The 72089-nt window shown below is 33.9% G+C and overlaps 4 protein-coding genes and 1 long non-coding RNA gene across 5 annotated transcripts; all 5 read right to left on the bottom strand.

Annotated features, from left to right (window-relative positions):
- Nucleotides 1-4843: 4843 nt before the first annotated feature.
- On the bottom strand, nt 4844-5296 carry LOC145016856 (uncharacterized). Its single transcript, XM_078975035.1, has 2 exons — nt 5260-5296; nt 4844-5169 (listed from the first exon to the last, which is right to left on the bottom strand). Exons 1-2 carry the CDS (start codon nt 5294-5296, stop codon nt 4844-4846), a joined length of 363 nt encoding a protein of 120 aa, XP_078831161.1.
- A 15551-nt stretch (nt 5297-20847) lies between these two features.
- Nucleotides 20848-25592, bottom strand: LOC145014049 (dynamin-related protein 5A-like). Its single transcript, XM_078972411.1, has 8 exons — nt 25169-25592; nt 24830-25021; nt 24520-24726; nt 23999-24427; nt 23679-23906; nt 23392-23587; nt 21637-22180; nt 20848-21126 (listed from the first exon to the last, which is right to left on the bottom strand). Exons 1-8 carry the CDS (start codon nt 25532-25534, stop codon nt 20940-20942), a joined length of 2349 nt encoding a protein of 782 aa, XP_078828537.1. The 5' UTR covers nt 25535-25592; the 3' UTR covers nt 20848-20939.
- A 436-nt stretch (nt 25593-26028) lies between these two features.
- On the bottom strand, nt 26029-29029 carry LOC145018647 (RNA-binding S4 domain-containing protein). The gene is made up of 9 exons (XM_078976520.1): nt 28762-29029; nt 28276-28376; nt 27961-28166; nt 27755-27860; nt 27179-27247; nt 26984-27048; nt 26805-26903; nt 26620-26719; nt 26029-26323 (listed from the first exon to the last, which is right to left on the bottom strand). Exons 1-9 carry the CDS (start codon nt 28895-28897, stop codon nt 26261-26263), a joined length of 945 nt encoding a protein of 314 aa, XP_078832646.1. The 5' UTR covers nt 28898-29029; the 3' UTR covers nt 26029-26260.
- Nucleotides 29030-31824: 2795 nt separating this feature from the next.
- On the bottom strand, nt 31825-32517 carry LOC145017734 (uncharacterized). Its single transcript, XR_013666639.1, has 2 exons — nt 32432-32517; nt 31825-32315 (listed from the first exon to the last, which is right to left on the bottom strand). It is a non-coding gene; the product is annotated as an uncharacterized LOC145017734 (long non-coding RNA).
- Nucleotides 32518-35552: 3035 nt separating this feature from the next.
- LOC145014558 (proton pump-interactor 1-like) lies at nt 35553-39328 on the bottom strand. Its single transcript, XM_078972948.1, has 7 exons — nt 39163-39328; nt 38094-38445; nt 37814-38008; nt 37540-37719; nt 37253-37447; nt 36534-37157; nt 35553-36162 (listed from the first exon to the last, which is right to left on the bottom strand). Exons 2-7 carry the CDS (start codon nt 38394-38396, stop codon nt 35842-35844), a joined length of 1818 nt encoding a protein of 605 aa, XP_078829074.1. The 5' UTR covers nt 38397-38445; nt 39163-39328; the 3' UTR covers nt 35553-35841.
- Nucleotides 39329-72089: the final 32761 nt, after the last annotated feature.

The raw sequence follows: 72089 nt of genomic DNA, 5'->3' as shown, positions 1-72089 counted from the left end.
GTGGTTAAATTTTTTTTGAAAAAAAAAAGCGAAAAAAATAATATAAAACCGTAGGTTTCATACGAAACCTACGGTGTACAAGTGTCAATGCACAGATTGTGCATTGTCGACTTGTGTACCTATGGTTTCGTATGAACCGTACGGAAATTTGTTTTTTTCGTTTTTTTTTAAATAGATTCAATGGGATCGGAATTATGTTAATTTCGTAGTCGTATAGTTTAATAATAAAAAAAATAAATAAAGGGTAAATTACATCATTCGTCCCTCGTGCTGGTGTCAAAAAGCACGTTTAATCCTTATTTTTAAAAATTAACTCGGACCTTCACTCATATATCTAAAACTTGCACGCTTCATCCCTCATTAGTTTGAATTTGCATGTTGTATCCTTTGGAAGACATAAAAAGACTATTTTGCCCTTACTATTTTAATTTTAATTAAATTATAATTAAATTATAATTAAATTTGTATTAAAATAAAAAGAAAATAAAATAAAATACCCCACCCCTTCCCTTTCCCTTTCCCCTTTTCCTTCTACATTCCCTTTAAATCACACTTCACTGACCACCACCACTCTTTTCACCTCCGAGGTTCCCACCATCACCGCTCTATTCACCTCCTACCACCACCGCTCTAAACGTCGTCGGAGAAGAAGATCGAGAACCCACATGTCCCAGAGAAGAAAAAAGATTCAAATCGGAACACCGAAACGCCACCAACACCTCATAGACTTCATCTTCCTCCGGCGAACATCACCTCACTGACCTCATCTTCCTCCGGTGTGCATCAAGAAACTCTTTTCTCTTCTCTGAAAGATCGACACCAACACATACACACAGACTCTCAATCTCTCTCAACTTCGCTGAACAACTCACATCGTCGTCACCTCCAAAACTCTCTCTGATCCACCATCCTATCTCCCAAAATCAAACCCCATAACTTAAAGCTACATACAAACCCCACCACCCCATCGGTGGGTTTGGGTGGTTGTAGAAGCCGTTGGAAACAAACTCCATCTCCGTCGGAAACAACCTCCTCTAACCTTTCCGGAGATAACATCTTCATCACCACCGACGTTATCATTTCTTGTCTTACCCCTTTTATTTATCCTTCTCTCTTTTGAACCAAATCTCCAAGGTCGTATCCTTAAGCTTTGTTATTCACAGTAACAATGATTGAAGCATTGTAAATTTCCAAACCACAAATCGAACTAAGAAGAGGAGAGATCGGAGAGACTGAGTTCCAAACCACAAATAGACCTAAGGGGATCGACACTAACTATTTGTCGCCTTCGTGGGGGTGATTGTCGCCATCGACGACTCTATTTCTGCCGCACCAGCATACACAAATTGAGCATCGATGTGGATGGTTTGTTCAAGGAGATTTAACCTGAAAACGGTTTCATTAGGGTTTAATCCAGGTGATGTCGCTGCAATTTAAGGTTTGCTTTGGGTTTATTCCATACAATTTAGGTTTGTTCCAGTGGAGCAATAGAAGTTGAGAGAAAGGAAGAGGTGTTGCGACGGTAGAAGCTCTGATATTAAGTCTAATTATTAAAAAAAATCTAAAAACTGATAAAGAAATAAAAAAATGAAAAAAGAAATTATTAAGGGTAAACTAATCATTTTATGTTAATAGGGACTAAGCATGCAAGAAAAAACAAACATAGGGACGGTCCGAGTTAATTTTTGAAAATAGGGACTTAACGTGCTTTTTGGCACTTGCACGAGGGATGAATGGTGTAATTTACCCAAAAAAAAAAACGAAACCGTAGGTTTTATGGAAACCTACGGTGTACAAGCATTTACTGCATATTTTGTGCAATAAACACTTGTACACCGTAGGTTTCCATAAAACCTACGGTTTCATAATTTTTTTATTTTTTTTAAATAACTAATAAACATTTGTATCCCCTTTTATGTATTTTATGATTTTTTGTTGGCAAAAAAATCATAGGTTTCCTAAAACCTGTGTTTATATATATATATATATATATATATATATATATATATATATATATATATATATATATATATATATATATATATATATATATATATATATATATATATATATATATATATATTCATTATTCTTCAAAAGAAAGTTATTTTTAAACGTATTTTTATGGATTGTATCCCCTTGTATGTATGTTATGATTCAATTTTTGCATGTTGTTTAAAATGATGTTATTTTCTATGTCTCAATTATAGCATACATTAGCAATGTACTATTGATTTGAAAATGTTTTTATTTTTATAATTTGTAGATACTTTGAAGTATACTGTATTGATAAAATAACATTGTGTTTTGCGACTTTCGGGTTTGTTATAAAATATATTACTGTCACACTATTTTGAAAGTACAATGCTAAATTTGGTATATTAGTAGTATAGAAAATACAAAAAAAAATGTAGTCAATTAATTTCCTTTGGTATTTCATACAAAGTAAATAGAATATATGAAATGATTAATTCTTATATTGTGTGCTTTCTCTAATTGTTTATTAGTTTTTTTAGTTTTATAAAACTTTATTTAACCTTAATGTTTATTTAATTTTGTAGCTTCCAAACAAATCAATGATGGGTCACTTATCTGTCAAAGCTTCATGCCATAAATTGCATGAAGTTTTGAGTTGATTGAACGGATCCGTGTGCGATTTGTTTTCAAAAACTAGCTTCGGTTACTTGTTGGACTTACCAGCTCAGCCCGGAGATGAACTTCTTATTCGTGAGCTGTTACTGCATATGTTGTGTCCTACTGCTGAAACGGACATCGCTAAACGCCTATATTTAAGGTTTTCTAGACGTACGTTATCATTTGGGTCGGAGGAGTTTTGTTTGGTGACCGGACTTTACATGGGTCGGTGTCCGAATTCAAGGATCGAATTTTCAACCATGCATAAACACGGATATGGTGAAAATACATTTGGGTCCAGAGTCTTCTTATATCGCACGGACACTTCTTTAGTTGTAGAAGATTTAGAGCTCCTTATCTTGAATCAACGGTTCAATGATATATCTGCTCAAGACTGTGTTCGTGCCATTTTGCTATATATCATCAATCAAGGTTTTTTGGAAAATGAGCTTAATGATAAAGTCACCAAGGAATATTTGTGGGTGGTAGAGAATCTAGATCAATGGAATAGGTATTTATCAATTTAATATTTATAATAAAATATTAATTTTTATACGTTTAACTAATACTTTTTTCTTATAATATAGGTTCTCGTGTGTGTGTGTGTGTGTGTGGGGGGGGGGGGGGGGGGGGGGTTATCTATGGAGTAAAAATACCCTAAATTGTCGGGTATGTTTAAGAAAAAAATATATTTAATAATCTATCGGTTATTATTATTTTTTTAAATTTTAGTTATTGCTAACTCTTATAAATTAACGTATATTTATTACAAGATATTGATATGGGAGATGTTTCTAGCAATATGGGGAAATAGTGCGATACGACGCAATTATTTATATCCACGTATATTGCGCCGGTTTCATATTAGGAGGTTAACTTGGGCGAAAGTCTGCGATCTTTTCGATGTTGATTAGGACAAGGCGCATCAACCGAAAAAAAAAGATGATGGCCTCAGATGCCGAGGCCTCTACTCCACATTATCTGTCATATATTACTAGTCTGAATTGTGAATCGTCTGAAGTTCTTTCTTATGTACGCTACAACTTTAGAAATTATGTAAGTAAATTTGTAAAAGCATAATTTAGTATCATAAAAAATTTCAAGTATTATTGATATATGAAAAAATTTATGTAGGGAGCATCTTCGTCAAAAACAAGCTGTGGAAATAGCCAATCTTCCAGGTCTACCGAGCAAATTCATACGATGGAAATTAACAAAAAGACCATGCGAGAAATAATGGCAAGACTTGAACCTTTGGAGGAAGAAATCCGAGGATTGAAAAATAAAGGTGGAACTCGAGACGGTGATGATTTGGAACAATTTTTTAATGATGCTTTTGAGGTATTTTTATCAATTTAAATATATATGATGTATTATTTACTTTTTTTAATGAAGCTTTTTATTAATTATTTTTTCTTTAAATGTAGGGGAATGAGGATGTGGTATATAGTCCACAAAAATCAAATCGAGTTAACGAGGATGATCATGTTGGTAATCCACCAGAGTATGATTCTAGAAAACAAATTGCGAAGGAGGTTATTTTATTTTATTTTTTTTGTATATTGAACTTTTTATTTTTTCAAAGTATATTAAAAAATGAATATATTTTTTGTAGAAGAAGAAGAAAAAGGGAGGTTGTTGCTAGCGACATTGTGGATGCGGAAAATCATATACCCAGGCCTGTTGTTAAAGAAGGTCGTCCGGTTAGGCAATTGAAACCTTCTCAATATCTTAGTTCTCCTTACGTTTCGGAAAGTATGGTAAAAATCATATTTACTATAATTTTATTACTATATGGATAGTTATTGACTACATATATAATGTAGGTTCAAAATGCCACCCGATATCGTACAGGTGGGGTAATACACAACGAACAACTGCCCCCCGTATTTGTCAGCAATCCCTCTGCAATTTTATTGGAGCTGTATGTGAATCTGGGTTGTAATGCTCCTGCTCTATACATGGGAAACAAACTAAATTCATCAGTCATTATGCCTTTTTGTGTCGATTTTTTCCTACCCCCAGATCCGCTGCCCGATTCCCTACCCGTACAATCATTCCTCATGTGTCCAAAATTATCGCATGTAGAACATTCTTGACGTATGGGAGGCTCACCTTGAGATGGAATACGGCCAATGTTTCTTGGCCTACCCGGCTGACATCTCTCCATTATGGGTGGCTTCATAATCATCAAATCATCGGGGATCTCTCACTCAAATGGACTTGGTAAGGGGTTCACAGACTCCTCGTAAATTTTCCTAAGTGTCTCTGTAAAGTAAGCTTTTAAAGCAAATTCTGAAAAATCTTCGTAACGGTTCATTGTAAGCACTTTTATGACATGGCCACAAGGTAAACCTTCTATTTTCCACCGCCTACATGTACAAGTTCTTTGTTGGAAATCAACAATGACACTTTTGTGAGTTGAGCTTTTCACTTCAACTCTACTATTTGAGATAGGGTACACCATCCAATTATTACAAGCATCCTTATTTTCTTGTATAATCGTTTCAGCCCATGGGGTGAGTGTCGTTTTTACTTCAGGTAAACAAAATAGACATATTTTAATAATATCATATGAGTAGTAAAATAACATTTCAAGTACTATTAGATATAAAACATAAGTACCTGCTACACTGCGTTTCTGAAAACTCCATTGTTGCATTGTTGCACGAAAATACTCAATCAACATCAATATTGGCATCTTTCTTCCAAAATTTTGACATTGCATTTATCGACTCCACACTATTTGATGTCAAAAGAAAATACTGATTCCCAGGAAAATGTGCCCTGGCCCATCGTTCTAGATTGATGTTTTGTAGGTATTCCCATACACGAACATTTACCTTTTTAATTTTTTTTCATCCCATTATCAAAAAAAATTTAATAGTATACGCTTTGCATGTCTCCCAAAATAATGCATGTATTGTATCGCTGCTTCCAAATTTTGCTGAAATGTTGAAATACAAATGGATACCACATATTCCATGATGGACGTGAGGAAATACATTTTCAATTGACGTCGCTATGGATGGAGCCCTATCATATATTAATGTAAGGTCTTCCACTTTGCCTATACATTCACGTAGTTTTCGAAGAAACCAGGACCATGTCCCCGTACATTCACTTTTGCATATGGCATAAGCAACAGGAAAAATCTAATTTTGACCGTCCATTGTCACTGCGAGCAACATCGTACCCTTGAATTCACCCTTTAGGTGACCACCATCAAATATTAGCATCGGCCTACAATATTTGATGAACGCTTGTACCTACAATTATTTTTTATTGCATTAACAAATACAAATTGAGAATCATATGTTATATTTGTTATAAAAAAAAGTATCACTGCTTACAGAGCAACCCAGCGTGATATACACAAACTCAAATCGATCATCAACGTCTGTTCTTATCTGAGTAACAGTTCCTGGATTATGCTTGACCAAGTTGTGCAGCTGGTAGTTTGGTGAATGAATCCTCTTTGGTACCTCTTAACATCAATAACGCATATTGTTTTGCCTGCCATGCCTGTTGGTATGAGATATTGATTGGAAATTTCGAATTTATGTCCCTTACAATTTCATTACCCCGATAAACTCTATTATAATCTCCATCCAATACTTCAGCAATAAAGTGGTCGAGTACCTTTTTCTTTGATTGTCGATGATTAGACTCAAAGTTTGTTGCACAACATGTGTGTTGTTCAACAACTTTTGTGACTTGGAAAGCAGTAGTAGATTTGATTCCCCTTGCCCTAACCATCCAAGAACAATTTTCTACCAAACAAACCACCTAGCTCGAACCTTTCTTTGCTCAATTTGGTAGTCTTATACTGCTTACCTTGCTCCATGCATTGTCTTCCAATTGCAAGCTTGAGCAACTCTTTGTCATTAAAAATGTCTAGAACCTTAATCTTTTCATTTATATCTAACCTCTGACATGGAATGTTCACATTATCATTTACAAGACACGAAGGCAATGGGGGCATACCATGAAACATGGTATCTGAATAAATAAGTTTAGGTTCATCATCAAACTCTTCTCCGTTAGAATCACTCTCTAGGCCGGGTATATCCAACTTGTCACAATCCGCAAACTCACCATAGCCTTTTAGTTCACCACTATATAAAAATGGAACTTCTTGTTTTCCAGATTCATTACCAACCTTATCCACCACGTCTAGTGCTTTTTTTGTCAAAGTTTTGATTTACACCAAAATCATTAACATATGTACCAACATCATTATCACCTATATACTTATAATTCTCCGGTGTAACATACATAATCGGTTCTGGCAATATATTTTCATTTTCAGCAACACTATGATATTGACTTTTACTTGGACTTTTAAAATTACCTATTGGGGTGTTGCTCCCTTTTCCACTTGATAAATTAGCTGCAGATGCCTTTCCTCTATCATCCACTTCGTTACGTGATACGCCTTCTTCAACCACCACATAGACATACACAGATTAAATAGCCAACGGTATTTATTACCTTGATCAGCTTTCTAATATCACGATCATCACCAATACCATAATAATAGAGTTGTTATGGATGTTGATAAGCCAGACTGACTTTTGATTCTTCAAAAAGACTCATCTTGCACTTCACCAAATGAAACAAATTCGGCGTATGTGGTGGTTTCATAAAATTCAACACCGGAATAAAACATTTTCGGATTGTATCCCGGTGGCCAAACATTTGATAATTGGGAATTATCAAACTCCCATCTTCCATCTATAATGAACAATACAAAATACTCTTTACAACTCATTATTTTAATTTTGAGAATAAAAAAGCTACAGTAAAAAAAGTTTACAAAACATGAAATATTTCAAAAAATATAAAATACTTAATATATATATATATATATATATATATATATATATATATATATATATATATATATATATATATAAGGTAAGTTGAAAACAGTAATCAACTCTGACGAAAATGTAGTCAACTCTGATGAAAAAGTAGTCAAATTTAACAAAACAGTAGTCAAATTTAAAAAAAAATAAAATAAAATAAATAGTAGTCAAATTAACAACAAAGTAATCAAGTTTACCTACAAAATAATCAAATTCAAACAGAATAATTGTTAAAATATAAACAAAATAGTTGTTAAAGTTATTGTACATGTTATAAGCACTATTTTTTATACTCTGTATTTTAAAAAAAAATTAAAAAAAAAAAAACAAAACGTAGTTTTTTGGACAGAATAGTAGATAAACCCTCCCAAAATAGTAGATAAAAAATAAAAAATAAAACTAAAAGAAAATAATAACGTAAAACCGTAGCTTTTCCCCACAAAACCGTAGACTACGGTTTGGAAAACGTAGGTATTACGGTTTTGTACGTCAAAAACGTTTTTTTTTATAGAAAACACGAAACAGTAGACGAAATGGCAAAGCAGTAGACGAATCTGGAAACCTACGGTTTCGTGGGTTATTTTTGACCATCTACTAATTTTTGACAAAAAATTACTAATTACCCTTTAATTTGGCTAGATTAGTAATTAGCCCTTAAAGTATATCGACCATCCAATATGATCGGTCAAAATATATTGCGATGTCAATAGAAAATAAATAAGCTACTGTACTAATAATAATAAACACTCAATAAAAAAAATTATAAATGATAAGATATAAAAAATCCTCATTGTAGATGCTATTATATATACTTATTTATATCGGTAATTAAAACCTAAAATGGATAACAATCCTTGTGGTGGTTCAAACTTATATATACTTATTTATATCGGTAATTAAAGCAGTCAATTTTGAAAATAACATAGTTATGAAAAATTATAAAGTAAGATTAAAATTATAAGATATTAGGAGATTTGTAAAAAGTACATTTAGTAAAAGCAATAGTTGTTAATATTTAATGCAATAGAAAAAATGGTATATTGATTGTCAATATATGTTTAAATTAGGTAACATTATTATGCAATGAACGTCTAATTAAAATGCTTATAAATATATAAATATCATAACTATATAAAACGATGAAAATCGTTCGACTAATAAAACAAAAAATGATGTCTACAAAGAGATCTTTCAATGATTATATATATTTATCGTTTTCAATGTATTTTCTACATATTTCAATAATACCAATAACCATATATTTTTTTTATAATCATTATACAATATCTATAAACGATTATATGTTTTTTATGCGTTTCCCGCGTTTAACGCGGGCTATAATCTAGTTAGATATTGAAACTAGAAGTGTTTATTTGGTATTATTGAAATCGGAGAGAATATATATACATATATATATATATTTATATATATATATATATATATATATATATATATATATATATATATATATATATATATATATATAGAGAGAGAGAGAGAGAGAGAGAGAGATGAATGATCATTTGAAAAATCAAAGTTTCACGAGAATTAAAAGTGGAGCGTTAGATCAATTATTTATATGGCTTAAATGATTAGTGGCAAAATTTGTAAATATTAATAAGTTTAGTAGCATATCATGTTTATTAAAAATAGTCATGAGGGTAAACTTGGTAGAAAAATGTTCTATCCTTAAGATCAGGTAACCCACAGATTACTCCCTTAAAACCATCGTCGTCCTCACTAACCCCCTTCTCTCACCTTGATATTCCCCCAAATTCAGACTTTCTCTTTTTAATCCCTTGATAGCCTCTTTCTTTCACAACTTCATCGTTGACTATTTGATAAAATCCAACGCCACCATCTGAAATCTATGGCCGCATCCAGTAATCATCACGCCATCAATCGATTACCTTCTTCATTGTCGATCTTTCGTCTCCATCGACATCTCCATAGATTGAAATTGATTCTTCTCAGATATATCTCAATCCATCGGTTGCATATCGTCGTTATAGTCACAGTTTTCTATGACTGTAGCTCTGATTCATGTCTACTGATTCTACAAACAAGTCGATTCATATTATACAACAGAAGTTTATGGCGATCAGATCAGTTGCAATTTATAAAATCGACAAGGTATAATTCATTGGTCCATCTCCATCTCGACTCAAGGTTTAACCGATTGTGAAATGTATTGTAACATTTGATTAATTTTTTTTAAGTCGATTGTTAGTTTTTGTTGTTAATGTATGATAATTATTCTCTATTCATCAATATTCTTCAATCGAGGGACATACAAGTTTCTCTTCTAGTTAAGTTCCTCATGCACACCATGTGTTTGTGTTTATGTCCCAGTGAGTTTATTTTGTTGCTATCATCATGTTTTTATGCATACGGGAGTTCAGTGAGTTGCATATGTTTATTTACATACTTGAATTGAACCAGGTGCTATAAGTCCTATAAAACTCTGTTTCCCTACAAATCATACTTGCTAACCACATGACTCCTATCACCTCTTTTTTTTATATTGGGATAATCTACAGAGTTTAGCTATCATTTTTTTAACCATTTTGTATAATAATCTTTATGGTGCATAACAGGAGGATAGAAATCATTCTCATCATTATGTTTTGTACTTGCACTTCATGAGATGACAGAAGCTCCATTTCAGCTATGGATGAGTTTGATGTGTTTATGGTAAAATTACTTTACATGAATAAGCAGTTGTACCACATTAAATTTCTTTTAATAAAACACAATCGGTGGCTTGGTTTAAACTTTTAATGATCTTTATATTGCAGGATGTTGTGAGTAGAATAATAAACTTGGACCCGGTTGTGGATTTTGCTTTGGCACAAGGACCACAGTGGACATTTATTATGTAACACCCCGGATTCCCAGGTATTATTTTTATTCTTTATTTTTGGGTGATTGTGAGGAGACTCGGCGAGTTGGAGTCCAAACTCGCCGAGTAGGATCGCGGTTTTGTGCGCGGGTTCGCGTCTGGACTCGGCGAGTCCAAAAGTGGACTCGGTGAGTCCACGTTGTTTAATTTCCAGGGTTTGAGACCTATTTAAAGGGGCTTATGGTCGTCATTTGCGGCCACCAACCCCGGAGAGAAACCTTAAAGAGCTTTTGAGCGTTTTGGGAGAGAGAAGAGGCCATTGTTGACTTTTGAAGCTTGGTTTGGCAAGGCAAAGGAGATTCTAGCTAAGAGGAGGCAAGGGAGGTGGACATCCTTCGATTTTGGAGCTAAGAGCATCATTGTGGAGGTATATTTTGGCTCCCTTTTCTATTGTTATGATGAACATGGGGGTTTAGGGTTTCTTGACCCCTTTGTTGGTTAGATTTGATGTCCATTTCATCCCTATTTGTGATGAGGCTTAAGATGGGATCCATAGAGGTCCAGAGAAGCCTTATTCCTTAAGCTTTATGAGGATTCATGGGAGTTTTGACCTAAAGTTATGAGATATGGGGCTAAAACATCATTTAGGAGCAAATAGTTGTTGTTTGAGCACCAAGGTGTGGACTTTACGTGATTATCATGCTTGGAGAGGCCAGATCTATGATTGTATGGAACAGATCTGACCTCAGAAGTGAGTTTGAGTTTATGCATGGCATGGAATCGCCGAGTCTGAAGAACAGACTCGGCGAGTAGCATGAAGTTTGCCTGTAACCACTCAGTGAGTGGTCTTGTCGAGTTGAGGGGTCGACTCAGTGAGTCAGGGAGAGTCAGGGGGGACTGAGTCAAGCCGGAACTCGCCGAGTTGTTCTTGAGACTCGGCGAGTTGAGTCTTGGTGGCCCCGCGATTTATGACAGGTGAAACTTGTCGAGTCAGAGAAGTACTCGGTGTGTCAAGAGAGGATCCAAGGGAGTCAGTAGACACGTATAAACTCGCCGAGTCGCCCTAGTGCACTCGCCGAGTCCGGTCAAAGTTGACCGTTGACCTTGTTGACCTTTAGGCTTGAGTTCATTTGTATTTATGAGTGTATTACTTTGTGTGATTAGGCGGAGGCCAGATCACATTTATTCCGAGCCAGATATTTACCGAGATACGCGAGGTGAGTCTTCTCACTATACGTTACCTTGAGTAGGTAAATAGAGTTATGTGATACAGTGTTTTATATATATTGTTGTTGCACTGCATTCTTCTATGTGATTTATGTTGTGTATGCTTGCAGAGTTAGAACCTGAGGGTTTACAGAGTTTGGGTGCACGGACCCACAGAGTTATAGCCTCGAGTGGCTAATATGTGTTATATGTGGTATTTTGGGGAACTCACTAAGCTTTGTGCTTACAGTGTTTTGTGTTATGTGTTTCAAGTACTAGTGAGGATCGCGGGAAGGCGTCGGCTTGATCAGTACACACACGGGATTTTTATGCTATGAGATCTTGGGATTGTTATATGTTATAAATTGAGTTTCAAACAATGATGTTTTTATGATTTACAAATGAATTATGTTTTTATAAATGCGAAAAATTGTTTTGGAAATTTACGGTGTTACATATTACACCTCATGATATAAGGTAAACCACTAAGTTCAAGTTTGTTTCTTTTTCGTTATTTATTTACAAAAGAGATGTTTATAACATTTTATGACAAGTTCTGTAGTAAAGCAAAAAAAAAAGAATAGTGTTGTAACATTTTATTTAATTACTTGATATATATATGTATATTTATTTATATCATGGTAAAACATGATAAAGAAGCAACAAATGGCCACCCCTCGCTCATAAACAAAGGTTTGGTTTGGTTGGTTTGCTTTTCTTAATGCATTATGGTGTACTTTATAAAAATGGTTTTCTATAAAAAAAAAAAAAAAAAAAAAAAAAAAAAAAAAAAAAACCATTACATGTCACAAGTGAATCACATATGAATTACATATAATTCAGATGAAAATCGCATGTAATTCACATATGAATCACATATAATTCACATGTAAATCACAAGTGAATTATATATAAATTATATGTGAATCACATGTTACAAGTGAATCACATATGAATTACATGTGATTCACATTTAAATCACATGTAATTCACATATGAATTACATATGATTCACATGTGATTCACATGTAAATCACATGTTATTCACATATCAATCACATATAATTCATATATGAATTACATGTAATTCACAGTAATTAACATATGAATTATATGTGATTCACATGTAAATCATATGTAATTCACATATGAATTACATGTGATTCATATGTAAATCACATATGTATTTTTGTAAGTGTTTTTGCATCAATAAATTTCTTTTTATTTTTCTTGTATATTTGGAAGAAATTGTATTGAATATTGAAGAGATGAAAAATGATAAATTGAAGAAAATATGGAAATATTGACACGAAGACATTAAAACGCTTTGAAATTTTGTAGCATTTTTTTGTTTTTGATATTTTATATTGTATCGACTAAAATATTTATTGTATTGTATTTATAAATTAGTAAATAAAATGAGTTTTCTTATGATTGATTTACAAATATTATAATATATGAAATATGCATATATGCACTTATAAAAATATGCATAAATGTACCAAAACTATGCATATATGCACCTAAAAAATGCAGTATTTTTTTTAAAAAAAAATACTGTTTTTTTTAAATGCAATTGTTTTTTGAAAATTTTGCAGTTTTCTTTTAATATTTTTTTTCATTTTTTTTTTTTGAAAAAATCATGTTTTCTTAAAAAAATTAAAAGATCATTTAAAAAAATTCGAAAATAATTTTTTAAAAAATCCGAAATTTGAGGTATTATGTTAATTTTTAAAACTTTTTATTAATGTTTCTAGTAACACAAAAAATTAAACATTAAATGAGATTGGTAAGATGACGATCATGTCCTTAATGAATTACCTTTGACACAACGCGCCATTTTTAGTTCCTGGGTTCTCGAGAAACTATGAGTTCTAAAACATCCCAAAATACGACCCAAAAATTTTTGTTTAACAATTACTAAAAGTACTAAAATAATATCACAAAGTAAAACTCATACGTCAATATTTCAAAACAGTAACTAATAGTTATGTAGAACTGTATCAAAACTGTATCAATCACATTTATGAAAAACTAGAAACATCTCCCAGGACAACTGAAACTGTGGTGTATGCGATGCCATCAACCCGAGCTCTTCCTTTTGCTTGCGGAAGTACCTGAAATCAAAACTGAAACTGTAAGCACGAAGCTTAGTGAGCTCCCCCAAACTACCACATACCATACAATACATATAAACATATACTGGGCCTTTCCCACTGCATCGGACCGAAGTCCGGACACTGCATTGGACCGAAGTCCGGAACTAGCCAGGGCCTTACCCTCTGCATCGGACCGAAGTCCGGAACTACTGAGGCCTTGCCTCCTGCATCGGACCGAAGTCCAGAACTAACTGCATCGGACTGAAGTCCAGAACTGACTGCATCGGACAGAAGTCCGGAACTACTGATCATAGCATAGCATAAACATATCAACTAGCATGAACACATAAACAGCATACTGCATCGGGCTGTAACCCGAAACACATACCACATAAATCCTGTCTGAGCCACGAAGGCATCAAACATAATAAAATCTTCATTGTACCGAAGTCCGGAAACTACTACTAGCTATACGGGTGAGCATTGTGGCCTTAGACCCGTTCCTACTGGAAGGAAACTCACCTCGTGATCTGGCTGCTGAGTGTATGGCTCTGGAAGCTATCTGCTGCTGCTCCGGTATCTCCCCGGCTACAATTCCACAAATACACTCAATCAAAATACTAATAACTGCATTGGGGTAAAATGACTCTTTTACCCCTGGCTAAAGTCAACTCTCTCGGTCAAGGTCAACTCTTCTGGTCAAAGTCAACTCTTCTGATCAAAGTCAACTCCTCTGGTCAAAGTCAACTTATAGTTGACCTGACTCGCCGAGTTGGGCTGCTAACTCGCCGAGTCCCTACTCTCATTTCTCAACCCTGCTCGCTGCTACTCGTCGAGTATGGCATAAACTCGACGAGTTCACATTTGATTCTAAAACTCATGCTAACTGCATCCGACTCGCTGAGTTGTATGAACAACTCGACGAGTTGTTCTTGAATCTATGAAGATTGTCTTAGACTCGTCGAGTCCCTCCATTACTGAGTCTAACCTCCGACTCACTGAGTCCATTCTACTACTCACTGGTCCCCACTCGGAATCACTCAAAGGGGAAGGATCGGGGACTCGCGACTCGACTCGCCGAGTCCGAAGAACGACTCGCCGAGTCACATGCATGCAATTACTAAAAACTCGATTCTGCTCAAAACCACTGCATACAATATATAGATCTGAGTTCCTAAGGCTGGTTTACCACGTAAAGTTCCCAACTTTACGTGTACATATGCATACAAAAGGATATAAAGGCTAAAAAGGCACTTGGAAGAGTAGATCTAGGGCTATCATGCAAAATGGCTCCATAAAGTTGATAGATCTACGTTTTTGGAACTGAAACATGGCTAGATCCGAAAGCTAATCAATCTAATATGATTTCTCTACTATGAACAAGCTAAGGAATGGATAAAATGGGCTAAATATGCTTATAAAGGAGAATCAATCATAAAAACAAGAGAAATCCGATTATTACCTCAATAAACTCTTAAATGGGTGCAAGAACTTGGATCTTCTTCTTCTCCTTTGGATCTAGCCTCCTTCTTCTCTTCAAAACTTCAAGATTTACACAAGAAATGCTCAAATACTCAATGGAATGGTTAGGGTTTGCTAAATAATGCTTTGAGGGTGAAGGAGACGGGTTTGGGGGCTCATAAGATGGTTTAAATAGGGTGCAAACCCGGGGATTTAGGGTTTCTACCTGGCAGGCCGACTCGCCGAGTCCCGAATATGGACTCGCCGATTCGCCGATCTATACGCTGCTCAAGATCATGACTCTACTCGATGAGTCGGGCCATAGACTCGTCGAGTCCCTCTGCAAACTTCTAAAATAAATAATATAAAAGCAACATACCAGAGACGGGTCGTTACAAGTTCTCAACCGATCTCAACCATATATATATATATATATATATATATATATATATATATATATATATATATATATATATATATATATATATATATAGTTTAGGGTTTAGGTCATTTTTGGTCACTTAACTTTTGGTTTTGTGCTCATTTGATCACTTAATTCTTTTTAAGTTTTAAAAGGTCATCGAACTTTTGACTTTGTGCTCATTTAGTCACTTAATTTTTGTTTTATCACATTTAGTCACCTAATTTTTAAAATTGTGCTCATTTAGTCACTAAACTTTTAATTTATTTAAAAAGTTTAGTGACTAAATGAGCACAATTCTAAAAGTTCACAAAATCAAAAGTTTGATGACCCTTTAAAACTTAAAAATAGTTAAGTGATCAAATGAGTACAAAACCAAAAGTTAAGTGACCAAAAATGATCTAAACCCTATAGTTTAAAAGCAAACAAACTTTTTATTACATGATGCAGTCGTTTGGTCCCCCTCTTCCGCTACAGAAGATTGCAGAGGTGGTCCACAGACTTTAGACATTTTTACTTCGAAAAAACAAACGGCACCTAAATGATTCCTTGTCGGATGATCCAGTGTTTTATGTTAAAAATTGTTGAGAAAAAAGGCTATCATGTATGTGTGTGTCTATATATATATATATATATATATATATATATATATATATATATATATATATATATATATATATATATATATATATATATATATATATATATATAAAAGCACAAAAGAGGTAGCAACATGAACTTTTTAGAATTAAGATTTTTGCCACAGTTTTTTGGTCATTTTGATACTTTTCACCCTTACAACCAAAACTTTTACATTTTCACAAAAAAAAAAATTAAGAAAGAACACAAAAAAAGTTTAGATTTTTGCCACAATTTTAGTTCTAATTGTAAAATTATACATTTTCGCATGAAATACACAAAAAAACATTTAGGTTTTCGCCACATTTATTTAGCCACTTTGACACTCTTAGTCCTTATAATCAAAACTTTTACATTTTGGCATATTAAAAAAAAAAAAAAAAAAAAAAAAAAAAAAATCCCGGAACGAAGCCCGGACTTTCTTCCTAGTTTTTATAACAAAAATAACTTCAACATTTTTACCTTCTATCAATAACTTCACCATATTAATAAATTCGACCACAACCAAACATATTAACTAGAACCGATGTTTCCTAAACAACAGTTTTATTGGTCTCCAAAAAATTTAATTATTTTAACTTTATAATCAGACTTTAACATTACAAAAACATATTATCAAATCATATATATATATATATATATATATATATATATATATATATATATATATATATATATATATATATATATATATATATATATATATATATATATATATATAGTTTAGCGTATCTCCTTTCAACTACCAAAATTATCAATGGATGGACCACCAAAATTATCGATATGCACAAAAGCCCAAGACCACCAAATTGACAACAAGACAACAAGTCAACAAGCTCATGTGGTGGGCCTTAACATTCTCTAGGGCCATCTACTCATAATTGGCACCATTTCAACGGATACCTGATTAGGGCATAATCAAATAATCAATAGACAATTTTCAATATTCTTGTATAAATTATTTTCTGGGTCATATAGCATAAAATCGCAACTACAAGACAAGCTACAATCTAGGCAATCTGCATCAATTATTTACGTATTTACTTTTTGTTTAATTCCGTACAAAGATTGTCGAACAACTCCTTAAAGATATAAACCAATCTTTTTCATATAGAATGATTAAAAACTAATAAAGGTGGATTTAGTCGTTGTGATGATGTTAGTGCTTTGTATTATTAATATTATTTAAGCGTAATGAGATAAATTTGTTGATTAATGAAATCTAGTTAAATATTGAACAAATGGTAGTGTGGAGTGTATACTTGTTTAAGTTTATTTAGATTTAAAGTACATTGTCCATTTACGGGTGAGACGCCTGAACCATGAGTGTCCGGGGGAAGCGTCCCTGATAGCGGGGTCCAAGTGGCAGAGCTCCTAGCTGGGATCGAGCTAGTTATAATATTGCTTTATAGAAAATGTATGAAATCCGAATTTGAGATTTTATACTCGGATTTATGACCTAATCCTAGACCTGGTTCTTAGATATTTTAGTGACAGTTTTCTATCGTTTTCAAACAAGAAGTTATTTCATGTAAATGTCAATTTGATGGTTTTTAGATAGGAGGTTATTTTCATGTTAATCGGTTATTCTCGGTGTCACCACTAGTACACAAAAAATCATATCTCGTCATTCTATTTTCTTCTCTTATATCGAGTTTTATCCGTTTAAAGGTTTCGAGAGTGCCATCAAAATACTTTAATCTGAAAATGTTATCATAACTCTTATTTTTCCAAGCATTTGAAACTCATCTACCTCTTCTAATAAATGAAATCTAAAAATAATATGTGTCAATTTTTTAGAATGTCTCTTTGATACGTGATATTTTTCTATGATTTTTATTATTTTCTTTTTTATAGTAACAAATTAAATTCAATTCAAATTCAAAATTTGAAAATACAAAATTATATTCTAATAACATTATTATGTTCATTTTGCATAACAAATTAATTCATAATTACTTACAATCGACAATATCTTTGTTTTTTTTTTACATTTATTATTTTTTATCTATATATAAAATTTAAATATACCAACCGTGGTTTCCAAGGGTTATAACCTAGTTTTTCTAATAAATGATGGGGCAGACGACGGGTCGTACTGTCGGTGTAACGATTTCAACGGGTGTAATGTATCTTTGAATTGATTTCAGACGGCTTTGTTTACTCGTTCCATGTCTATTTATTGCATATGGTTTTTCCTTTCTTCTTTTTGACCATTGACCTCTCTCTCTCTCTCTCTCTCTCTCTCTCTCTCTCTCTATATATATATATATATATATATATATATATATATATATAATCACACATTCTCCTATTCAATTTCTTTCTTTTCATCAATTTCATTCATTTTTCTCTATTTCTTTTAATTTAATCAACCTCCGATCCAAATGGATTCTCGTAAAAAATCCAAATAATATGGTTCTAGCCAAATACGCAACTAGCGAAACGAAAACGATCATCAAGATTTCCCATTTTCTATTCTCGATACCCAAAATCCAAAGGCATATTATCCACAAACCCAAACTATCAACAACAATATAAACAAGTCTTCGAGGCAACAATCTTATAACCAATTTCGGCTTCCGCCAGATAATACTAGTTATAATATTTATTACAGTTCTCTCAATGGTTTCGGAAACCCAATAAAAGTATTCTCCTCCCAATGTCTTTTAATTTCACGATACTCAAAACCTAGAATTCGAAGAATCCAGTAAGGAACCCACTCCCTTCCAAAATGAACAAACAAATGACAACCCTGAAACCGTCGTGGAGATCGAACGAGATTATACAAAAAATAAACAAAAAAATGGACCGAAAAAATAAAAAGTTGGCTTTAGCTAAAGCGTTATCAATGTTTTTTGAGATAAGGTAAATGACAACCAACAACGGTTTGAGACATTACCATTTTAATGCTCAATTGGGAGGGTTGGATCGGACAGGGCATCAAATGATTTCAAAATGGCAGGAACTCCGAAAAATGTAACGTTTTCAATGCCATCTACAACCGAAAGTTGAACAATCTACCTAGCGGGCGATCTGAGGTCAATGTTTTAAAATTGGCACAAAGCAAGTATCGTGAGCTTAATAAAATAAAAGTTTTTCCTCATGAAAGAGTTTAGGATATTCTGAAACACTATGCATAACGGTTGTGGGTCATAAAAGCCAGTGAAAACCCTCCGCTCCCTTTATCAAAAAAGAACAAAAATATCATCTTCCAATGCCTACACAATCTCTTCTAATGCACAATTTCCACACGAAAACGAAAATGAAAATGAAAATTATCATCTTCCAAGACCTAAAAGTCGTTCATGTTGAAGACTCACCACCTTGAAGAAAATGAAAATGAAAAAAAAAATGATATCGTCATCCACACAATCTCCGACAGTAGTTGATTTTGTCAATGAAATCGATGGCATCCAATATGTAAGTCGAGCGGTTGCCGAAGAGAGAGAAAATATCGAGATGGAAAATTGTGAATCGTGTGAGAAATCAAGCAAAGGAAAGTTGGACTATTGGAGCGGAAGACGGACGGACAAGAAGTGTGTTGCAAACGTTGGTTAGAATGAAACAACAAAATGCAGAAAAATATACATGGGGTGTTGGAATTTATTTCAGAAATTTAATAATCATTTTAGGGATTTTAATTATCATGTATTTTTTTTTAAATTGTAGTTTTATCTTTTTAACTCCATACATAATAGTTTATTTTTAATCAAAAAATCTTATGATTTATTTTATTTTTAATTTTTTAGTTTTAAATTAGTAACATAAATTTAATTGAAAAAATAAATTATAAAAAATTGTGTGGGTTGAAAGAGATAACTATTATGAGTTTTCATGTATTATGAGATGAAAATGTGGAATGAAATGATAGCATTAATTAGACAAGTGGATTGAAGGATAGGAAAAATGAATGTAATCGAGTCGAGTTGTCAAACACTACCAACCTTGAAACTCGACTCAGGCCTTAATTTCAAGTTCGAGCTCGACTCGACTCAATTAATTACTAAGAAAATAAAATCACATTAATTTACAATAGAAATGTTATTAAGCTCGTGAGCAGGATTCGACTCTGATCCTATAATATGAAAAATATGAATAAAGCATAAGATAAATGTGTACATATAATATTGTTTATTTAAGCTCTTGAACTTCTTGAGCCACGTATTCCAATACTAAAGCTCGACTCAACTTAAACCGAGTTGATTTCGCGTATTTTTCAAGTCGGTCTCGATTATCTCACGAGTTGGCTCAACTCGGTTACATCCCTAAATTCAACCCTAAAAAAAGGCGAAAGTTTGCAATCGGAAGTAGGGTTTTGCAACAAATATATTATATTTCCAAAAATATCAGCAAATTATTCAATCAAAACATCTACTTTGCTTCGTTATTACTTCCTCCATTTCGAATGCAAAAAAGAAAAAGTACAGCTCCACTTTGGATGTTAAACACGTTATTGGTTTGACCTCAAATCTGGTACCCATTTTGAACTTTTCGAAAGAAGAATCAAAGAAAAGAAAGGTATCTTTCGAACTTTATTAAAAAAAAAAAAAAAACTTTACGTATGATGAAAATGTTGATTCTGAGGTGTACTTGATTATTTATATGTTGATTTTAAATTTACCAAACACCCTAAATGCTTAACGATCAAAAGTCTTAATGGAAGAACATTCCTTGTAGAAAACTAAAAAAATATTTGTTTATTTATATCAGTTGTTACACCCTATATGGATAAACATCATGTAACATAGTTAAAAAAAAACATTTTAGAGTGATGTAGCAATAGATTTGAATTCAGACAAACAAGTGTGCAATATCTTTTGACGTTTTTGAAGAGACTCGCGTTCATTTTGTAGGACATCAATTGCTCCCGGGGCTACAAACATATCCATAAATTTCTCATCATTTACACCGAATAAATCCAATCCAAGTGCCACCATTAGACGTTCACGACTATCCACATGAAAAAAAAATTAAAAACAAGTTTATAAAAACATGATATTTATAAAAACAAGTATATAGAAGAACCAATAGATGTACATTTTTAATGTTTTTGATGAAAGTGTTGAAAAAAAGAACATTGTATTTATGGCTACCTACATAAAGGTAACATATGAAAGCATTAAAAGCTGTAAAAGCTATGAATTATGTGATTTATATGAATAAAGTTTTCTAAGTTTTTGATGTATATCAAGTAACAACATGATATTTATGGCTACCCACATGGGAAAAAAAAAATTCAACAAGTCTACAAAAAAAAACATATAGGAGCTAAAAATATCGAAAAAAGTTTTTAAGTTTCGTAATTGAATAAAGTTTTGAACTTTGGATTGTGATGTTATACTGAATGAAGCTTTGAACTTTGTAATGTATATCGAATAAAACTTTAAAGTTTTTGATTTCTATCGAATAAAAAATCATCAAGATAAAAAAAAAAAAACATTTGAAACATTAGAAACATACCATGGGGTTAAAAAACCAGAATTCAATGCTGATGTCACACTCCGCTCAATCAAAACTTCACGAATTCGTGCAAAATGTTGTGAAGCCGATAAACAAATTTCAGAATACGAACAACCAGATCTCAAATTATTATTGTTACCATGAATCCTTGAAGGTCTTTTATAAATTTCATTTTCTTTTTTAATGACAAAATTATCATCAGATGGTTGGTCAGGCGAAGGGGTTTCGGGGATAGTCTTGTAAGCTTCTCGTGGGTCCACAAGTTTGCCAGGTGTCGTGTCCTTATTGGGTACGTTTTCTTTTCTAGATGTTTTCGTTTTATGTTGCGATAATTCAAGAAATAATGTTGAATGTCGATATCTGTAAGGAGTAATAGGATCGGTTTCATAACATATTTGAGAATATGAGCTTGTGACTGAATCGAGGTGATGGCGAACAAGTTGTTTGCATTCTTTCGAAAGATTTTGTATGAAAGAATTGTATGAGTGTCTTAAAGCGGCGTGAAATCCTATGTATCCCTCCATATCCACAATCTTTTTTGCATCTGTCAACAAAAAAAACAGTCACAATCATAGTCTCAAAAGTATCATGTGAGATGTAGATCGGGTACATAATGGGCCCACAAGAAGCCAAATCTACATTGGAACTTGCTAAGTCGACATTTTCAACATGTTTAATTAAGCACATCAACCCTAAAGAGCCCTTTTAATTTAATATGTTCGGTTATGGTTGAAATTTTGATCAAAAGTCAACCTGCCAACCCGGTTATATATATATATATATATATATATATATATATATATATATATATTATAGGTTATTGCTTAGTAGAATGTTATTTGGACAACTAATTTCTAGTTGTGAATTCTTTTTAGGAATATATACAATAAAATCCTAATATTTTCATCAAGAAAGTCTTAAACTTAATTTTTTTGACAGTAAAGTCTTAATTACCGGCAAATTTTAACACATTTATCCCTTTTTTTCAGGTTAGTCGGTAATTAGGACTTTATTGTCAAAAAATATAAAATTTAGGACTTTATTGTCAAATCGTGAATTAGGATTTTACTGTCAAAAAATAATGATTAGGACACTTGTCAAATCATTGAAAAGATTGGGAAATTTAATGGTATGATAGTCTAACCAGAGAAAGGGATATATATAGTAAAGTTCCAATATTTTCAACAATTTAACAAAAAAGTCCGAATTTTTTTTTTTTTTTGACAATGAAGTCCTAATTTACGATTTAAAAAGAAAGTCCTAAACTTTATTTTTTTACAATAAAGTCCCAATTTCCGGCTAATCGGAAAAAAAAGGGTAAATGTGTCAAAAATTGTCGGTAATTAGGATTTTACTATCAAAAATAAAATTTAGGATTTTCTTATCAAATCAATGAGAATATTAGGACTTTCGTGTATATATCCGTTCTTTTTAAATATTTGTAACTTATATAACTTAGTCTTAAACATTTTTTTATGTAATGTTCATTTGAAATTTAATTGAGTCAACCTATTAGATTTATATAATTAATTGCTAGTTGTGTATTCTTTTTAAACTTTTGTAACTTATATATTTATTTAAAACATGTTAGATGTTTATCTAAGAGGTTGGGTTGGGTTGAAATTTTCAATCTGTTTAATTTAAACAGATTGGTTGGGTTGGGTTGGGTTGGATTGGGAAATTTTCAAATCTGTCTATCTCAACCCAACCCAACCCTAAAGCCTAAACCCCAAACCATAAAGTTAAGGAGCTTACAATTAGCATGGGAGTGGTGATTTCTCTCAATAGCAAGATCAAAGAGGTTTCTCAACACAAAAGCAAGCCGTTCACAAGCAGTATCAAGCATCGGGGCAAGCCAAGACCGGGCAGCTGCCCGAGCAATCTCAGCAGCCGCCTCCACAATCCCTCTCCCGCCACCTCTACCCGCATGAGCAAGTATTATATTCGCCACCTATCAAACCACATTCAAAATCATATTATCCAAAAAAATAAAAATATAACTCGTCTTTAAGTGAATTTTATTCTTTATTTTTTATTTTTACCTTCTCTCGTGAAACAGGAGGGCATTCGATTGAATACGTAGCACAACGAAACTCATGCATAACTCTTTCAAAAGCAGCTCCACCATAAAGGCGAAGGCTACCATTAGGTGGCTTTATAGCATTCGAAACACCAGGCCAACTTCCAATTCCACTTTCTAATCTTTCCTCTTCTGTTGTTTTTCCCCATTGCTCTGGGTCAGGATCCACTGCTCCATCTATCAGTGATCCCTTCATCCAACAATAACAATAACAATAAGGGTAAATAGGTAAATACTACATGGATACTAACTATACAAAGTTAACGAAGAACAACTTTATACCAAATGGTTGCAGATAGAAGATGCAAACAACATTGATGATCTACGAAGATGAGCAACATCTGAAGTAGCTTGAATTTTGGAATCCATGGAGTTTAATTCGGTAGTGACTTCACTACAACGTTGTTGAAGCAATGCCAAAGTTGCTGGAGCAGCTTCTTTATATCTCTTTTGAAGCTCAGATTCAAGGTAATCTTTAAGACATGAAAACCCAATTTGGGATTTATATTTTTCTTCATCAAATCCACCTTTCACCGAGTTTTGTAGATGGTGTAATACATCAAGATCCACTTGGGAGATTTGGTGGCGAAATTCTTCATTTGAAACTGTTGATTTGTCTTTTGGTAGAGCTACAAAAAAGGGGCGTGTATTTTCTCCAAGGTAGCCACTTGCACTTAAGTAGGTATCCACTTCCCATCTTTCAGTGAATTCCTACAAGAATTATTACATTTTTTTAAATCTGTATAATTGGTATATTAGATTATAGATTAGCTTAAAAGGATTTTGAATGTTTGTGTATATACCCTGAGGCGATTATCAAATTTGGAGACAACAATTACAGTTCTTCGAAAAGTTGGATCAATTTCGCGAATGGAATCAAGCCATAAAGATGAGCACCATTCCACACTACTTTGTTGAAGGAATACAAGGATTCTGTGTGGTGGGGTAGCTAATGACTTCACCATTGATAGGATTTCTTCTGGTGTGCTCTCTGGTTCACCTTTTTTGGCCTGACAATTACAGTTTTTTAAGTTATAAGTATCATTAACATGTATGTAAATGTTGATGTTGATGTTGATTCAAAAACTTGTGAGTATATTGTATGTGTGTTACCTTGAGAACAAATCCAGGAGTGTCGATGATGGTGAGATTAGGGCAATGTGCATATTCAGCTCGCATTACAATTGGCTTAGGAGAGACTGCAGTTTTAGTCTTCTTCAAGAGTGTATCTGTTCTTGATTTGATGGTGTCTGCAACTGCAGATGCTGACATGATAGGAGTGCTATATTCCTCAGAATCCTCTTCCTGTTGTTTAAAGTGAAATTTGAGAATCAAACAAGAAATAACTAAAGTTGCAAGCAAATAGAAGCTCTTTCAATCATAAACCCTAACTACAAATTAACTTAATGCGTAACACACGATCATATGCAATTGGGGGAAACCGGAACTGACCTGAAATCGACACCTAGGATCGAGAGCAGTAGGATCATGAACCATCTGAAGTATGAGAGGTCTACGGGTACCCATTTCGACCTCGCGAACGTTAAATCGGAATCCCAGAAGTGCTTCGAGAAGCGAGCTCTTTCCATCAGACTGACCTCCAATGGCTACAATCTCAGGAATTGGAAGCTTTTCTCCAAATGCAACTGCGGCAGCTTGAAGGCGATTGTAGGCTTCGAATCGTGCCTTGAAGGAAGACGATGAGTCGGTGGTTTTCTGGTGAAAACGGTGGTGCTTCCTTGAAACAGATGAAGAAGAATTTTTATCGTTTAGTGTGGTTTTGGTTGGCGTCGTTAGGAAGCCATTGGAGGTCGCCATTGTAGAATGCAGAGAACTGGAGGGAGAGTTGGATTCAGTTTGAATTGTTCGAATTTGGGACATGATAGCCGTTGTATAATAAAGATAGTAAGTGGGCCTAAAAAGCCCATTTCTATATGTATATAACTATTAACTATATATCATCTTATTTATTTGATTATTATAAATTATTATATTGTATTTATTGTTTTAAGGAATTACGCTTAAAAAATCTATTTAGTTATAAATTTTTTATTTGATATTGATATATCTTTGTAAATAATTCAAATAATAATAAGAACAATAAACATTTCTATACAACATAAGTACAGAATTTTTTGTAATACATTTTTTGAAATATTTCTTTGGTTATTTTGTAATCTATTTACGTTGGAAGGTAACATTTTGTTAAAACAAATGTTGAGAGTTAGACTCTTTACTATAACAAATTTAACCATGAGGTCATTATTTTTCTTTATATTTTACTTTTTAATATATAGGGAAAAACGGAAAAATGGCCTAAAACTTCAAAACTTTTTAATAATTAACCCGTCAAGAAGCACATACATATCTCAATAGTCAAATTCAATACAACCTTAGAGAAACTATACAAGCATGTGAAACTAGCCCATTGAGTTTGCAATATTTTCCAAAACACCCCTTTGAGTTTAAACCAATGCCCACATTTCACCCATTTTAAGTTTCAACTTTCAAAATATCGATCAAGCATCATCACTAAGAAGAAGATCATAAAAAGCGTATGAGCTCAACTGCAAACTTTCCCTTCTTGGTTTCATTCACTTCTCCTATCTGTCGAAATGCAAAACACCAAGGTGTAATTTGACAAAACCAAAAAACTATGTGTTGTTTCTTTTTTATATAATAAACATATACATGTGTCTCTTTTTTGACCTAATACAGAAAAAACGACTTAACAACAGAAAGTTTGTAAAATGATATGCTTTCCCCATTAAGTCGTGACCTTTTACAAAACTCCCCTCACTTATTTTTCTTTCCATTTCCTCAAGTTTTTCGTCGTTGTCTTTTAAAACATCATTAATCCAGACAACATTTAGTAGGAAAAAGATAGTTTTGTGTTATCTAACCTTTAGTCTTCCTTTCCCACTTACAGATATCATGTCTCCACTTCTTATAGTTGTATTATTCTTCGACACAGTCACCCAATTCACACGCACATCCCCATCACTAAAACACAAGGCTCCAAAATTAATGCAAAAAAAAAAATGATTTTTTTCAAATAATATTAAGAAAATTGTCGTAAGGGTTGTACCTAATCAAGGCAACTAATTTTGATCTTGAAATCTTGAATCCTGCACTTGCTATGGCATCAATTCTCATAGAAGCTTCTACTGTTTTGAATGTTTTAGTCCTACAAAAAAGCGAGTTTTAGGTCAAGTTTATTACCCTAAAAAAATTTAAAAAGAAAAAAATAATATTTTTGTTAATGACCTTGGTGGTTCATATTCAAGGGCAATCAATGGCATCTTCTTACATGTAACGGGTACATTCCCAACCTATCATAGATAAAATTTATGTAAAATTGACCCTTATTTGATTATAGACTTATAACATATTCCCTTAAAAGTTGACTTTCAAAGTACATTCTCTAAAATAGAAATTGACCAAAGTCCATTCCTTTGTTACCTTATCGAGTGACATGGTAAGGAAGTCAACTAATTCGTGAACAACAAGAACATGAGCTCCTTTTTCACCCTACAACCAAACAAAAAAAACAATTGGTTTTCAACAAATTATATGTATTTTTCTTTTTCTTTTTTTCAACTTCACTTTTTGTTATTCGTGTATATGCAAATTAAACTTATGCAATCAGTTTTACTGTTTGTATCTTTTTACTGTCAACTTTATTGTTTGTATCTTTTTACTATCAGTTTTACTGTTTGTATCTTTTTACTGGTAGCTTCACTGTCTGTATCTTTTTATTTTTTTACTGTCAGTTTTATTGTCTGTATCTTTTTACTGTCAGCTTTATTGTCTGTATCATTTTATCTTTTTACTATCAGCTTTATTGTTGTATCTTTTTACTGTCAACTTTATTCTTTGTATCTTTTTCTTGTTTGTATCTTTTTATTGTAAGCTTTATTTTTGTATCTTTTTACCGTCAACTTTATTGTTCGTATCTTTTTACTATCTGTAAAAGCTTTACTGTTTGTGTCTTTTTACTGTCAGCTTTATTGTTTGTATCTGTTTTTCTAATATTACCTGCAAAAGAATGTCCCCTACTTTATCTCTTACAATCCCCGTGCCAAGAATAGAGCCAAGAAAGTCACCATGGGAACAAGGTTGAAACCCAAAGTTCCCCGAAATACTGATAAAAAAAAAATCAAAAAGAAATCAATATATCAAAGATCTTTAAACCCAAAATTTGAATCTAAAATGTAAAAAAGACAAAAATAACCCTGACCCACCTTATCGCCGCCACAACGTCGGGCTCGGTTGTCAAAGCTTCCGGATGCCCAACTGACAGCCGGCAACGTTCAGCCTCCGGGTAACCACCTTGAGAGAAAACCTTAACATCTGCTAACTTTTCTAAAATTACCATTGACTCCTTCAACACAGGTGGTGTGAGAAAATCCGTGTGAAGAACTTCACGCCTTAATGATGCCCGTTTTGCCTAATACAAACCGAAATTTGAATTCATAAGAATCAAAAATGGCTTTTTTTTTGTTTCGGGAAGCTTCAAAAGCAAAATTACCCTTTTACCCCTTGTCATGCATAGTTACCATTTCAAATATATGCTTCACTTCTTCATTAGCAACTCCCTTCAGTGAAACCTCAGAGTCACCCTTTATAGCTTGTGCCACATGACATATACCAATAGTCCCTAAGTTGAAATACAAAAGGAATCAAGATTTAGGGGTTTGACCTTTCTGAGGTCAAATCTAGTATTTCTAAAATGCAAAATTTATAGGTGTTGTTACACATTTAACACCAATTGTATCAGTATTTTGAGTTCCTGTTGTAAACAGTAAGTAGCGAGAATTGTTTTCAAGAAAACTTCCGGAATTCGCATGTAATTTTGAAGTTAAACGGTGAAATGTTGGACTTTCAAAGTGAAAGGATGATCAATTATTAACTTTCAGTACGTATACATTAAACCCATGACTAATTAACATAAAATTAAGAAGAAAGCAAGTAAATTTGACAAATCGTGACATCAATTGCAAAAAAAAAAAATTGAGAAGGGATATGAGAATTGATGATGAAACCTGAAGAAGTCAAAGGAGCATGGAATAAAGAGGGAGGAAACTTATGGTTGAGGAGTGTAAAATTAGGGCTAGGGATGATTTGAACGGCTCTTTTCAGAAACGGCTGTGCCGCGGCGGCGAAGCTCATTGATACCATGGCCGTCGTATCTGCCTTGTGCCGGAATCTTGCTTATCGTGCCAGTTTGAGATCGAATGAAACCGTTATTATCTTGAATTCGTGTTTGCTGCCACTCGTAAAGTTTGGCTCTTGAATGTTGGATTCGATAAGCAAATGATAATTAAAAAGATAGGCTTCTAAATTTTCAGTTTTAGCCTCAATTTTCTAGAAACTTTTTTTTCTTCCACATTTCATGTTTTTATTTTTATTTTTTTATTGAAAAACTTCATAAAAACTCAACAAATTTACGTTCTATCTAATGGATTATAACCATCAAACCGTTTGAAATCGATTACCTTGCATTTTTTGTTATGTAGGGTTTATCGAACTCAAAACCTTAAATTAAAGATTTTAAAAAATATAAGGGTTTTAACATAAAAAAAAAAAATATAATAATTTTTTAAGGATTTGATGAAAATATGTTGGGTTTTTGTAAGTTTTTTCCTTTATTATCTACATGTCATTGTTTCTCTTATGCCTACAACAAAATCAACTATAAGGTCATATCGCCTCATCATTCTTATCATTGATATTTTCTTCTAATGTCCTGATGAAAAAATATTTGTTTAGGTGGTTTGAGTATAACTCACAACCTAGAGTTTGTTTGTAGGTTGTGATGAGTATATCTCTCAACCTAGAGACGAATATAGGTCGTTTTTGTTAAAACCGTAAAAGTTTAATTTTTTCGGTTTCAAAACACATGGGGGTTGGTTTTTGGAAGATTGTGAGTTTTCGGTTTGAACTCATGGATTTGTGCGTTTATGGTTTATTGGGTTTTCGGGTTCAAACTCATTGAAAGTTCGTTGTTGTAAAAGATAAATGGTATTGAATCCAACTTAATAATACCTACCTAGATTATTTTCATTAGTTCTTAAACATAAAATATGTATAGTAAATAGAAATAATATTTAAAATATAATAAATATTAAATAATATATACGATGGACCGGATTTTAACCCCATGGATCGGTTCGGCTTTGATGGTGAGTTTATAATAAAAAAATTAAAAAAAAAAAAAAAAAAAAAAAAAAAAAACGACTGAACCAATAATATTGGTTTTTATAAAAATTCAATCCCACTTGGTTAGGTTTTCGATTTTTCGATTTGAGTTTTGTCGGTATGGTTTTGGAGTTTGTAACTTCGAATAAGTTCTATGAGCGAACAAGTGCTATCTCATCGTTTTTTTATTGATTTCTTTGTTCCTAGAAATATATTGATTTTGATTTTTTGGAGCCACTAAAATGCACTTCTTTGCCATTTGTGATGTCTTTCTCATTTAAGAATACATAATGATACTAGTATTTTAGGGTCTTTGAGTTTCAAGAACATAGAAGAGACATTTATGTTGAATAATTAAAGGGATAATACCATAAAAGTGTTTAAGTTTGACAACGTTTTTAACCCAAGTACGATTTTTTGTGTGGAAAAGAACAAAAGTTAAGAAGTATTTTTCATTATTGGCATTTATTAGGTTACCCTAAGCTTAGTTCGTTACTTATTCTTACGTAGCTTCCAACATAGTCATTAAACCCTTAATGGTGTTAACATGTCTCCCGCTTACAACCGTTATACCTTAAAAATATTCATAAGACAAAATTGCAAAAATGGTCCTTATGGTTGGTAAAATTCTGCGGTTTTAGTCTAAAAAAGTTTGGTGGTGCATCAATGGTCCAATTTTGGATCGTTTTAGTGTTTTTGGACCCTATACACTTAAAATGACTATTATACCCTTTAGATTTGTATTTTTTATTTTTTATATTTATATTAATGTTTTTAAATAATTAAAAATACAAAAAGTATCTCTCTCTCTCTCTCTAAGAGTACCCACTGCAACCCTCTCAAGAACTCCCAACATATCCCAACATCGTTCACCACCATGATCCACCTGCTACCAACGCCGTTCACCACCACTATCGGTTTGCCATCATCGCCATTTATCACCACCATTCGCATGCCATCGTCGTTGTTCTCCACCATCCTCTTAAGAACACACAAAAAATCTTTCTTTATCTCTCCTCCTGCCACTATCTACATTCCCCCACCACCATTCGCCGCTAACCATCTCCATCTTCCCCGCCCCTACATCTCCTTCCTTAACCTGATAAGCCTTCACCAACAACCACCAAACCATCGGTCATCAAATTTTTCTAGAAAACCCTACCAGATGCCTCTCCCTCCTAGATCTTGCCAGAAAAATCAAACCAAAATTAGCCACCAATCACCACCATAAACACTCATCCATCCCTCTTAAACCAAGAAAATAACCACCCAATACCACCATTGTTAAATGCCATGAGCCTAGCCACAAATTTCACTGCTCTTAATCATCTCAGTCCCGCCAAATCATCAGAAGAAAGACACCCCTATTGTTGAACTGACATCTCTATTTAGAACAAAGAAAAAGAAATAGGATGTAGACTTGTAATCGGTTCAGAAAAAGACACCAGGTGGGTGTCGATCAATTGTGAAAAAATAGAGACGTGGGGTGAACCAGGGCAATATAGGTCAAGAAAAAACCCAACCTCTCCCATCACCTTCTTCATCTTTAGATTATGAGATAATTTCCAAACCCCGACCCTTCATGTTCGTCTCCTTCTTCTGCAGAATCAAAAACTGTGGAGATTTACGGTTTTAGTTACAGGTGTTATCACAGATGTGATAGTGGCAGGATGGTGGTTGTTGGGGGTGCGAAGGAGAAGCATGGAATGATGATGATTGCAATGGACCTGGTAGACAACACCTTCAAGAACGAGTTGGGTTTTTTTATCTGGAGGATCATAAGGAGAGAGAGAGAGAGAGAGAGAGAGAGAGAGAGTTGGGTGGGGTGTGGGGATGATAATTTCAGATGAAGTATTTCTTTTTCTTTTTTTTAAATAAAATAATAATAAGTTAAATAAAATAAGTCAAAAGGGAATATTTAAGGGCATATTGGTCATTTCAGATGGAGTATGGACCAAAACCATACAGAAATACCAACCGTAGGGACCAAAACCACACAAAGTTTTCGAAATTGGACCACTATTGCACCGCAAATTTTTTTTTTTGGACCAAAACCACATAATTTTGCCAACCACAGGGATCATTTTTGCAATTTTGTCTATTCATAATGAAAATAGAGTTTAAGAATAAGCAAACGGGTAAGTGATGACACTTCGGGTTCTATAATTGGTTATCCGGGTGTTGCATCTAGCTCATATGTCTGTTAGGTGTGCGTTGTGGTTGGATCCCGACTATGAAACCTAAGCAATATCGCCCTTCTCGACAGGTGGGTCTTGCAGTCAAGCTCCCTTCTGCCTTTGCACTCGAGGGTCAATCTCCGTCCCGCCTCTGTTACCTTTTGGGAGGCCTACGCCCCATAGAAATTGTCTATCTGAGACTGTCCCTTGGCCCGTACGTCCTGACACAAGGTTAGAATTCAAGAAAGAAGATTGTTAGGTTTGTCCCATGAACTATGCCTTGGGAGCAAGCTCTCAAATCAAGTTAGATTGTCAGTGTAAAGAGAACCAACTCCACCTAGTGAGGTGAAAAGGCCTGTGTGGAGATAAGGATGTCTCCATAAGAGAGATTGAAGCGAGTGAAGACCACACCCTGGAGTGCTTGGAAAATATTGTTATTTATAGGATGGGAAGGGATATCCACAACAATATTATATTAGCTAGTATACTAGTCTACTAATATAATATTAGGTGTTGTGTTATTGCCAAATCTTTATCTATTATTCCTACCTTATTTAGAATATCCTACTTTTTTATCCTTCCATCATTTCTATTCTTTCGTCCTTTCTATCCAACCATTTTATCATTCATTTCTATCCTTCCATTATATCGTTCCTTTCTATCCTTCTGTTAGGGAGGTCTAGGGACGATCCACCATCAGTAAGATTAAGCTTGTTTAATCAGAAATTTTTTTGGGTATTTAAAGTAGTTATGTGAAGATATATATTGACAAAGTAAGTTTCTTTAGTGCCATATCAATGTCATTTTAGTTATTTAGCTTTAGTCTTGGTTTCTTAAATGTGTAATTTACATTCTTTGGCACTATGGCTGTGTAACATTGTGTATGTATCAATAATGGGTTCGGCAGATGACGATATGATTGACCCATTTGCTCGATTAAACAAACTTTTCTTCCGAATTAAACAAAGTGGCTTAGAGCTTCATGGCATTTTACATGGGTCATGATTACAACACAAGATAAGTGTAAGGACACCTTTTTCTCAATATTTTATTGAGCAATGATAATTACATAATGTTTATGAGAGATATGGAAGATGAAATATGAGCTCAAGTTTACCATACTAATGATGGAAAAAATGAGAAAGAAATGAGGGGCAAATGAGTAGTACCAAATATAGGATTCAATATGATCGCATTAAATTGCATTTGTTGGTGCGTTTATATCAGAATCGCATCATTAAACATTTAGTTCCCTCCTTCAATTTCGTTCCCGGGCAACGGTTTTCCCATTCAATAGGTGTGAGATCAACGGGCACCGTTTTGGTTTTTTAACGATGCGGTTTTAAGTTACCACCGCACCAAAAAAGAAAAACTCATCACACTATTAAATAGCTTTTGTACTAGTGAATCAAGGATATAACTGACACTTATAAACGTTCAAGAATGTTTAAATTTGGGACTCTTGTTTTACCTAAGAGACAAAAATTGCAACAAGCCTAAGGTTAAAAACAAGGGAGATAAAAAATCAATTGTGTGGTATCTATATGTCAATTTTGTATGGCCAAAAATAGGCCTGATAGTTAATCGAATGTAAGTTATGTGCCCAATATGCAAAGATTTGGGACTATGGGCATGGGTTGCTTTAGATTAAACACATGTCCATCATGTAAGGTTGGTGTAATTATAAATCAAGATGGAAATAATTAGTTTCAAATACTTGTATATGTTTCAAGGCTTTGAGTGATGTGTGTGTGTGTGAGAGAGAGAGTGTGTGTGTGTGTGAGAGAGAGAGAGAGAGTGTGTGTGTGTGTGAGAGAGAGAGAGAGAGAGAGTGTGTGTGTGTGTGTGTAGGATAGTCATTGGTTTGGATGGTTACTTTCTCAAAGGTGAGGTAAATGGAGAATTGTTAAATACAACAGGGAGAGATGCAAATAACCATGTATACCCAACAACATAGATTGTTATTGATCTAGAAAACAAGTCTAACCGGACTTGTTTCTGAAACTCTTAAATGAAGATCTTGACCTAGATAGTGAACAGGATTGGTTGCGATCTTAAACCAACATAATGCAATGTTTTCTTTATTTCTTTATATCCATTATACTAATAAATAGTAGCCACATTACAGACCTTTATAGTGGCTTCTTGAATCAGCTAAAGACATTTTTCCCATGTGGAGAACAAACAATGTGCTCGACACATTTATACAAATTTTAGGAAAGCTTACATTAGCTTGGAATATAATACATTTTTTGGGCAGCATCCATAAGGAGTTTTTTACTGAAACATGATAAAGCATAAAAAAAATATATTTACTAGTATATGGTATTTTGAAAAATGTTTTTCAAAAGATGTTAAATAGATGTGGACCCTTATTTCTATTTTTGCTATTAAAATGAACTAGCAGTTTCTCCATCTCTCTTATATATAGTCGGGAATACATCATTGTTTTTTAAGAGGGTATTTGGAATTACATTTTGAAACATTTATTTAAACCTACAACCATAAGTCAATAAGTCTTCTTTAAAAAATATTTGGATTAAATTTTATAGTAAAAAAATCAATAAATTATTTTTTTTAAAGAGAAATTAAACATCCTTTTATTTTTATTCCTACTTATCCTCCTAGGAATATGAAGTAATGACAAATATCTTAAAATGTTAATAGTTTTATTAAAATTGGACACATGTTATAATTTCACATGGATAGAAGCAGTGACTGACGGATACAACCATTTTTAGCGGGGTGTCTTGCCCCCACTTAAAAGGGTGTACCACCATATATTATATGGAAAAAATATTTTTTTTAGAAAAATTTACATATATGGTCCCCATTTTAACATTTTTGGCACCCAATTTGAAAAAAAAAAAATTATTCGAAAGTTAATATATAATTACTATTATTTATATATTAATTAATTTTTGTATAAAATGCTCCCCACTACACCGAAGTTTCAGATAGGAGGTAGGAATAAATGGTATAAGGATATTTAATTTTTCTTTTTAAAATTTTTACTATCTTTTAACTAGTATTTTAGTTTTTACAACCTAAAAAATTATAAGAGATTTTGAAAAGTTAGATATTTTAACATATTAAAAACTTTTTTAAGGGCTTATGAAAAGTTATTTTAAAATCATTTTGTCAAAAAAAATTTTGACTTAATGAATTTTCAAAAGCTCAATAAATTAATAAGTTTTTTTTTTAAATTAAATTTCAAACACCCTCTAAAGAATCGGGTCTATTTGGTTTTTGATTTATTTTAATAGAGTTGGATATATAAGAAAACCTTTTTGGTAAATAAGAAAACCTTTTTAGTTTTTACCATGTTTTTATAAATAAAATTAAAACCACAACATAATTTTTTAGAAGTACTATCCTTGGTAGAAAACTCACTTGATAACTAGTTTAAAAAAACCGTTTCAGATATTTTGTCTTCTAATCATCACCTAACAAAATAATAACAATAACAACCACCTTTATCACATAACATTATCATCATGTTTCTTATCAAAAAAACCAAAATGTCAAAATTACACTAACCCCAAAAAAAAAAGAAAAAAACAAGTTCTACTTCTCAAGTACATGTTTCCAACTACCTCTTTCTAAACCATATATCAAGTCCTCAAACTTCAAATACAAAATATAAAAGAAAACAAAAGAAAGAACGAATCCAAAACTAAAAAAAACGACATTACTTTCAAGATCGATTCCAACTCCGATTCCGGCCCATTCCTCCGATTCCCTTGTCTACGCGTAAAACTTATACCCGACCGCTAAAAGCACAACAACAATGGCAGAAGCAGCAGCAGCATAATAATACATGTAGTTGTTTGACTTCTTACGTTTAAGTATCACTTTTGAGATCGATTCCGGTCCTTTTCCCCTCATGCTTCTGCTTCTTATTTTTGTATTATTCTCTTTCCGCTCTTTGGACTTCACCGGAATCTTGACTGTTTCGGTCGCCTTTTCTTCCTCTGGTGCCTCTGCCGCCTCTTCCGCCACTGCTTCCTCCGCCTCTGCAGCTGGTGTAGATGCCTGCATCTTCTTCTTTTCCTTCTTCTCCTTATCCTGTAGCAAATCACACAAACCTCATTAATGGAATGAGTGATTACCACAAATAGGGTAATGGAATGAGTCATTAGATTCCATGATGGAATGGGAAAAAAAAACACTAGTGTTTAGGAGTGAAAATTGACAAAATGGAAGGAATTTTTTGTTCAATTCCATCTGACAAAACTAACAGCAATTCTGTCTTTCCAACGGAATGAACCATTCCATGGAATCTGTGATTCCATTCCAATGGAATGGTTAGTTACATTCCATGATGGGTATGGAGTGAACCAAGAAAATGGAAGGAATGGTTAGTACAATTCCATCCAACAAAAACAAAAAGTTTTTCTTTTTTTCATTCCAACGGAATCAATGATTCCATTCCATACCTTGAGTTTCTTTTCGGCTTCCTTCTCAGCTTTCTTTTTGGCTTTGAATGCCGCTTTTTCCGCAAGCTTCTTCTTTCTTTCCAAAGCTTGTTTTGCTTTTGCAATCTCCTCCTCCCTCTTCAACTCCTTCAATTTCGACTCATCAACTTCTTTCACTTCTGGTTTCTTCTCCACCCTAAAAACTTCCTCCTCCTCTTCTTTTTCTTCAACTTTTCCCTTTTTACCCTTCACAACACCATTTGCATTCACCTCTTTCTGGGCTTTATCATCTTTTTCTTTCTCAACCGGCGTCGGAGGTGGCAGAGGAACAGGATCTTCCTTCGGTTGCTTCGCCTTCGGCTTTGCTACAACCTCCGCCTCCGGAACCGGAATCGGTGATTCCGGTGCAATCAACGGCTTCTCTCCGGGATTCCTCATACGCCCATCTTTGCTTAGTTGTCGAATATCAAGCGATTGCAATATTCTTTTCTCATAATCTTCTCTAAACGCTTTACTCCCATTCCATTGTAACATAAACTTGTCCACCTCCGAGGTGGAAAGCTCTTTAAGGGCGTTTACGTCTTTTTCCGCCGCCAGCCTTCTCGCGTCATTCAAGAGAGTTCGGTTCTGGTAAAAACAAGTATTCTGAAAAAAAAACACAAAACCCAAGTAACTATCAAACAATGTCACAAAACACAAAATATATTATTATATATCCATAACCAAAAAGACCAAATTACCCCTTCTTCACGTTTATTCCTCAACTCACGAATCTTGTCATAGACTTTGTCCCTTTTCTCAACAACCGCATGCAACTCCTCCTCTAGAGATGCAATCACACCATTTATGGCCTCTTTTTCAGCCTCAAGTGTCTTCACTTTTGCCTTTATAGCTTGTTGATCTTTGCGGACCCCATCAAGATCTACACCAATAAGCTAAGAAAAAACAAAGAAATCATAATAAAGATTAATAAAGTTTGTTTCTTTTTTAATATGGCATCATTTTTATAAAAAATGGTTTGACTTACTTTGACCTGGTCTTGAATGGCATCTTTTTCACCAACAGATTTCTGAACTTCAGCCCTCATAGCAGCATTGGCAATAACTTTATCTCTTGTCCCTTCAAGTTGTTTGATTTCTCTAATGATTTGTTTTTCTTCAGTTAGAGTAATACTTTCATGTTGAATGCGATATTGCATACTCTTAATCTACATACCAAAAAAAAAAAAGAACATTCATAAACAAGAAAACAACTTTCAAGAATTTAATTCTTTAACTATATATGTTGAAAACAAGACTTACAACATCATTAAGCTCAGCCTCAGATGAACAAATGAAACTTCTATTGTCTCTATTGGCATCTCTTGGACCCCTTAACTTACCTAATGCTTGTTGTAGAGGCTCAATTTCTTTCCTTTTCTCATCCATGATTGACCTAAATTGGTTTTTCTCTTCAACTAAAGCCTTCAATTGGCCTATCACTTGTGCTCTTTCAGTCTACAAAAGTCAAGAAAATAGTAAGACAATCATTTACACAATAAGTAAGATCAAGATTGATAAAGATTAACTTTTTCTTTATTACCCTTTTTGCCCTTAGCTTTTCAGTGATGGGATCACGGGCCTGATTAAGTTTTCTAAGCTCCTTATCAGCCTGATCGAGTTTAGCTTTCAGGTTTTGGTCTTCAACTGTTCTGTATTTAACAAAATAAACCGAGTGAAACTTTTTTGCTTCTGGCCATTCATCAACTGCATTGTTTGGAAAGCTGATTTCGGGTGTTTTTTCTACTCGAACAGAATCAGATTCATTTTCAGCAACATTTCCATTCTCTTTCTTCCCATTCTCAACAGACACATGGACCAAATCAGACTCACCATCGATACCCATGATTTCTTCAAGATATGATAACTTGAATAAGCCTTAAAACTCGAAAATCCTGATGAAATAAGAAGAAAGGAATCAGTCAAAATAGATAAGATAACACCTTTTTTATTCAAATTTGTGAAAATCAATCGGGTGCTTCAATCTAAGGAAAGTTTGTTCATTTTACAGTTTATCTTAATGATCGGTACTATTACAACGAAATTGATTCTCGAAATCTGATTGCTTTTAATCCAAGGTAATCAAAAGTTTTGAATTATAATCGGTTGTTTGCTAAATAAACTTCACTTCGTAAATCAGTTTAAAGGCGCATCCAAGACGATTTTTCTTGTTCTTCATCGTATGAAATAGAGGTGATGATTAAACATTTATTAGTGACAATCAATCAAGTGAATCATCCCCGAAAAGACAAGATCCGGAATCAGGATATATATAGGTCATAAATCTTCGAAAACAATCAATCAAAAGAAACAAGAGTTCACTCGCGTCCATTCATCGAGATTAATCGGAATTCAAAACCAGATACAGATATGAGAAATCAAAAACCATTTAAGATCGTAGGCTTGACGAGATTTGAATTGTACACATCAATAAACCAAAATTCAAAAATCCCAGATCCGATTCAACAAGAATTACCCCAGATTATCCACAAGGATCGAGATCGATACGAATAAACAAGGAATCAATGGAAACGGATAGGGTAGAAAGAAACGAAAACCAAAAACAGTAAAATTACAGAAATGAATAAATAGATATGAGAAAACAGTCTTACCAGAAATCGAAAGAACAGAAGATGTATTACAAGTGAAGCCTGATTTGGGTAAAAAGCATCCCTGATCGAGATACAAAAATGGTCAGCGAGGGTTGATAGATCTCTGTGCCTTTTGGGAGTTTGGGGTTAGAGAGAGAAGAAGGTCCGGCGTTTACCGATTGTGTGTGTATATATAGATGGATGTAGTGAAAGTAGTCGGCTCCTTTTGGTTGTATGTAAATTAATAGTTCTTTTTTTTTTTTTTTCTCATTTTAGATACTTCAACAAATAAAAGTAAAAAAAGTGGATTGTTATTTTTGTCATTGATTTGCCTAAAATGAAAAAAATTCTAAGTATATTGTTATTTTTAGTATAGAATATAGAGAATAGAATCATAATAGCTATCTCTAGAATATTTTTCTAGAAAATAGCCATGAATATTAGGAAAATGTCTCACATAACCATAATTTTGACCAACACAATGTCTGTCATTTTCTGAGGCGATGACTATAAAAATTTTAGGTTGACTGCAAAAATCTAATTTTTTTTTCTTTGAACTTTCATAAATCTTTTATACCAGTATATATATATATATATATATAATCTTTTTCATTGTGTTTTTGTAACATCAATGGTCATATATATATATATATATATATATATATATATATCCAAAAGATATGAAAATGATCCAACTTAGAACTTTCATAATTTTTTATATGAACTTCGTTTAAGCTTTTTTCATTGTATTCTTTGCAACAATGGTTATTCATAAACATATTGTAACACCCCAACTTTGTAAGACTTTTACAAACTTATTTTTATTACAAAAACACTAGGATTAGTCGTGTATACAAGATTTATTTTACAAAAGTTCATAAGTGTTTATAATTTTACAATATTTAGGGGTATTACAAACCGGATACAAAACCATAGTCAAGTAGAATATCTTACATGGGGCCTCAGACTTTTATTCTTTAAATATTACTTATTTTTCATCTGAAGCTTATGCACCTGAGATATATGGCATACAAAAAAAATACGTAAGACAAATATTTCAAGTGAGTTACTTGGGTTTTTGACACAATAATGTTCATATTCTCATTTGTAAATTTTTTTCTTTAATATATATATATATATATATATATATATATATATATATATATATATATGAAATGTTATGCATGAAATGCATACAACAAGACAATGTACTGACAGTTTACTTTATTTATCTGTTTTGTCACCCTAGCATGACATACCACTCTAGCGTGGTATTTGCCCAAGATAGGAAGAACATATCAACTTATAATAGCAAAAGACATCTACTTCGCGAAAGGAGGTACCACCCGATAGAGTCTTAATCCCCTTTCTAAGATTTATGTCTGGACCTGTAGTCAACTTTTATGCAGTCACAATCAATGTATGATGGACACCACTTTTCTTTTGACTTTTTAAACACACAATTGCCTTCCAAAGAGAAGTCTACCTCCTCCTACTAATCTCAAGCTTTGTCCTTCAGAGGATAGGAGGAAAATCTGACATTCGACCCCTCGGGACAGAAACTCGTCCAAAAAGCATTAGCCATAACCACTAACCATCTCCTACTGGCAATAGGACCCTTCCCCCCAAAGAACTCGAGAGCTCCACAAGCATGGAACTTACGGAAAGAAAGAGCATGAGCTCCAATAATAGCCATAACCTCAGCACGGAATGCGGTAAGACGCTCATCCAAAATATCCAAAATCCTCTCTTTGACCGTAACAAAGATTATAAGAGTCTGCTCAAAATACTGCATGTAATATCCAATGAGATGAACTCTCACATTTGCTCATCAATCGGCTCAGTACCTGCACCTGAGCCGGAACTACAACATGAACCCCATTCCTGAGTGCTCATCACCATACTGAAAAACAACCATGCAAACGATCAGAACATCCCCACGAATCCTCATCTCATAGGGTTCCTAGATTCACCAAGACTCTCCCTGATTTGAGTATGGATCTTATGATTTCAGTAGTACAGGCCCAATACGTTACACCCCCCAAACCAGAACGGCGGAAACGTTCGGGGGCGGATGACTTCATGTGGTAACGTAACAAATGAATACATAGTACAGAAAGCAATACAACCATCATATATATAATTGAAAGTTTACATTGTTCAAAAGAGTACATGTTCAAAACCAATTACAATATGATGCCAAAATATGAATTTAAACTAGTGTCGCAGCGTTTCTTCTTCAAAAGTTGTTTAGTACCTGTAATTACTGAGTCCCTGGGACATATAAGTAGTTTTGAAAGAGTAGATCAGCATTTAAGCTGGTGAGTTTCATAAGCATTTAATGATAGTATTTGTATGAAAATGAAATGGTTCGTTTTTGTTTGTTAGTCTCTAGAAAATCCCATATTTTCTACTGGTATAAGCGTAGCCTTAAATCAAGACCAATATATGTTAAAAAGTTGATGTTTTCCCATCTATGATTAGTGGTTAGAAGTTCCAATCTTATGTAACAATTGGGTTTTTCATGCATAAAGTAAATGAATTTATGTACGTATAAAGCCTCCATTACATCTGAAAAACCCCGTAAATCATTGTGTTTTTAATACTCTATGTGAATTTTATAACCATGTTATTGACAAGGAATGCGTATACACAACGTTCTTCAGGCGTTGGAATGTTCTGACGTTTGTCACCCCAAATGGTGTACTGTAGCTAACAGTCAGGGTGCGGGGTTGTCAATCCCATATAGATCTATACACAAACACCATGCTCCCCCTCCAAAGGATTCTGGTATATAATACAGGACTTGAAATGTGTACTCGAGCGTATGTGAAGTTTAATGTCTCACAAAACTTTAGTATAAAACATATTTACATGTGAAAATATTCGTTTGTTATTGTATATGAAAGTAGCTTCTTGAAATAGTATTTCCATGTATGTAAAAGTTCGTAGTATTCTCGTAAACTATACCTATTATAGTTTCCTAAAAGTGTGTTTCGTTTGTATAATAAACCCTAGTGAAAATGTTCACTTGTTATGAAAAGTATAGTCTTTGTGGTGCCAAAAGCGACACACATAAATATAGTATAAGCAGAGTGTCTGATTTACATAAATGCATAAATCATTTCTTATTTCAAAAGATAAAATGTTATCGTGGTATAATTTGCATATGAAAGTTTCCCTATAATAGTTATAAATCACATATGACTCCGTTGATAAAAAGGCGAATAATGAAACTTTATATAACACACAATAATAATCGAGTGTTTTACTTGTATTCCCCCCTTAAAAGCATGTAAAAGTACTTATAAAACGTTTAAAAGTGTGAATTATAGGGGTATGAACTCACTTGAAAAATCGGAGAAGGCAGGATGAAAACCGGACAGAATTTCGACTCGAGAAAGCGGATTTTCTCGGGAATCTCGGGAGCACAAACGACCCTCGGGACTTGAGCAATGTGACCGGGACTTCGGGATAGCACAGGCACGGAAAACGAGGCAAAAACGCAGGAGAAATGAGAGAGAATGACCATTTTCTTCGGAACCCTCGCATCCCTTTTATAGGGGGTGTGAATCGCCTCCGTACGCGGGGCGTACCCGTGCGTCACGCATGCGCGCATCCTCGACTGCCTCGGACCTCCGAATGGGACTGGACGTGGCTTCGCATAGGGTACGACGTGGACGATCCGAGGCCAAGGCCTCGAGTACGCTGGGCGTACCCGTGTACGCTGGGCGTACTTGCGTGACTCAGTCGGATAATACCGAAGTTTTCATTAAAATTTATATATTTATTATTTAATAAACTTCAAAAATTCATATCTTCTTCACACGAACTCCGTTTTCAACGTTCTTTATATCCACGCGTATGTGAGACTATACTCTACAACTTTCGTTTAGATTCCATTGGCAAAATTTTAAATTATTTTTATTATTTATTTTTAAAAGGTCGCGGTAATAAAATTTCTTTAAAAATTCATAACTTCATTATCCGACGTCTGTTTTTACCAGACTTTTTACCTTCGAAAAACCATTGTCGAGACCTTCGATTCTTGTTTAGGTCATTCTGGTCAAAAGTTGCTCGATCTCTGTTTCGAGTTTTTAGCTGTCCGTTGCTAAGCCGAACTTGGAAAATTCATAACTTTCTTATACGAAGTCAGATTTGGGCGTTCCTTTTACGTACGATCACGGTTTATTGACATCTAACATAATAGGTAATTTAATTAGTGATTTTTGGATATTTTATTTTTGGATGTTTTATTTTCGAAGTTAATTTCATTATAACGAACATGGTTACAATACTTGACTTTTTAAGTCGTTTACATAGAGTTGAAATATCGGGTTGTCACACAACACTACCTTCCACGCCTATCCATACTTTCCTCAAGAATTATCCCAAATCCTCTAAGTCACCATCACAAACTAACACTCCAAATGCTTGCTAAACAACGCAACTAAACCCACTGAAGCACCTCCTAGGCTTTCCTAGGTTTCCGACCTCACTCTGCCATCAACTGCTGAATAACTCCTCATAATGTCTGTTAACCACCTCATGAATACAATCACATGCAACAAAGCTCAGATAATACTTCAACGAAATGACTCATCCATATAATGGTTAGACTCAAACGAAAGCTACGCAATATGGTGAAATCCATCACTCTGATATTATTCAACCTTTGTCACATATGACTTAACATATTTACTTAATAGCTAACTCATATCACTTAAGAGTTCCACAAAGCAAAAAAGAAGGCAACATTCGTACAGTAGCACTCCAATCCGTAGAATAACCAGAGAACTTTCAAACTCACATACTACAACTCATGATAAGAACTTCCACTCTCACTATCGGTTGCCTCATGCATGCAAATTATACACGGTACAGGATCAAGTAGACTTTCGAATAAAAGACTCTATCCTATGAACACAACCAAATGAGGAATAGGAATTAAGGCTAAATCAATCATTCTATGACTATATGATCCTAACCGTATATAATTTTTAAAGCATACACTTTGCAATTACTGATACCAATACATATTCCCGATCTAGCATAGCATCCAATGCTTCCTAGGCTACAGGGCATCACATATCATGCCAATATATCATGTAATTCCTGAAAGTATCAATAGCCTCATCCTAGCATGCAATTCTCATAACATATAATCATAACAAACGTGTATGGGTAATATAGGAATCACTTACTTGAGCTCGGCCGGTTACATGCATCACACCCCCTTTATCTTTTCAAAAATCCTTTTAGAAATTTCTTTTCTTTTACAAAAATCGTTTTAAAACTCGTTTTCTTTTTAAGAAAATTTACCAATTCCTCAATTTGACTTCAGTCACACTTGAGAGTGTGCCTGAATCCCTCGAACTATGGCTCTGATATCAACTTGTAACATCCGAAAATTATGAGGTAAAAATTTCGTTTTTAATTCGACCAAAACATTAATTATCTTTAAGTCAACATTCAATATCCTTTTTATAGATATTCAAAAGTGCTTTATAAGAGAAAAATTATCAAATTAAAATCCCAAAATCATCATAATGCGGAAACATAAGTAGATGCGTTGTGATCGAGCTGGGCCCTTCCCTTTCAAACTGGAAGTTCCTGAAACCATAACCATAAAAACCGTAAGCACAAAGCTTAGTGATTTTCCCAAAATACTACATATCATACATAATAATCACATACTGGGCCCCTTCCCTTCTTTAGGCCTCACCCGACATTAGGTCCCGCCCGGCGTCGAGCCCCACTCAATATATAGATCTGTTGATCATCAGGCTCCACCCGGCATCGAGCCCCGCTAGGTATACAAATCTATCAGTCATCAGTCCCTACCTAGCATTCTCCCCCGCCCAATACACATATAATTATATAAACATATAATCATACGAACACTTGTGATAATCAAAATGACAATAGCATACGATACAGTCATTGATCCCCGCCCAGCATCAGGCCTTGCCCTGTAAGTATAAAAACACATACTGATAACTAGGATACAACATACTCATCTGACCCCGCCTGGCATCGGGCTTTGCCTGGTAAGCATACCATCCCATAACACATGCAAGAGTCATGCATGTTGGGTTTTAAGCACTATAACACTCCTATGGTGCACATGCAACCCTAAATGCTTTGGATCTATGTTTTCTCTAAGTATACATGCAATAAAAATTCCAAAACATGAAGCCTACATCTAGCATACAATTTGGTACATGAATCACAAAACTTGTTAGAATAATACCTCTTTATTATAGCTTGTAGTCTTGGACTTTTAAGAGCTTAGCACCTCAAGTTTGATGCCTCAAATGGTTCACAAACACCATAAATAAAGGAGTACTTTGAGAGAGAGGTTAGACACCACCAAAATCGGTTATGATTCTCTTAGAATGCATTAGGCACACGATTTTGGCTAATGAGCAACATTTATATAGTGTAGGATTCTAAGAGTCATGGGTAAACCCTAATCCATACGCTTGGGTTATGATCCATATCTCATATGGGTTAACTCTTATGGATACTTTCATAAACTTAGTCTAACATGGATCAATAACCCAAACACTATATGTCACTGATTTACATAATTAGTCCCCATTAATTTAATTAGTCTCTTTTGATCACTAAATTAATTCCAAATTAATTTTTGATCAATACTAATTAAATAATATGATTTCATATTAATATATTATACTTGTAATATATTAATAAATCAAAAATAACCTCTTTCTCAAATATCCGTCCTATCAGATTGTTTTGGTGAAGGCAACCCAAATTAACCATGTTACTCTCGGGTCGAGTACATACCAATTATAGTTATGGGCTTAAAAACCAAATCTAACAGTCTCCTACTTGAATAAGTCTAATAACTATTATTGCAAGTACAACTCCAAAATCTCAACTAGCAATCATAGCTCTCAAAAGTCGCTGTCGAACTCTGACCTAGTCAACGATGCGTCCATTAGATAAGGGATCATATATTCCTCCATTCTAGATATCGTATAAACTGAGACATGATTATAATCATTATATATGTCTATGTGTTGTTTCCTGATTTCCGATTTATGACGACTGACTAATTGAACGAATCAAATCAGTCCAGACTTAGCTAAGCGCTTAGGGTTGTCATCACTAAATCATCGAGGGGTCCATAGACATCGCTTTTATCCCACTTTGGGTAAATGGAATGGATAAAATTCGACTCAAATGCTTGCTTGTACTCACTCATCAAATCATACACAACAATATGTTTTATAACACCAAGTTATTGGTGCGTTTACATATATCAATGTGCAACCGACTTGCAAACTACAACTCACATGTCGTGGTTTCAAGAATATAAGATATTATTATCTCACAATCACTCGTGATAAAATCCATAAAGTGATTTAGATGAGTGTGGGCTTAATCCAATACTCGAATCTTATTCCAGAAGTACTCATGAACATTGCAGCAAACTTGTGATATGTCTAAACACCTTTAGACAATCTACAGACCCATTCATGACAGTCTAGCTTCAATACATACTTCCAAAGTATGATCGACTATGGATAGTTTGAATCCGATATAGTCTCAAAACATGCAAGTGAACACAATAATAATCGAATCCGATATAGTCTCAAAACTTTTGAATATAAATAAAACACCTTTTACTTAGTCACCATATTGATTACACGTTATTCATTGTATAATGTCTCGATTGATCAACTTAATACTTGAATTAAAACAATAGTCATCCCATGCTCTAAGCATGCACACTATGTTTTACCTATGGTCCTTACTTTGTGAAATAGATCAATTGTAAACATTTTGAGTGACACTCATTTCACAATTCCAAATCCTTATCGTAAATGTGAGAATACCAAATTCTTTCCATTTACTATAATTTGATCCTCTTATAATTACTATGCACAAAAGTCACAGAGACTTGGCAACAGACATTACAAAGTATTCCAATGGTGAGCAATTCCATGGAAATGAAGTCTCATTTTCAAAGTACATTCCTTTGAACATCCTTCTTACATTTAAGTTTTCTAATCTTACACATATTTAATTATTAACTTCTACTTATGGTAACATTTCCATATTCCCATTTTGACTATCACTTCTAAACAATAATTACTTCTTCTCAGAGTATGTCAATATGGTCCTTCTAATATTTACAATATACTTCCAACTATTCATAAGCAAACAATCTTTGGTAAACCTCATATTGTCCTCGACAATTGCTTAACCATTTTAGTCACATGTCGTTCTAGTCCCTTTTACCTCTTAATGCCCTAGGTATATGGAAAATTATAAAAAATTAATATTATAGCATATGTAATCGATCCTATACCCGAAGCATATGAGATATGATACATAATGTTTCACATAAAGACATAATACATTACCAGTCTCTTGCTATAATATTTCCATATATAGAATTTCCTTATGTCAAATCTTTTAAACATAACATTCATATATATATCCTTGACTAAATTTGATTAAAAGTCTCAATCTAAGCTTTTAGATTTTAAATGAAGTATGAATTCCTCTCCATTAATTATAGCAAAATAGCTTTTCAAACCCTGCAACTTTACGAATTGAAACTTTTGTTTTTTATAATTAACATTGCTAACTCACAACACTTAATGTGATAATTGTGCTCCTACTAGCATAATAATTATATTCTTATGAGCATAACACTTATGCTCCCACTAGCTTTAACAGGTACTCTGAAATAAGGTGGACTTCTAGAAATCAGTACTTGTTGACTTTCTTACCAAAGTTCATATTTCTGATACGAGATACTTCGATAAGACTTTATCTAGGCTTCTCAAACTCATACACCTTTCCTTAGATAGCTCACATGTGTTTCTAAACAATTTTAAAACTTACAGCAATAAGTCTCAAATGTTTAGACCTTTTGCCATTTCTCACAATTCGAACTATGAAGAGGGATGCTGTAATCATAATCGAATTTAAGAATGCAAATATCACAATTTCTATCTCCTTAAAATCTACTTAGTGAAAGCGTTTCCTCACAATCATTTTCATGAATTGGAGAGAAGCCTTATGACACTTAGATTTTATGGAATATGGGTTCCTATCCATCTGAATTTGTCAAAACCATGACCACAAGACAAGGTTAGTGACAAATCCAAACTCACACAGACTAAACTTGTTCAATCTTAATTTCTTCCCACATGGAAGCACGTGGGCCTACCATTGCTTCCAGGTTGTTATGCAACCAATTGAGAACTCTCAAAACTCACATGCATAGTCAACTTTAACTGGAATGGGCACAAAAACAAGAATATATTAACATGATAGATTACAGACCTGAAGTCGTGTGCTAGTGATTAATAACAGGTTTATTCTTGATTAGTTCTTGAAACTTTTCAAGATCTTTAAGACTCTCACTGACCTCTTGACATATTAGTTTCTCCTTTTCAAGAACATTCCTTGACAAACAAATGTTCTAGAGTTAGTGCAGTTTCTTATCAAGACAAACACTTATGACAATCGGTCTTAGTTGATCTTTGTTTTATCCAAACATCACAGCTTACCAATTTCAAATGTACAAGAGTAAGTAACATTTTACTCTACGTTTGATAAGTGTTATAAATATTTCTTAAGATTATGTCACTCAAGGTACAGTCTTGGAGTGTGACTCTAAGACTTGATTTTGGAACGAAATATGATTCGTCTATTTGATTTAACCATTTCTACAATTCACGATTCCTCTTCTTAGCCATACAAATGCACTAAGATGTCCTTATAGGATCAATTGTGATATGGTTTTTGATGAGATATGGTCCATTAGCGTGGCCTAGACTGCTCTAGCGTGCCAGTCTGGCCAGGCATGCTCCTGCCAGCCCTGCCTGGCGTTCCCTTGCCAGTCCTGCTGGGGACTCTCCTGCTGGCCCAGCCTGAAGCTCCCTTGCCTAGTGCCCCCTTGTCGGCCTCTCCTGGTGCGTGCCCGCCAGCCCCGCCCGGCGCTGTCAGGCGGCCGTGCCCAGCTCCTTGCTAGTTGCGCCTGAATTGGGCTGGCCCAATACCTGACCTAATTGTCCCTTATAAATAGAATAGTGCCTCCTCCATGAAGGAGGACTTGTCTCTTGGACTCTTCCCCAAGGGGTTCAGCCGCCATTATACCTTCACTCATGTCTGAGCCGCCACACTATACTCCGGCCGAATGGCTCAGCCGCCACCCGCCGTTGTCAGCCGCCACCACCAACACCAAGATGGTTCTCTCCTATCACAACCATCAATAAAGTCAACAAGTCAAACCGGTCAACTCAATTAACCCTTGTATATTAGGGTTTACATTATGTTTAGTATTGTACAACACACTATCTTAATGCAAAGTATCACTTTGAGTTTTCACATGTCCAGAAAATCTAAACCCTTATCAGGGTAAGTGATGGAACTACTCGATAAAACATTAGTACATACCCTTCAGGGGCTTTTAAAACTCATAACGAGGCTTAATGGGGTTTACAAACACTGCATTTCGGAGCTAAACACTCGCAAAGGCCACAAAAAGTCTCTCTTAATCTCTCTCGCTCTATCTCTCTCTCTCTAATCTCTCCTAAATCTCTCTCACAACCTCTCTCAACTTTTTATAATCACTCGGAGCATCCTGATCCTTAACTTGGTCAAAAATCGCTCGAAATTGAAAGATTTATGGAAAAACAACTTAAAAGGGGCGAAGCTTCTAAGAACCGAAACCTAAGGAACTGAAACTCTTAGAACCAAAACCAACCCTAGGACCGAACCACCAAGACCAAAACAGCTCCAAACGCACTGAAACTCCAAGCGAACTGAAACCCTTGTGAACCGAAAGCAGCCTTCGGCCCAAAACATTTGACTTCTCCTTCACTTCTCGTACACTTTTGCCTGCCTTCTCTTTCGGTCCCCTGAAGATGAGTTCACCTGCGATAACTTTCAGACCGAGCCCTCTCTCGGTTCTCAGGGACCGATCCCTCACGGGTTTGCCTCTCAAACCCGGTTTTCGACTACTTTCGCGTTTTAAGCCCGTTTTTCATGATTTTAACGTTGGATTTTCACCCAAACTCATATTTTGACATATAAGACCCCATATATTCATGTTTTAATCACATTTTTTTGGGTTGGGGAACCTTTATCTAAGAATAATATATTTTGTGCAAGATATTAGCTATGAGTGTTGACTTTCCCTTAAAGTAATGACAACAAGCTACCCCCCCCCCCCCATACCCACTTTATGACAACCTCCAGTTACTATTCATCTCTAGCTAGTCAATTATTTGTCTCCTCACACTCTTCTCCAGCAAGTTACATTAATCAAAGGCTGGAAAAATCCTTATCTCTCCTCCCAAAATATTCACTCTTTCACCAAAAAGCAAACATATATATATATATATATATATATCTCACTTTCCCTCTCTAAAACTCGAGATTTCAAGGCTAATATTGAGCTTTTCACTCACTTTTGGTAAGTATCTTCATCCCACACTTGAACATTCTACATACCTTCACTCAAATCATGGATTTCATACACAAATATCGAGATATTTGTTCTTAGGATCTTCAAATCTTCAAGCATTTTCCAAGTGTTATTGACTTGGAAACCTCTTCTCTTCATCATCCATCCCAAGAAATCAATCAATATGAGTCCATACCCCCACATTTTCATGTTTTCTTCAACTTTTAGGGGGGGGGGGAGGGGGTAATACAAGTTAAAACACCAAAAACTTAACTAAACTCAAGCATCAGCTTTCAACAGAAAAGTTAAGGTTCATTCACGAACTATTTTGACCATCTTAAACTTAAATTATTTCTAAACTATTTAATATGAAAATAGTTTAGGTTTATACCTTTAAAATAACTACTTTCTTATGTTCATATGATTTTTCTACAATTTATGGTGATTTTTACAAAACTATCTATCACTGTAGCTACAACTTCAGACCAGTCTGTGAAGTTTAACATTTTCACACAAGTTAAAGATCACTAAAGATCATAATAAAAATTATGAAAAAACTAGACACATTTTCTAAACTCTTAGAGTTTACAGATTCAGTTTTCAACTTTGTATGATTTTTCTGTGACTTTTCTAATACAGTGCAGAAAAGTTAAAAACTAGTTAAACAGCTTACAACTTTTATAACACTTTGTAACATGTTGAGCAAAGTGTTTATCCTTGATGACTTTGTATTTTACATGTGTTTTTTGTTGATTTACATTTAAATAACATAAATTACTGACTGAATTGTAAGAGTCCTTTGTCATTACAAACAATACAATATGAAACATAATAAGTATAGTTATGTTTTGCTAAACTACTACTTACACAGAAAAGGGTTTTACACTCAATACAAACGGGTTTCATTTACTAGATGATAAACTATAATAGGTATAGTTTATGGATTTCACATTACAAATATGCTACACGAAAAGGGGATTCAATTCCACCACATAAAAGGTTTTACACTCACATGACATGTAAACTCGTTATCGTAATTTATGAGACTAGTCTACATTGTACTCTTAGAGTACGGGTTAAAATGCCTGCTAGTTATAACCAGAGTCTCTTGTAGGGAGAGCGTGATAATTGCATATAGATCTATATTGGGACTGACAACCCACACCCATGTTTCTTGCAACAGCCTGACCGACCAGTCGGGGGTGACAAATGTCATATCTATATCGACGCCTAAAGAACGTCGCAACAGGTCTTCTCTGTCATAATATGGTTATAGCGACTCACATAAGGAGATAACGACAAATATAGTTTACGGGGATTTCTACTTTAAAGGGATTTTATTTATTTAAATCTACATACACTGTTACAAGTACAAAATGACATCCATACACTTGGTCTTGGGATTTAAGACTACATAACATTTTATGAGGAAAATATTGGATTTTTCTTTGTTATACATATCATTTACTAACAAAGGTTTTCAAACTCTACATCCAAAAGCTTATGAACTCACCAACTTAATTGTTGACACTTTTTCAAAACTACTTGTATTCTCAGGTAATCAGTAAAACAGGTAACTACTAGTTTTTGAGGATGGGATGCTACGACGTCAGGGAAAACATTTGTCATTATATTGTAATTGATTTTGAAACATGTAAACTTGTGAAATCATGTAACTTTATCGATTATATTTATAATGGTTGTATTTACTTTGAGCACTATTATACTTGTTGTTGTGATACTATACATGAAGTCCTCCATCCCCGGACGTTTCCGCCATCCTTGGTTCGGGGGTGTGACATCTCCAGCTATGGAGGACCATCTCAGATCTATCAGTTGATCTAACTTGATCATTGGAGTCCACTCCCGGACCACAGTTCCTAGGGCGGCTCTAACGACCTTGTCTGTTGTGACCTCGTAGATCTGTCTCGGTGCAGAAGCACTCTCTCAGACCAGGTGGTCGGAGCCGAAGTCGTATCATTTGGCTCCATCCCGGATTCGAGCAAGTAGCAAAAGCCTCAGTTGGTTTCAAGCTCATTTTTCTCTCAGATCTATTCAGATCTGTTGTTCTTCACATCAGGTTTTCCTCAGATCTGTTCATTTCTAACACCATTTGGTTCAGATCCGTTTGGCTTTTGCCAAGATCTATTCAAATCGATTTGGTTCTTGACAAGATCTTTTCAGATTTGTTTAACCATCATTCAGATCTCTTGATCTGCTTAGTTTTATGTACAAATATTTTAATCTACTTACTTTCTCGCTCAGATCTTTTGATCTGTTGAGTTTTCTCGCTCAAATCTTCAGGATCTGCCTTGTTTTATTACTCAGATGTCTAGATATGTTTTGTTTTAGTTCATTTGAGCAACTCTCAAGTTTTAATAGACTTCATCATATCTGATTTTCATCTATATTTTGATGGGTTTTTCAAAAAGGGGGAGAAAGGAGACTCTTATGAGTTCTTAACCCATCTTTGTTTATATTTATGTTTTATCAAACAATCTGAGAAGAAATGAAAATTTTGTGATGATTTACCTCATCTCCAGTTGTTTTCCTAAAAGAAATCGTCTTTGGTTTATGATTTTCTTGGCAAAACTCAATTGAAGTTGCCTATTTAGTGTTTCCTTCAAAGCTTAAAGAAAGAAAATGAATTTTTTTCCAGATTTGTGCTTGCTCACATTTTGATAGCTTGTTAAGAAAGCTGAAGAAGTAAAGTAAGTTTATGAGAAGAAAACCCTATCAAATTCGTTTCTGTTTATGTTTTGGTGTCTTTCTAGCAAGTTTGATCAGAAAAGATTTTTTTTTTTGTTTATTTAGTGTTTTCTTTTGGTAGTTTGAAAAAGAAAGTTTTTGTGGGTTTTACCCTACTTCAGTTTAGTTTGATGATTTGTTGAGTAAGAAGAGGAAAAAATATATCACTATAAACTCTCATTCTATTTTGAGTTCATGTTAACAAGAAAATCTTTCAGTTCATAATTTTTTATAAACAAGACATCCTCATCTATTCTTTGTTAATAATTTGGGGTTTGTTTAATAAGTTTGATGAGTTAAAAAGCTTTTTACTCCATCCTAAGTTTATATGTTATAGAAAATCAATTTTTGGTTAGATTTTTTGTGTAGAAAACAACCATCTATACATACAGTTGTATGGCTGATATATTTACAGAACCTTGAAAAAAAAGAGAGGGTTTTATGAGTTTTTGCCCTATCTTTGTCCATATTTTGATGGTTTTGTTTAATCTTGAAAAGGAAAAGAAAATTCTTATGAGCTTTTTACCATCTTTCAGTTGTCATATTATCAAAAGTTAATTTTTGTAATGAATCTAAATGTACAAATTTCTTTAAGTTGTGCTGTAACTAGTGAAAGTTATTTTTACTTAATGGTTTTACCATTTTAATTAATGATTATATATATAAAAAACATAAAACAAAGAGACAGAAAGTGGCTTCTACAAAAAGTGATATAAGAAAAATGCATACGAAAAAAAAAAAAAACAAGTTTATATGCATAGAGAAAAATATCTTTACAGCTCACATTTATTGACAAATCACCCAAAATACATCAAAAATGGTGTATGTCTTGTCTATCTACTACCAACAACAACAAAAAATGGTAAATGTGCACAGTACACCAGACAAATGACAAAGGTGTCTACAAAAGTCAGAAACAAAGTTGGACCCCATCTAGTCCAATCCCTTATGTATAGAAAAAACAAAAGAGCCAAGACCCACCGGTCGACACATTTTCTCGGGAAGCCAAAGACTTCCCGAAACCCGAGCTTCTCTCGCTGGAACGTGAGCACCACCAACTGAAAACCTCCAGTTGTGACCACCGCTTCACAACAACACAAACACTAGCAGCTCCTGGTTATCCCTGGCTTAAAACACGATACTCAAGTACTCTCCCTTTTTTTCAGATTGGAGAAACTTTTATCTTTCTGCCTAATTTGATTCTTCTTATTCGCTTTGTTATACATTGAAACTTTTCCAATGATTCAGAATTACACTTAATCTTGTAAGTATAACCATAGTTACTAAACTTTAGTAAATCATGACGAATAGTCTTATTGTTCTTTGTGGTGGACCTGACCAGTGCACAACCAAGTGTACCCGATCCCATAGTCCTTCACTTGAGTCACACACACACACACACACACATATATATATATATATATATATGTGTGTGTGTGTGTGTGTCTCTCTGTGTGTGTGTGAACAATGAATCAGTCTAAATTTCCCAAAAACGAAGGTTCTCATCTATCACACAATACAAGTTGTACGATCCCAAGTTTCTAGACAATTGAAACTTGGGTGATGAGAATCTTTCCTTATTTGTTAAATTTTGACACCACCACAAACGAAAGAATCAAATCAATTTTCCAATATTGCTATCAATGGAAACATATAAGCAACAATTTTTCACAAATGCCATTGTAAGGAAAATTAAAATAAGATAAAAATTCAAAATTTTTCTTTATTTATAAAAGTGCGGTAAACTTGTCCTTACAATGCAAATACAAATGAAAACTATGTTGTTATCTATTCCTAAGAAATCTATCATAACTCTTAAGCAACAGCTCAAAATTCAGATCATCGAGCCATGCGATCGAAATCCATCTCTTCGCAATCAGAATCAACTTACTCTTCCTTAAAGCTTCCTTTCTTTTCTTCGATTCTACAAAACATCAAAATGTAATTACATTACATCATGTATTAAGAATCTCCAAATAGAAACTTAATAGAGTTAGACAATGGACTTGCCTGAAGTAGAATCAAACATTTTGACTTTACCATCTCTTAGATCTCTCAGGTAGTCAGGGCAGCTTCACTTCTAATGTCCCTCTAAATGGCAGTAGAAACAAATGGTTTCTTTCGCATCGACACATGAGACAATCTCAGACTTAGCCTTTCCTTTTCCCTTGGAAAGAGAATTTTTTTTGGACTTCCAATGTTTCCATTGTCAATATCCATGGAAGCTTGAGAAATTGATCTTCCATTCAATTTTTCTTTAACAATGCCCCAAATCATTTCTGATTCAACAGCAATTAGCAAATAGGTAAGATCGATAAGGGTCATGTTGTGATCTGTCACATAGTAGTCTTTAACAAACTCACTATATGACTTGGGAAGTGAATGAAGAACCAAATCAACAACCAACTTCCATGGGAACACGACACCCAACATTCTCAGCTTGTCAATATGCAACTTCATGTCCAAGATGTAAGCACATACAAAATTTCCATCTTCATGTTTGCTTGTCAATTGGGCTTGAGTGACCTTGAAAATTTCAAGTCTTCGAACATGTAGGTCAAGGAGAATTATTTGAGGAGGTGGAGGAAGTGAAGTATGATTCCAGGGAACATCATCTTCACGAGGAAAGCTTTTTCTAAAAGATTTGGGAAGACCATAATTGTCAAAACTAGACATATACAAGGAGAAATTCAAGTTTAGTTGATTTAAGTCCTTAATATAACACCCAAAATGAAATATTAAGGCTAGGACCCAACACAATATTTTACAATTCGGAAGAGGGATGTCGTAATCCAATTGCAAAATATTTGAAGGTAGGTAAATGACGATTTAACAATTTCCACCATGAAAAAGAAATCGATTGGTAAGTTTTAAATGAATTGAAATTCCTAGATCTTTTGAGATTCATTGAACTTTTCAATGACATGTTTAAATCTCGATTGTGCCCTTCAAGTTTGTGACTGGGATGCCAATGATCACAAACAAGGTGTGAATAACCATGCAAATTATCTTGGTACACTTAATGTTACAGATCACCTAATCAATGTGCCGGTTAACCACACACGCTCCATTGATCTATGATTAACATCAAGCTACCCTTTAACATACACTATCAGTCCCATATTAGTGTGTCGGTTAACCACACACGCTCCACTAACGACTTAAGAAGGTGCAAAGTGCAATTTTATGGGTTAACACCAAATTCACATTTTTCCTATGTAACTAAGATTGGGAATTTGTAAGTGTTTAGTTGCTTGGTATTTCATTATACTTTTAATGAGAATTAATGTCCTATCCTATCCGTTCGACTAACGACCCTCCACCGGTCAAGGAAGCATGGGTGAGAGTGGACACCCATTAAACCGTTATTTTATAGGCAGTAACCTTATACCCCCCTTATAGACCAGCTTCGTGAACAATGCCTACTAATGGTAAGACCGACTTTTTACTTATACATATAATATATTAAACTTTTAATATTATAACAATATAAGGGTGTATTTTAAACTTTTAAAATACTAAGTGGTTTAATCTGTTAATTAAACTATACTCTTAATTTAATTAAACTTAAATCATGTCATTATAAAATTATTAATTCTCTTTTAATTAAACACTTTAATTAACTATTAATAAAGTCCATAAAGATGTAACATGAATTATGCAAAACATCAAGATGCTAAAACAAAATTAAAAACTATTTAATTTATTATTAAGTTATGAAGCAATGAGTTACACTTTTGAAAACTTTTCAAATAACTTTAGTTTTAGAATTCAATGTCTCATAAAAAAAACTTTTCAAATTCCAAAACTTAAGGGCAAATTTTGTAACTCTTGAAAACTTTTAGAATTCCATAAAAGAGACTTTCCAAGTTCCATAACTTAAGGGCAAGTTATGAAACTCTTCAAATCCATTTATAACAAATTTTGTAACATTTGAAGACTCTTGGAATTCACAACTTAAAGAGTTAATGAATGAGACTTTTCACATCCATAACTTATGAAAGTTTCAAAACTCTTAAGATCATAACTTTTAAAAAAGACTTATGAGTTCCAAAATTTTATGAAAAAATTTGTAACTCCTTAAAAACATTTAGATCAAACTTGTAAAACAAATAAAATAATCATATCATTCTATCTTTTAATAAATTGATCTAATTCAACTTTTCTAGTAAAATAACTCAAATTTTACAAATATTAGTTTTTCATAAAATCAAGTAATTATATTAAAATTTGACAAACTTCACGTTTTTTTTTCATTTTGAAAATAAAACATTTGCATCAATATAACATAAAACAACCCATGGCTCTGATACCACTATTGGGTTTTAAGCACTATAGCACTCCTATGGTGCACATGCAACCCTAAATGCTTTGGATCTGTGTTTTCTCTAATTATAAATGCAATAAAATTTCCAAAGCATGAAGCCTACATCTAGCATACAATTTGATACATGAATCATAAAACTAGTTAGAATAATACCTCTTTATTGTAGCTTGTAGTCTTGGCCTTTCAAGAGCTTAGCACCTCAAGTTTGATGCCTCAAATGGTTCACAAACACCATGAACAAAAGAGGAATTTGAGAGAGAGGTTAGACTCCACCAAACTCGGTTATGATTCTCTTAAAATGCATTAGGCACATGATTTTGGCTAATTGGAAACATTTATATAGTGTAGGATTCCAAGAATCATGTGTAAACCCTAATCCATACACTTGGGCTATGATCCATATCTCATGTGGGTTAACTCTTATGGATACTTTCATAAACTTAGCCCAACATGGATCAATAGTGTAACACCATGTTTTGAAAGTACTCGGTTGGGGTCTCGGAAACCGAAGGGTAGGGGAGATTCGATCTTTTATGGGTCATGGGTTTTATCTGGAAGGTTTTGGACTTAGAGGTGTCGATGGGAGCGTAGGGTTTCCCGCCACCTTTTTGTGGATATAAAGTTCATTGGAAACAGACTTAGAATGAAGGAGTTATGACACTTTGAAGTTATTGTCAATTTTAGCCCCTAATGGAAATTTGTGACAAGAAGATCCCATGCATGCAAGGTGGCCAACACAAGAGTACGCCAAACGTAAGTTGGGGTACACCCAACGTAGATGGAGTAAATGGTCGCGGGTGATTATAGACATACGCCCAACGTACGCCCAATGTCACGAAACCCTAATTTTTAGGGTGTGACACTATTTAAAGAACATTACACCCTCTAGGGTCAACCTCCTTCTCATCCTTAAACCCCTCTTCAAAATCCTAACCCTAATTGTGAGAGTGTGAGATTGTAAGTCCATATTGGAGTGCATATTGGTGTTCTTGAAGAAGAGTGATCATCGTGGAGTCTCATTGATCAGGGAAGAGCTTTTGGATCCATATTCTCCAACTCATTTACAAGTCTCAGAAGGAAGTAGACAGTGCACCAGCTAAGGATTTCTTCAGGAAGCTTCTACATTCGAGGTGAGTCTTCTCACCATACCAATGAGTCTAAGGCACCAAGGCCGACCCGTTTTATGATAGTTGGTATACTTGATGTGTAGAGGTGTGTGGCATTGTTATGAATTTATGTGGTAGAGATAGCTTTTACATCTAGTGGTGGAGATAACCTTCAGGGCTAACAGTAGAGATAGCCTTCGGGGCTAATGGTAGAGATAGCTTTATAGCTAATTGATATGTATTATGTGGTAAAGATAGCTTGTATAGCTAATTGATATGCATTATGTGGTAAAGGTAGCTTATTAGCTAATTGATATGTGTTATGTGGTACAGGTAGCTTTAATAGCTAACATGTTATGTGGATTGTGTGTGGGGTATGCTTTAGGGAACTCACTAAGCTTCGTGCTTACAGGTTTGTTTATGGTTTCAGGTACTTCAGATCCCAAAAATTGGCACATAAGGTAGGAGTCAAGAGGGAATTGATTGGCATTGTGGGCAAGTAGGAAAAAATGAAGTCATAAAGCTTCTCTCACATGTCTTACTGAGGGTGTAATAAAAAGTAGTTTAGTTAAAAAGAAAGAATGATAATTGGATTGGAGATGATGATAAAAATCAAGTGAGTCTGCTAATTTTTTTTTAATATTATAAAGTATATTGTTATATTTAGTTGATTTATCGTGAAAAAATTTCTATTGTGATTTTATGTAAACTAGTTTACTATTGTTGGTTGAATTTTTTTTGAATGTTATATAGTATTTTTTTTCTATATTTATTTGAATATAATTGAATTTTATTGATTTTTGTAAATGTAAACTAGATTAATATTTTTGGTTGAATTTTTTGAGTGTTATAAAGTATATTTGTATTGTCTATCGATTTAATTTGTTCTTAGGTTAATGGAGAGGAATTTTTTGATAATACACCACAAATTAATTTAGTTGACTATTCGGAATAAGAAGATCAACCAAATCCTAATAAATGAAAAAAATGGCAAAGCAAAAACCTCTTGTCAGGATACGTTTGATAAACTTATGATATAAGAGAATGATTGTGTCAAAAGAAGGCATGCAAAATGCCATTGATGCGGAAGGTTACTAAAGGTTGATTCAGAAAGAAACATGACTTTTAGTTTACTCAAACACGCAAATAGGTGTAAAAAACCAGGAAAAGATACAAGATAAAACTCAAACTAAATTGAATCTAAAGAACGAGTCAAAAGGGGAGGCTAGTGTTAGAGCATGGAAACATGATGACTAAAGGATCAAAAAAGCATTACTTAACCTTTTGTGGTAGGCGAACTACATTTCAAGTTCGTTGAAAACAAGGTGTTCGTGGAATGCATCAATGCACTTGATGTTAAGGTCGTGTTGCCATCTAGACATGCGATATCCCATAATGTTTCCAAGTTTTACATAGAATAAATAACCATTCAAATTTTAAGTAGACCGCTAATACATTTGAGAATAGACACTTGAATGTCTTCTTGTCAAAGGATTACTTACATGATGGTCACAAATCATCTTATAGATGAGAATTGGATAATGCACAAGAGAATTATATATTTTAGGGAGATAGATAAACATAAGGGAGAGCATATAAGCCAAGTATTAGTCGATTGTATTCGTGGATGGTGAATGAAAAATGTCATGACCATGACCTTGGATAACATCTCTTCAAATGATAAGGCAGTTGGATATTTGGTCAAAAGTTTCCTAATATTTACGATGATGAATAGTATTTCCAAGTTAGGTGTATGCCCCACATTTTAGACCTTATAGTAATGGATAGATTAAATACCAAAAGTATCACGTCGAGTGTGTCCAAAAGGTGGTACGGTATATTAGACTGTCTCCATAAATAATAAGTTCAAGAAGGTAATGATAGATTGTGGGTTAGAAACAAAGAGTTTTCTATGTGGTGGCACCCCTACCCAATAGAACTCAATTTTTGAGTTATTGAAGTCTGTATACGAGTCACGAGAGGCATTTTTGATGTAACCATTTTTCCCTTTGGGTCTATGACTCCTGACGATGCTCCTTCCTATTTATTTTTAGATCATGTCAGTCCTCCTACTTTTGACTCTCCTTCCTCAGTCTCTCCCATCACCTAGGATTCTCCTATCATTAGTGTGCCACCTCTTTTCGAGGATCAACAAACTATCGTCGTTGTGTCTTTCGCTTCCAATCTCGAGGAGGTACCTTCTCTCGAGCCCTCTTCTCCTATGACTACATCAGCTGTTGAACCTACCATCACGACTATCCCAACTTCCCTTATGCCTGCCACCCATTACACTCCTCACCCTATGATCACCCATCTCAAATGTGGTATTAAAAAACAACCACGTGAGAAACTAAATCTCCATGTTGATTCCACTTCTCCTATTGTTCACACTTATTTACAGGCATTTAAAGATCCTAACCGGATAAAATCTATGAAAGAGGAATATTATGCTCTTATTAAACAATAACATGTGGGTTCTCATACCATGTTTATAGAGCACTTATATTATTAATTGCATTTGGTTATTTTAATAAAAAAAACTTAATGCGGGTGATATGTTGTCTTGATACAAATCTCATCTCATTGCAAATGGTTGTAGCCATAGACCTAGCATTGATTGCGAGGTGACTTTTAGTCCTATGGTAAAACATGCTTCTATTCGCTATGTCTGAGCATTGTTGTCACACATCATTGGCTTATCTAACAGCTTGATTTGAAGAATGCTTTTCTTCATGGTCACCTACAGAGACAATTTATATGCACCAGCCACCAGGTTTTCGTGATCCTAACAAACCTGATCATGTCTGTCTTCTTCAGAGATCTTTATATGGGTTCAAACAAGTGCATCGGGCATGGTTTTAGCTCTTTGCTATGTTTATTACTCACCTTGGTTTTACTAACAGCAAGTGTGATTCTTCATTGTTTATTTACAGACAGTGTGCTCATATAGCTTACTTGTTATGATATGTGGATAATATTACTCTTGCGGGCTCATCTTCCTCACTTCTCACCACTATTACTTCAGTTCTCGGGTCTGAATTTGACATGACTGACCTTGGCGATCTTCATAATTTTCTGGGTATTTCTGCTAAGCGCATTGTTGACAGATTGCTTTTGTCTCAACGAAAATATGCCAATAACATTCTTGATTGTGCCTCCATGGCTAACTGTAAACCGGCATCCACTCTTGTTGACTTATCCGTTAAGTTTGATGGGTCTGGGACTCTCATTGATGATCCGACTTTATATCTTAGTTTGGTTGGTGCTCTTCAGTATCTCACATTTAGTCGTCCGAACATCACTTATGTTGTTCGTAGGTATATCTCTATATGTATGATCCATATGATCCCCGTTTCACTGCTCTGAAATGCTTTTTATGATACATTTGTGGCATCACTGCTCACATCATTTAGATATAATGATCTCCTTCTTACAATATTATTGCTTACTCAGATGTTGATTGGCCCATTACCAGACGCTGCACATCCGGTTATTGTGTGTTCCTTGGTTTTAACCTTCCATCCTGGTCCTCCAAACGCCAAAATACTATCTCACGCTCCAGTGCCGAGGCTGAGTATTGCGGGGTTGCCAAAGTAGTTGCCGAAACTGTCATAACTTACTTCTTGAGCTACACTATTCTCCGCATCTTGTTACTCTTTTATACTGTTATAATGTTAGTGCAATATACATGTCTTCCAACCCGGTTCAACATCAACAAACTAAACACATATTGAGATAGACCTCCATTTTGTTCGAGATAAAGTTGCTACTAGTCATGTTCGAGTTCTTCGTGCTGTCTTCCAACCCGGTTCAACATCAACAAACTAAACATATTGAGATAGACCTCCATTTTGTTCGAGATAAAGTTGTTGATCATGTTTGAGTTCTTTGTGCTCCATCCAAATCTCAATATGCAGACATCTTCAATAAGAGTCTTTATTCAACACTATTCCTTGATTTCTGGTCCAATTTGAATGTTCGCAATGTTTTCCCCCGTTCCAACTGCGGGGAGCTATTAGATATTTATTATTATTCTGTTGTAATTATAATGTAGCTTATTTAATGACCAACACTTTGGCCTTATGCATTATATTTGTAATATATATGTTTGAATTAATGAGAGAGGAAGTCATGGGAAAATATTACGTGTACAGTATCGTGTTCGTGTTACATAGAACATTTTCGTGTTGTTTCGTATCGTGTCAGACAGACAAAAACATGATACAATTGTTCGATTTACAACCCTTAAAGATTATCCTAATTCGTCAATTCTCTTTAACATTTTTGCTTATTTCAAAGAGATAGTGGTGCACGCCACCGCCAAAACCCGTTACTTATAAGTTATAACACACACCCACATATCAATTAATTCCATATTTATAAGAATTAAAGAAAATTATTCAATAAGGTACAAACCAGCCTCAAATCCATAAGTGTTACAAAAATGCTGTTTTTATTCGGTTTGCATTCCTTCAAAAATGTACTCGGAAAGTACATACCAAAATCATCATCAAACACTACCTAATAACGTTTTCCTTTTACATATTTATCTTAATTCTATAACATAATGTGGGCATGTTATGTGAAACGCGAATTTTGTTTGTTCACAATAAGTCCATGATCTATTAGGCTTATCAAAACTAAAAAAACAGATACTATCAACAAGTTAACAGATGAGTTAAAATATACAGAACTTAATGAACCATTTTTACTCTAAACAACTTTCTTTTTACTTCTTACATATGCAATGTACTTTTTCGCCCATTTTAGGCAAAATAACTTAATTTTTATTATGATGGAATCTAATGTATGCTGATGTTTTGACAATAAGGTCACATACTATTTATATGTAAAAGATGTTTTGCCTAGATTATAAGTTACCTAAAGTAGAGTAGGAACATATCTGGATAAGTGATAAATCATTATAGTTTTATACTTTTTTTTATCGAGAATAATAAAAATAAATATGCTTCTTAGAATAATTCTGATATAATTTTACTATTATATATCACTAGTTATTGCCATATATATGTGATATTGATTGTCATTTACAAAGCTGTCAAAAATTGTTTTGATTGTAGATATTTTTAATATTTAATTATTGGTAAAAATAATATTAGTAAGTAAAATTTGGGGCAAAAACAAAGAGGTGATGACTATGGGGTGGGAAAGGAGAAGTGTAGAAAGTCGAAAAACACGTGTTGGTAAGTGAATGTCATGTGGGTCCCATCCTCGATGATAACGAGACCCTTAAAATTAGATTTTCACACCTCACATTTTTGTCGCAACGTTGCGCATAAAATATCATATAGGTATTTAAATATAAAATTTGAACTTAAACTTTTGATATACTAAATATTTGTTCAATCATTAAAAGTTTAAAACAAATTTAATTGGATAATTCTAGATAGGTCGTTAAAACGTATTAATTATTATTTTATGTATTTAATTCTTGTTGTACTCAATAATCAAAATTATAATCATCAGATTAATATCCTTTTAAACAAACGTTGGATATAATTTGTTTTCAAAAAAACTGTGAGCTTAAGTAAATTCATGAAAGTATATAGTGAATCAAATATTTTACAATATTTCAAATTTAATTTAAGTAGAAAACATTATGATATATTTAACTTTTGTATTCTTCATCGTGAAATTAATTAACGTATAGTAATTTCAAAAAAAGTATTTAACTGCCATCTAATTCAATACACGCTCAACAAAGACAAACTAATAATAATAATAATAATAATAATAATAATAATAATAATAATAAAATCAGATATCGCACCAAGATCCTCTATCCTTTCTTTTTGCCTTAAGCTAATAATAATAATAATAATAATAATAATAATAATAATAATAAAACTTACTAAATGACCTTTTGCTTAGCGGTAAATGAAAGGTCATGGTGTTTAGGATTATATTAAAAAAAAAGTTTGCCGTTTTAAAAAAAAATAATAATAAATAATAATAAAACTTATAGAGTTAAATGAATGTTTGTTTACAGTCATTCGCATAACAAAATGTTAAAATTTGGAACAAAGATTTTACCCACATATATTATAGCCATTTTGAAGACTCAAAGGATCAAATTATGCACAAACAATTTACGTATAGTTTTTTTACTAAAGAAAATGTATTTTTAAAATCAATATTCAACCACAAGCGGATCTACTGTAGATTCCAGGATATCACTTAAAAAAATTTAGTGTTAATTTTTTCAGAAAATTTGTTTTATGTTGCGGTTTTTTATCGGAAAAAAAATTGAACTATCCTAATTTTTTTTTTGGTTATTTGTAAATGGTTCAAAATTTTTAAGCTCACACCCACTAATTTATTGAAACAAATACGTATTAAACTCAATTAGTTCAATGAAAAAAATCGAACTTATACTCCTAATCCTACTGTGATCGTCCTTCGTGACTTCTCAATTGTTGAATTGTATTATGTTTTATCAACTCATCCTATCATCGACGTCAGGTCTTCATCACAACCTTGAATCGTCTTTACAGTTGCCGTGATCGGACTTCTCAATTCCGACGACTTCCTCTCCTCCTCGGCTCCTCCATCACAATGAGACAAGTTAGTATAAAAAAAATACTCAATCCTATTATGTATTTAGGTAAATTCAAATTCCAATTTTTTGTCACTAGGTTTGAAAAATTAGAAATTACCAATTAACTTTGTTAAATTATGGACTTAGGGTTAATACTTAATAATTATTTGTTGTTGCGACTTGAAATCAAGTTATAGTTGATATATTTTTGTTCATTTGTTGTTGAAACTTGGAATCAACTTTATACTTGATATATCCTGATAGATGATAAATTGATTGTAGGTTGTTATTTGTTGACTGTTGTTGAAACTTGAAATCAAGTTTATAGTTTATATATTTTGATTGTAGGTTTCTATTAAAAGTTTTTTCAAAAGACAGTTAGATGTTGGAGACAATAATGGCGAATGAATTTCCAAAAAAAAGGGCTAATGAAAGTAACCAAGTTCCACAAACCAATCAACTTATGCCAAAACCACAAGAAACACAATCTAATAAACCTACTTAAAAACCAAAAATGACACAATCTTTTGATTTGAATGATCTTCCTTCGGACATGGGGGATATGCCAAAGATTACATCTTATAATCTTAATCAAATGGATGAAATAAGGAAGGCATATTTGATTAAAGGGTCTTGTCGACGACAGGGGCATAGTTTTGAATATACCTTATTTACTAATAAGCCAAAATGTTTTGTTGTGCAATAGTTTACTGATTTTCCATGGTTAGAGTATAGCATAAAAAATAAGAAGGCATATTGTTTTTGTTGCTACTTGTTTGGAGACATGATAGAAGAACAATGTGGAAGATATGCATTTATAATCGAAGGCTATGACAATTGAAGTAAAAAAGGTTCATTCCGGAAACATATTGGTAATATTAAAAGTTATCACCATAGGGCCCAAGAAAAGTGTGATTTGCTATTGAGAAAAAACCAATCTATTGGTGAAGTCTTGCATAAGCAAACGAAACTTGAGAAAAGTTATTATGAAATTCGATTACATGCTACAATCCGTAGTTGTAGATTCTTATTGAAAAATACATTACAATTTCGTAGATATGTTGAGACGGAAAGTATATTGTCAATTGCTTTTCAAAAGAGATAATAAAGTCTATTTATGATGAAATTGGTAAAGATGTGTTCGCTATATTAGTTGATGAGTCTAGTGATGTTTCCAAAAAAGAACAAATGGATATAGTTGTGAGATATGTTGATACATTTGAGATTGTAAATGAAAGATTTAGGTGGTTTTTGTTTTTTTTAAAAAAAAAAAAAAAAACCATTTCAGACCACTTATTGTTGCACTACGCAGCACACGCGCAACACTTGACCATTCGCAGCTGTTTGTTTTTCAGAAGACTTCTGACTTAAAAACTTTTGCGCGTGTGCTGCGTGGCGTAGCACTAAACCAACTGTTTCAAACCTCTTCACGCCTTAATTTAACTTACTGTAGCAGTCTGCAGACGTTAAAAAACAAACATATTTTTTATTACATGCTGCGGCCGTTTGTTCCACCTCTTCTGCTATAGAGGATTGCAGAGGTGGTCCGTAGACTTCACACATTTTCTCTTCTAAAAAACAAACAACACCTTATTGGAGTTGTTCACATGTTGGATATATCTTCTTTGACTCTTAAAGCCGCCATCGATACTGTATTTTCCTACAACAACTAGAGTATGACTCAGGTGAGAAATCATACAATATTTATTCCTTTAAATTTTAATATGATATTAGTTTTACTTTTATTTCTTATAGTTCTTTTATTGTTTTTTTTTTCAAATATATAGGGGAGGGGGCTACTTTATCTAACCGTAATCAAGCAAATGGTATTTTGTCATATTTCAAGACACTTGATTCCGTGTTTCTTTTACAATTGATGTTGGAAATTATATACCTGACAGATACCTTATCAAAGCATCTTAAAAAAAATATCAACATAATTTGGAAGCGGTTTCATTAGTAAAATGGACAAACAAAACATTGCTAGTTTTTAGAAAAGATGGGTTTCCACAAATTTGGAAGAAGGTATGTACTTTTTGTGAAAAGCATAGTATTGGAATTGTGGATATGTCAGAATATTATGTTACCCCACGTAAGCATAGGACCAATAAGACCAATTAACATCATTTTGAAGTTGTGATTTTTAACACGATTTTAGATATGCAAATTCAAGAATTTCATGATAGATTAAGTGAAGTTGGCACAAAGTTGATGGAGAACATGGCAGCTTTGAGTCCTTGTGACTAATTTTCTATTTTTGATAAAGCAAAGTTGTTAAAGTTAAGCGAGATATACAAAACTACTTTGACAATTCAGAAATGGCGCAACTTAATGGGCAACTTGATATCTATTATCACTCTTTATTTGTAGACACGTGGTTGGCTCTTTACAATATGAAACTATTACCAGTGCTGGCATTTCAATTTTAGTCAACCGTGTATGCCAATATATGCATGCTCCCACCACTCTTCATTGGCAGGTTGTCAAATGTATCCTACGATATCTACGAGGCACTATTATTCACTGTCTACACTTCTCCCCAACTACAAAGACTTATCTTATTGCCAACTCGGATGCAGGATGGGTTTCAGATAGAGATGATAGTCGCTCTCAATATGGATTTTTCTATCTATCATGGTTCCAACCTCATCAGTTGGACATCTAGAAAACAAAAGGTTGTATCTCGATTAAGTACTGAAGTTGAATATCGAGCCTTAGCTTACACTACAACTTAATTATTCTGGCTTAAACAACTCCTACTCGAACTCCATGCACCAGTTACAAGTTCTCCACTTCTTTTGTGTGTAAATGTTGGCTTAATCTTTATGACCAAAAATCCGGTCATTCGAACCCGCTCAAAACACATTGCCTTAGACTTTCACTTTGTTAAAGAACAAGTTGGACCCAAAGCGCTTCACATTAGCTATGTCTTATCTGTTTATCAAACTGCGGATATATTCACAAGACCCTTGCATAAAAATCGCTTTTGTCAGCTATATCACAAGCTTCAAGTTCGTCCCACACATGAGCTTGTTGGGGGGGGGGGGGAATAACGGTTCTCTAATTCAAATGCACATGGGTGTACTATTCAACATGCGTCAATAGATAAAGTATAGTCAAATAGAGGAATAATGGAACCTTGTACTTAGGAGTACCGTTGTATTTTATGTGTATTTATACTCTGTACATTCTCTTGCTTAAGATATGAATGTGAGACAAACATTCGGTCAACAAATATCTCGTTTATACGTATTGAGGAAGAACGTTGGTGGTCTTCAAGAGTGAAATTGAATAATAAGAGTAGATAAAAGGGGTCAAGATCAAAAGTTGATGATCAATGGCGTTGGGTGGACACACATTTGGAAGATGAGGCGGGCACGTTGCATAAAGGAAGCCGGATTGGGCGAGGGATGCGATGAAGGGACCAAAATTGCCAACCCCTCAAACTATTATGGCCAAAGTTTGAAGTTTAGAAAGTATAATATTCCTAACTAACTCCTTTGATAACTTTTATATATATATATATATATATATATATATATATATATATATATATATATATATATATATGTCAGTGTTCTTAAAAAAGATCAATTACAAAAGACTGATAGACGAAATGAAGTAAAAATATTCTAATCAAAGTTAACATCCTTGCATAGTCTATAGACGACGACTCTCAATGCTTAGCTACTAGAAATAGTTTGGACTAGAGAAGTATGAATTTACAATCGTTTTTATGTATTTTTTTTTGTGACTTATGAACTATTCCTTCAAATTTGACTTTTTTATTCTGATGACCAAATGACGTTGGTTTTAGAGATGCTTGCAAATAATGGTTCCACATAGTTTTCATAGTCTAGAGAAACACATGCAGTTGGGGTATCTTTTTGATACAGTCACGACTATCTCTTTTTCTTAGTTAAAATCTTGATGTAGTAAGTTCAAAGACTAGACGAATTGGATGAAAAAAAATATTTATTTGTCTTGTTTATCTTCTTGCTAGTATCCTTTTAATAAAATATTTTGACCATACTAATTTTTTTTTTTTTTATCTAAAACAAAATTATTGTACATTTAAATTAACCAACAAAAGAAATTCATTATTGTATTTATCATGAGATAGAGATTGGTAAGCTTTATGGGTGTTAAAATCATCCGCAACCTGGTTTTGACTCCTGAGGTCCATCTTTTCAAAATTGAAGGTATTTAAGACATTTTAAGGGCCGGAGGCGTGGGATGTAAAAGTTTTAACCACTGTCATTCCAGATTTTTTAACTCATATCTCAAACAACATTAATTTGAAAAACAAATACTTAATTTCATGAACAACTTATTTTAATACTCAAATATATTTTAACTTTCAACTAATTAATCATTAAAACCGAAAATTTTTGTTTTATTTATGATAATTAATATTTAATACTTATGATCAATTAAGATCATAAGTATTAAGTATTAAATATCATAAATCATAAATAAAACAGAACTTTTCGATGCTAGACTTTGGAGAATAATATGGAAGAAATGCATAAATCTTTATTTGGGGTACTTGTATTTATATCGAACTAAAAAGAGGTAGACATGACTTTCGAAGATGTTAATTTGAATAAACAAGCCCATTTCTTAACGGTTTTAATTATGGTTCATTTGAGCTTCTTAAAATCTATGTGGAAGATCGCAAGTTCAATGAATGTATTTATATTTTGTTATATGTTAAGAGAAATTATACATAGTAGAAAAGAAGCCATCTTGTGAACAGTTTTTTATTTTGATTGGTGGATTTTTTTTTCCTTTTGGGTTTGGTGGGTTTTCTTTAATTTTTCCCCCTTTTCCGTTCATCAAGATAGTGGTTTCCACATGTTATCTCCTCAGAAAACCCACCCCCCACCGTCCATAGGCATTGCCTCTTTATCTTGATGCTTCACATTGCCTCTCCAAAACCCTCCGTCTCTCTGTGAACTTATCGACATCCTTTCTATCATGGATTTCTACGACAAAAGCATCTCACAATCTATCGATCGTCTCCACCGCTCTCTTATCCCACCGCTTCAAAGGACAACACGTTTAGGAACAGATTCGGTTTCTCAATCACCTGTCCTCAAATGTGTAGGTCATCGTCCCTCTTTTGTTCTTCTTATTTTGATCTTCTTCAGATCATATTGGCTTCACTTTTCCACCGCCTCTTCCAGGTTAAGTTGTGTCTTCAGGTAAGGGTTTAGGATGTCACCTCCATCTCTCACCTCTCACCACGTCCAACGTTTATTACCCTACCACCTATTCCACTGCCTCTTTGACGTTCCACCATCTTCATCTCAATTTGTGTTTTAAAATCTATCTTTTTTCGTCTCTGATATTCTTATTTGCGTCTTACCCGCTCTCTAATTTCTATCCACCTACGTTTTGTTATCCAGTGTTCGGAATTTCTTATGTGTATTGCTTTGATTTTGAAGATGAGCAAGTCGTGAGCCATTGTCTCTTCTTCTCTAAAGCCATTGTTGTAGTAAGGTTTGCAAATCCCAAATAACCATGTATTATTATTCTCCCCCAAAGTTTTTTGCTGAATTTTTGTTATCAATTACAGTGCTTTGAAGGTTTGAACAAAGTTCGAATGGAAAGATGATTTCGGTTGAACATCAATTGTGTCTATCGCCATTATCTCCACCGCCATCATCGCTTACTGTCCAGCTCATCTTCATCTGCTTTTGGATTCCATTAGCCTTTGAATTTCCCCTTTGTTGATCCATCATGTAGATTTATTTCTTTTCTTTAGAAACCGGTCCCAAGGTACCTATTTACTGTTGATTTCCTCTCCAAACTGAAGGTAGGTGTTGGTTCCTTTATTGCTTTAATTTATTTCTAGGTTTTGCCTTTCTTCATCATTCTCAGTCATAATATATTGTCTCTGCTTTGATGGTTCAAAATGCAAAGTACACCTAAACTCCTTATGTGATGTAACGTCCCAAAATTCAATCCTGAAAATTTTATTTTTGAATCAACCATTCCATAAACATTTTTACCAAAATATTGTCAAATAAGCAACACGTCACAAAATCATATTGTTGTGTCCCAAACCATAACATCAAAAGTAATGAAAATCAGAGTACAACCCCAAAAACTCCTTGCGGAAACCATGTGTGTGTGAGTGTGTGATGCGCTGCTACACCATTGGCTCTTTCCCCTTCGAAGAATAGGTACCTGAAACCAAAACCAAAACTGTAAGCACAAAGCTTAGTGAGTTCCCCCATCATACCACATACCATACAATATCGTCGGTATCTTTCAACCGGTACCCTTCATCGGTATCTTTCAACCGGTAACCATCATCGGTATCTTTCAATCGGTAATCAACATCTGTATCTTTCAACCGGTATCTGTCATCGGTATCTTTTAACCGGTAACTGAGGACTATTTCACCCCTACAACTAGCATACAATCAACAAATATAAACATACAGTCAGACATATACGGGTACTGACCTACCCTTGGGTCCTAAGGACCACTGTTAGGGAAACTAATCCCTACTATACACATAACATATCATCCAGGTAAATCTCATAACCAATACATAACCAAACCAAGATAATTATCACCAAGACCATTATCTTCTAAATACCCATTTTTGGTGAGCATTGTGGCCTTAGACCCACCCCTACTGGAAGGTAACTCACCTTAATGTTGTGCAGTATTTGAATTATCCTCGGCGCACAAGTCGACTCCCTTCGACTCCTTGATCTCTACACGACAACCTTC

Source organism: Lactuca saligna, chromosome 9 (assembly GCF_052625555.1).
Source record: "Lactuca saligna cultivar CGN05327 chromosome 9, ASM5262555v1, whole genome shotgun sequence".
In the NCBI taxonomy this organism is placed as follows: Eukaryota; Viridiplantae; Streptophyta; class Magnoliopsida; order Asterales; family Asteraceae; genus Lactuca; species Lactuca saligna.
This window is presented reverse-complemented; position numbering and strand designations above follow the sequence as displayed.

Excerpts from the sequence above, each read along its gene's own strand:
- LOC145016856 (XM_078975035.1), bottom strand. The coding sequence starts at position 5,296 with ATGCAACAATGGAGTTTTCAGAAACGCAGTGTAGCAG. Across the intron at positions 5,170-5,259 it reads TCAGAAACGCAGTGTAGCAG|TAAAAACGACACTCACCCCA; the intron begins GTACTTATGTTT and ends GTTTACCTGAAG.
- LOC145014049 (XM_078972411.1), bottom strand. The coding sequence starts at position 25,534 with ATGGCGACCTCCAATGGCTTCCTAACGACGCCAACCAAAACCACACTA. Across the intron at positions 23,907-23,998 it reads CTTCTATCTGCAACCATTTG|GGATCACTGATAGATGGAGC; the intron begins GTATAAAGTTGT and ends TGTTGGATGAAG. Across the intron at positions 23,588-23,678 it reads CTCCTGTTTCACGAGAGAAG|GTGGCGAATATAATACTTGC; the intron begins GTAAAAATAAAA and ends GTGGTTTGATAG.
- LOC145018647 (XM_078976520.1), bottom strand. The coding sequence starts at position 28,897 with ATGGTATCAATGAGCTTCGCCGCCGCGGCACAGCCGTTTCTGAAAAGA. Across the intron at positions 28,167-28,275 it reads TGAAGCATATATTTGAAATG|GCAAAACGGGCATCATTAAG; the intron begins GTAACTATGCAT and ends GGTTTGTATTAG. Across the intron at positions 27,248-27,754 it reads TAGGGGACATTCTTTTGCAG|GGTGAAAAAGGAGCTCATGT; the intron begins GTAATATTAGAA and ends GTTTGGTTGTAG.
- LOC145014558 (XM_078972948.1), bottom strand. The coding sequence starts at position 38,396 with ATGGGTATCGATGGTGAGTCTGATTTGGTCCATGTGTCTGTTGAGAAT. Across the intron at positions 38,009-38,093 it reads AAAAGCTAAGGGCAAAAAGG|ACTGAAAGAGCACAAGTGAT; the intron begins GTAATAAAGAAA and ends TGACTTTTGTAG. Across the intron at positions 37,158-37,252 it reads GGAATAAACGTGAAGAAGGG|AATACTTGTTTTTACCAGAA; the intron begins GTAATTTGGTCT and ends TTTTTTTTTCAG.